Here is a 65,905-nt window from a genome sequence, read left to right on the forward strand (position 1 = left end):
CAAGAGGGGGGGGTGAATTGTAATTGGAACTTTGGTAAAGTTTCTTGCGGAACTTAAGAAACAATCAAGGAACTGAGAATAGAGAAGACAATAACAATAATTGTGAAAACTTCTTGACACTAATCAAGAAGAGAATTCCTTTTATTATAGTAATGCCTCGATTACAATAATCTCTCCAACACAAGTTCCTCTCAAACTTGTGTTCCTCACAGTAATCTACTCTGATTACGGCTCTTTCACTTCTCTCTCTCAGACTTAAACTCTAAGTCTCAACAAGATAACTCTATCCTTACTAATACAAAATACAATTCGTGTTTGGATAACTCTAGATATTAATGATGCTTTGGTGTATATATGGCACTTAGGAACTTAGGATTAACTAGGACACAAACTGTTTTTTAGAAAAATCTTTGACAATGCGTTTTTAGGAAAGCAAGAACTCTTAGAAAGTTTGTGTATTTTTTCAGAAAACTTCTTGGCCTTATATAGAGTTTTGTCCTTAGGGTTTGTTTCCTTCAAAAACTCAACTGCCAACAACTGACACTTTGATTTTCACGTCCCTAGACTTGAGGAACAAGGGGAGACCACTTCCCACACAACTTCCTCAACTGCTGGACGTGTTTAAGACTATGTCAATCACTGTTGTTTTCTGAAAAAATGTTTATTTATTTTGTTAAAATATTTAGGAGAAGTTTTAGGAAGATAAAAACTGTTTTTATTTAAGTAACAGAATGTGATGAAAATCTTATTTTTATTAAACATGAAAAGATATTTTATTTAAAGTATTTTCCTTAAAACTGTGTTGCTTGATATTTTGACAAAAACACACGAGTAATCCAAGTTCCTCTAGTTCCTTATATACTACTTAACATATTAATATATTACATATAATCTAAGCAAGATAAACTACCTAGACATATATGTCTTTCCTTTGGTGAGGCATTCAACTCTGAAGCTTCACTTGTTCCAGCTCAGGAACATTAATGAGTTCCTCTTATGTTTAAATAGGAACTCGTGGCCATGAGTCTGTAATAGTTCTTGTGAATATTCGGAACTCTTGATATGTAACTGTGTTGCTCCTCTTGTGACTTCAAACTGGAACAAATACAACTTCCAGCTCTGGAACTCCAGTGACTGTTCCAAGTGTACATCAGGAACTTCACCATCTGATTCAAGTTCCTATCCTAATAGAAACTTGGGCATTTACCTGTTCAAAGTCATTTAGCAACCATAATCAGGAAGTTTGCAATATGTGTGTGTCATCAACCAAAACTTAGGAACAACAATATTCCCCCTTTTTGGTGATGACAACACTTGCAAACTTTTTACAAAGAGAGTAAGCACAAACAGGAACTTATACAGACTATTGTGAGACAGAACACAAAAATTGAAAAACAAAAGAGAAAGAAAAAAAGAAGAAAAAAAATAAACTTACAGAGAGATTCAGAGAGATTGATGCAGGAACTGGGATTGAGTGTACCTTGGAAGTTTGCACCCTTGACTTCCCCCTGTTGACATCAACAAAAAGCATAGCACGAAATATAGCCATTCCAAACACAGTGCCCCACGATCAACGTTTGGCAAGTTAAGCTAGCCTCAAAGTATTAAACCAACTCACACAATAAATTGAAAGTAAGCAGTAATGATCAAAACTAGAAAGCACAGATAGGTGTAACCAAGCAAGTCAAAATAAGATGGAACAAATACCCAAGTTTGAAAATTATACAAACCAAAAGCAAATTAAAAAGATTGTTCCATGGCAAAAGATAAAAGAAACATGGGATAGGGTGATTAGGCTTGGGATGGGGAACCAGAACCAGCAGTTTCTTCTATCACAGTCTCCTCAAAAGATTCCAGATTGTTGATCTTGGTGAGGATTGTGGCACGAGTTGCATTGGCTTGTTCTGAGTAGTGGTGAAGAGTGGTTTGGAGAGTCTTGACACTGGTAACCAATGCACCTATGTGGGCCTGCATTGAGCTGATCCTGTGATCTGTTCCCTCCTGCAGTTCCACCAGACGAGCAACTGTTGCCTTCAGCTCCAATATCTGATCATCCTTTGTGTTCCAGGCACCCCCATGATCTTGAACATGTTCCTGTTCAGATGGAACACGACGAGCTTTGGACTTTTTGGAGGATCTGGGTGTCCTTTTCCTTGGCCCAACAGTTTCAGGCAGTTCCTCTTGATTCAGTGAAACAGCATCCTCCTCTATGGGCATCTCCTTGACATCCCCTTCCTCATTTATTTCCATGAAGACAGGCCCTCTTTTCTTGTTCTCCTTCATTGCCACCCTCAAGCTCTTTCTTTTTCCTTGGGATCCTACACTCTTCCTGTTCCCTCGAGATAAAGGGACCTCTATTTGTTCGAGTTCCTCCTCCTCCTCCACTTCTTCTTTAACTACAGTTCCTTCCTGATCTTCCTCATCTTGTTTCTCTTCCTTTCCAGCCCTAATGACTTTACCCTGAACCACTTTAAGATTTAATAGATGGAGCATTTCAAGTTGAAGGATTTGGGTGGATTTTAAGGGAATCACAAAGTATGGGCTAAGGTCAACTGAGAAGCTTTTGAAGATTTCTGTAAGAAGGGAGGAGTATGGAATTTTGAATTTGGGGATACAGGTGGATAAGTGTTTGATCATGATTGCAGGAAAGTTTATGGGAATTTTCCTTTCAAGACAATACATGAGACATGCATCAAACAGACTTGCTATGTTCCTTTTCTGAGTTCGAGGAACTACACCTCTCCACACAATATTAAACAGTAATTTTTGAAGAGGTGAAAAGCAGTTGTGTGAGGTGGAGGTGGATACTTTAGAATCTCCTCCAATGGAACCAACTATATCTTTCTCATCTACATTATCTATGGTCACTGTGATTTGACCTTTGAGCCACATATCAAAACCCCTATTGGGTGTACCAAACAGCTGTTCCAGATAAGAGGCATCAAATTCGATGCGAGTTCCATTCACTTTACTTGAACATACATTATCAACACATGCAAAGTTCTTGCAGAATTCTTTCATAGCTTCAGGAATTAAGGGGGATTTGGCATAGGTACTCAACAGACTTACCCATTTTTGTTGTTCAAGGATTTCCATCAACTCTTTAAATTTCGTGGCTTCACACCATGTTGAGTTGATTGCGAACCCCTCGACCAGGTTGTTTTCCTTTGCAGTGAGTTTCTTGGACCCTTTTGCTTCCCCCTGAGTTTGTGCATTCTCCTCTGTTTCCTCGATGTTTTCACCAGAAGCTTCCACTCGTCGTTTTTTGGATTTTCTTGTGGAGGATCTAGGGTTTGAGATTGGGGATTTCATTTCGATGTCAGTGTCGGTTTGTTCCCCCTGAGTGATTGCGAGCATTGGATTGTGGGATCGAAGAGGAATTGGCGATTGAATGGGTGAGGTATCCATGGGAACTGGAGATGAAGGGTTTCTCTTTCGTTTGAGGGATGTGAGATCAGCGTTGTTGCTTGTGAGAACCATGGTGGAGGTTTTTATAGGTGAAAGGAGAGGTGATGTCAGTGGAGAAGGCGTGTGGGAGAGAGAGAAAGGGGGTTGCATGGATTGAATGTGGAAAGGGAAGAGTTTCTCCTATTTATTGCCAATGGAACCGTTCCAAACATTCTTTGAATATGGGTATTCGGTTTTGAATTTTAAAAAATAAATAGATAAAAATAAAAGGAAAATGTAAAAAAAAATTGTGTTTGACTTTGACTTGCTTGATTTCGTATCTCTGACTTAACTAGTTTGAAAGGAACTGCTTACCTTGCTCATTTGGAGTGTGAGTGAATTTGCCACGATGGTAAGCTTCAACTATGTTTGCACACAAGATTTTGTGTTTGTAATAGTCTATATGTACCATGATTTTTGCTTTTGCCTTAGAGGAATTTCAATTTGGCAATTACCTTAGCTTGATCATTCCGAGTTCCATTCTCATTTTCTCATGTTTCTCTCTGTTCAAAGGCTTAGTTAAAATATCAGCAATTTGGTGATCAGTTTGGCAAAAATCTAATTTGATCAAACCTTTCTCAACATTATCTTTAAGGAAATGGTGTCTAATGTGGATGTGTTTGACTCGGGAATGATGAACTGGATCTTTTGAAATACAAATAGCACTAGTGTTATCACAATAGATAGGAACACAATCATAGATAATACCAAAATCTCTTAGCTGTTGTTTTATCCATAGAATTTGTGAGCAACAAGCTGCAGCAGCTACATACTCAGCTTCAGCTGTGGATAGAGCAACAGTGTTCTGTTTCTTGGAACCCCAAGAAACCATGCATGGACCTAGGAACTGTACCATACCTGATGTGCTTTTTCTATTCACTAAGTCACCTGCATAATCAGCATCCGCATATCCTCTTAGCTCGAAAGATCCACTTCTTGGATAGTATAGGCATAGGTCATCAGTTCCTTTGAGATATCTTAGTATTCTTTTCACCGCAGTTAGATGGGACTCCTTTGGATTCGATTGAAATCTTGCACATAGTCCTACACTAAAAGAAATGTCAGGTCTACTGGCCGTTAAATATAAATTAAATTAAAACTGTGTTTGACTTTGACTTGCTTAGTTTCGTATCTCTGACTTAACTAGTTTGAAAGGAACTGCTTACCTTGCTCATTTGGAGTGTGAGTGAATTTGCCACGATGGTAAGCTTCAACTATGTTTGCACACAAGATTTTGTGTTTGTAATAGTCTATATGTACCATGATTTTTGCTTTTGCCTTAGAGGAACTTCAATTTAGCAATTACCTTAGCTTGATCATTCCGAGTTCCATTCTCATTTTCTCATGTTTCTCTCTGTTCAAAGGCTTAGTTAAAATATCAGCAATTTGGTGATCAGTTTGGCAAAAATCTAATTTGATCAAACCTTTCTCAACATTATCTTTAAGGAAATGGTGTCTAATGTGGATGTGTTTGACCCGGGAATGATGAACCGGATCTTTTGAAATACAAATAGCACTAGTGTTATCACAATAGATAGGAACACAATCATAGATAATACCAAAATCTCTTAGCTGTTGTTTTATCCATAGAATTTGTGAGCAACAAGCTGCAGCAGCTACATACTCAGCTTCAGCTGTGGATAGAGCAACAGTGTTCTGTTTCTTGGAACCCCAAGAAACCATGCATGGACCTAGGAACTGTACCATACCTGATGTGCTTTTTCTATTCACTAAGTCACCTGCATAATCAGCATCCGCATATCCTCTTAGCTCGAAAGATCCACTTCTTGGATAGTATAGGCATAGGTCATCAGTTCCTTTGAGATATCTTAGTATTCTTTTCACCGCAGTTAGATGGGACTCCTTTGGATTTGATTGAAATCTTGCACATAGTCCTACACTAAAAGAAATGTCAGGTCTACTGGCTGTTAAATATAACGGATTTTTCATGAAATGCCCCTAAGGTTTATCTTAATGCACCAAATACCCCTAAACTTTCCAGAATGCACCAAATACCCCTGAGGTTTAGTATAAATACACAAAATGCCCACAAGGCTAACGGACGTTAAGTACCCGTTAGCGTATGTTTACCTTTATGCCCTTAATAAACCGTTTTCTCTACTTATCCTAACATTAACCCCTTAATTATATTAATCAACTCTTAATTACATTAATTAATCCTTAATTAAATTAATTAACCCTTAATTACATTAACTAATCCTTAATTAAATTAACTAACCCTTAATTAAATTAATTAATTATTATCTAAAAAAACCAATTACCCCCAAAATTTTTTGGATTCTCCATTGCCACCCTGTTGTTTCCTTTGGTCTGTCTCCTCAATTCCCACCACCACCATGTCAACCCTCTCTCCATTATCAATACCAACCATAACTCCTGCTTCCAAGTTCCACCTCCATGCCTAATCTCTCTCCTTCCCTCACCCTCCACACTGATCGAATTTGAGGAGTTAAGCAACCACATGACCTTCATCCTCGCAGCACCAACGAATTAGAGGAGAGAGAACGCCACCACCACCAAACCCCACCGCCGCCATGCCGCCACCACCAAACCCCACTCCCCCTTCCTCACCGATGACGTTTCCCTCCCCCGCACTTCCCCCATCTTCCTCATTGCTCCCCACTGCCGCCGCCACCACCAAACCCGTGTTTCCCTTCCCTGCACTTCCCCCACCTTCCTCATTGCTCCCCACTACCGCCGCCACCAAACCCCACTCCCCCTTCCTCACCGGCGTCGTTGCCCACCCCCCACTTCCCCCTCCGTTACGATAATTGCGACTAGATTGCTGATTTGGGGATCAATTTTTTTGGGATCTGGATTTTGAGGAGAGAGGAAAATCGATGTGCTTATCTGCCGTGGAACAGGCTGGTGTCGGTGGCGGTGTGGGGTGGTGGTGAGGAAGAGAAGGGGTTAGCAGGGTGGTGTGTGTGGTGGTGGTGATGAAGAGAAGGGCTGCCATGGAAGACAGGGAAGAAGGAAGGGGAGAGAGGAAAAAACAAAAAATAAAAAATAAGAAATTAAAAGGGAAAGAGAAAAAATAAAAATTAAATTAAATTAAAGTTAAAGTTAACGGATAAGTTAACGGAGTTAACGGAAAATAGTCATTTTGGGTATTTTGTGTATTTATACTAAACCTCGGAGGTATTTGGTGCATTCTGGAAAGTTTAAGGGTATTTGGTGCATTAAGATAAACCTCAGGGGCATTTCATGAAAAATCCGTAAATATAATAGTGATCCAATCATACCTCTGTATTTCGTTTGATTCACACTTTTCCCATTTGGATCAGTGTCTAATCTGGTAGCAGTTCCCATGGGAGTGTGATTTACTTTGGCTGATTCTAGCTCATATTTCTTTAGGAGTTCCTTCACATACTTTTGTTGGTGTATCATGATTCCTTCCTCGGTTTGCTTGATTTGTAAACCAAGGAAGAAATTGAGTTCCCCCATCATACTCATTTCAAATTCACTGCTCATCAAGCTTGCAAAATCCTTGCACAAATTTTCATTAGTTGCTCCAAATAATATATCATCAACATAAATTTGAACTACTAACAAGTCAGTTCCTCTAGATTTTAAGAATAAGGTTTTGTCTATTCTACCTCTTTTAAAATCATTTTGAAGGAGGAACTTTGATAATCTCTCGTACCAAGATCTAGGGGCTTGTTTTAGTCCATAGAGAGCCTTATCTAATTTGTAAATATGATTTGGAAATTCGGGATTTTCAAATCCAGGGGGCTGTTCCACATAAACATCTTCCTCTAAGAAACCGTTTAAGAAAGCACATTTAACATCCATTTGATAAAGTTTAAAACCCATGAAAGCAGCAAAAGCAATTAAGATTCTAATGGCTTCTAATCTAGCAACAGGTGCAAATGTTTCTTCAAAGTCAATACCTTCCTGTTGGTTATAACCTTTGACCACTAACCTTGCTTTGTTCCTTATGATTGTTGCATGTTCATCTTTCTTGTTCCGGAACACCCATTTCAGCCCTATCACCTTCTGGTGCTTTGGTTTGGGTTCCAAGTGCCATACCTTGTTTCTTTTGAATTCATTTAATTCTTCTTGCATGGCTATGATCCAGTCAGCGTCCTCCAGAGCCTCAGTGTGATTTCTTGGCTCAAATATGGAGAGGAACGCGTGGAATGCGCAAAAGTTCCTTAGTTGTGACCTTGTCTGAGTTCCTTTTCTGATGTCACTCACAATGAGTTCCATTGGGTGGGACTTTTGATGCTTCCAAGGTTTAGGTTGAAATTGAGCTACTGGTGTTGTGGCATTTTCGTCAGTTCCTTCTATGACCTGAGTTCCCTGTTGGTCATTGTGGGGTTCCTCTGGTGTTGTTTCTGGATCTTCTTGGTTTTCTGCTTGTTCCTCTAGTACGGGAACTTCTTGATTTTGTTGAGCAGTTCCTCTGGCTGTGTGTTTGCTTGGTTGGAACTCCTCATCATTTTCTGCAGCACGAGATAAACCAATCTCGAAAAATTCTTGTTCCTGTACTATATCAGTTTTGTTAGATTCATCAAATATTATATGTACACTTTCCTCAACACACATAGATCTTTTGTTATAAACTCTATAAGCCTTGCTATTTAAGGCATATCCTAGGAACACTGCCTCATCGCTTCTTTCATCAAACTTCCCCAAGTTCCTTTTTCCATTGTTGTGGACAAAACATTTGCTACCAAAGGCTCTAAAGTAAGAGATGTTGGGTTTTATACCTTTTAGTAGCTCATAGGGGGTTTTGTTTAGGATTGCTCGAATCATAACTCTATTTATAATATAACAAGCAGTATTGACTGCTTCAGCCCAGAAGTTCCTAGGCAGGGAACTGGCTATTAACATGGTTCTTGCCATGTCCTCTAAGGTTCTATTTTTCCTCTCAACAACTCCATTTTGTTGTGGAGTTCTGGGAGCTGAGAAATTGTGGTCCATACCTTGTTCCTTGCGGTATTCATCGAATTTGTAATTTTCAAATTCTGTTCCATGATCTGATCTTATATGGATCAGTTGATGACCTGTGGTTTTCTGAATTTTCTTTGAAAATGTAACAAACTCATCAAACGTTTCATCCTTGCTTGTTAGAAATATGACCCAAGTAAAGCGAGAGTAATCATCAACAATAACTAATACATATTTTTTCCCACTTCTGCTTTGAATTCTCATTGGGCCACATAAGTCCATATGGATGAGTTCCAATGGTTTTGTGGTGCTTACCAATTTCTTAGATTTAAAGGAACTTCGGACATGCTTGCCTTTTGCACATGCATCACACACTTTATCAGTTAGGAACTTGATTGAGGGGAGTCCTCGAACCAGTTCCTTTGATCTTAGTTTGTCAAGCAGAGAGAAACTAGCATGTCCAAACCTCCTGTGCCATAGTAGGGAATTTTCTTCAAAGGCAGTGAGGCAGGTTAGATTGTTCCTGGGAACTGTATTGAGATCCACAGAATATGTGTTCCCTTTACGAGTTCCTTCCAAAATAACCTTCCCAGTGTTATTGTTTATGATTTGACAATTTTCAGAAGTAAAACTTACAGAGTTTCCTTTGTCACAGAATTGAGAGATGCTTAGTAGACTGTGCATCAAACCCTCGACTAAAAATACATTTTCAATGGCATAGGAACTTGACCTTCCAACTTTTCCAATTCCAACAATTTCTCCTTTCATGTTGTCTCCAAAGGTCACAGTTCCTCCATTGTAGGCTTCTAGTGAGAGGAATTTAGATTTGTCTCCTGTCATGTGTTTGGAACACCCGCTGTCGAGATACCACGAGCTGTTCCCCTTCACTAGAATTTCTTCTGATGGAACTTGATCAGTTCCTTCTGTTCTAGCCATAAGGCAGAGATTTGCAGTTTCTTCATTTGGTTGTTCCTCATCGTCTTCTGAGTCTGTTGCTTCGCCCCATGCAGCTATCATGGCCTTCTTGAAGTTTGGTCTGTTGAAGGTAGACTTGTTAAAGCGATCTTTGACCTGTTCCTTCCCTTTTCCTCTGGTCTTGTCGTTCTCCCACAGAGGGCATTCACGAATTTGATGATCAGTTTCTCCACATTTGAAGCAACCTTGCTCAGTTTTGGAACTAGTGATTTTCTTAGCAAAGTTCCTTCCTTTCTGGTTTCCTGGTTTGAAGTTCCTATAGAGCTTTCTCATTCTTCTAACCAGCATGGCAGCCTCTTCTTCATCTGGTTCAGATTCATCGAGTTCCTCAGCCTTTAGAGCAAGTCCTCGATTTCTAGAGCTCTCAGGAACAGCAGCTCCAAGATGCAATTCGTGTGTCATCAAGGAACCAGCCAGTTGTTCAATGTTGAACTTGGTAAAGTCCTTGGTCTCAAACAGTGCAGTGACCTTTGTTCTCCAACGATCATCTTGTGGCATGCTTCTTAGTATTTTTCTTACCTGTTCATCTGTGGGAATGATTCTACCAAGAGAAACTAATTCATTGGTTATGTTAGTAAATCTAGTGAACATTTCTTGAATAGTTTCTTTTGGAAGCATTTCAAATCTTTCATATTTAGACATCAAAAGGTCAATTTTGGAACGCTTAACTTCATTAGTTCCTTCGTGGGTTACTTGAAGTAGTTCCCAAATCTGTTTTGCGTTCTTGCACCCCATGACTCTATTGTGTTCATGAGGTCCAAGCCCACAATGCAAGATTTTGACAGCCATGGCATTCATCTCATATTTATCAAAGTCTTCTTTAGAAAATTCAGACATTGGTTTAGGAACTACCTCGTTTTCAGCATTGGTCTTTGTTACCTCGAAGTCTCCAACTTCAATTACACGCCAAACTTGGTAATTTTCAGCTTTGATGAATATCTCCATTCTATTCTTCCAGTATGAGTAGAACTTGCCATTGAACATAGGTGGCCTTTGTGTCGAGTAACCTTCTTCCAGTTTCTCTTGTGAGTTCATACTTTCAGGAACTTGACTCAAACAGGGTTTCCTGTGTTTTAGTGAGTACTGGCTCTGATACCAACTGTTATTCCAGTAGGAACACGCACAAGAGGGGGGGTGAATTGTAATTGGAACTTTGGTAAAGTTTCTTGCGGAACTTAAGAAACAATCAAGGAACTGAGAATAGAGAAGACAATAACAATAATTGTGAAAACTTCTTGACACTAATCAAGAAGAGAATTCCTTTTATTATAGTAATGCCTCGATTACAATAATCTCTCCAACACAAGTTCCTCTCAAACTTGTGTTCCTCACAGTAATCTACTCTGATTACGGCTCTTTCACTTCTCTCTCTCAGACTTAAACTCTAAGTCTCAACAAGATAACTCTATCCTTACTAATACAAAATACAATTCGTGTTTGGATAACTCTAGATATTAATGATGCTTTGGTGTATATATGGCACTTAGGAACTTAGGATTAACTAGGACACAAACTGTTTTTTAGAAAAATCTTTGACAATGCGTTTTTAGGAAAGCAAGAACTCTTAGAAAGTTTGTGTATTTTTTCAGAAAACTTCTTGGCCTTATATAGAGTTTTGTCCTTAGGGTTTGTTTCCTTCAAAAACTCAACTGCCAACAACTGACACTTTGATTTTCACGTCCCTAGACTTGAGGAACAAAGGGAGACCACTTCCCACACAACTTCCTCAACTGTTGGACGTGTTTAAGACTATGTCAATCACTGTTGTTTTCTGAAAAAATGTTTATTTATTTTGTTAAAATATTTAGGAGAAGTTTTAGGAAGATAAAAACTGTTTTTATTTAAGTAACAGAATGTGATGAAAATCTTGTTTTTATTAAACATGAAAAGATATTTTATTTAAAGTATTTTCCTTAAAACTGTGTTGCTTGATATTTTGACAAAAACACACGAGTAATCCAAGTTCCTCTAGTTCCTTATATACTACTTAACATATTAATATATTACATATAATCTAAGCAAGATAAACTACCTAGACATATATGTCTTTCCTTTGGTGAGGCATTCAACTCTGAAGCTTCACTTGTTCCAGCTCAGGAACATTAATGAGTTCCTCTTATGTTTAAATAGGAACTCGTGGCCATGAGTCTGTAATAGTTCTTGTGAATATTCGGAACTCTTGATATGTAACTGTGTTGCTCCTCTTGTGACTTCAAACTGGAACAAATACAACTTCCAGCTCTGGAACTCCAGTGACTGTTCCAAGTGTACATCAGGAACTTCACCATCTGATTCAAGTTCCTATCCTAATAGAAACTTGGGCATTTACCTGTTCAAAGTCATTTAGCAACCATAATCAGGAAGTTTGCAATATGTGTGTGTCATCAACCAAAACTTAGGAACAACAGTTTCATTGACTATCGTTGATTGTTTATCATCCTGGAATGGTGTTCATCGGTGAACCTATGCCCTAGACCTTTTAATTTCTGATTATTCCTTATTTTATTATCGTCGTAGTTTTATTATACAAATCAACCCATATTCCTGTTTCCCAATAGTCTAGAGTTGTCAATTAATAGTAAAAAGAACATTGTTTCCTTGTGGATACGATCCCTGCTTCCCTTGATATATTTTTAGTTGGTGAACGTTAGGTTTATCTTTGATAGGAGTGCGATTTAGCCTGTCATGCGCGCACGCCCTGCGCCCTTCGTGGGCTTTGCGTGTGTGTGCGTTGAGTTCGTACATGCATCGAATCCTTAAGCGTTTAGGATTAGTTCGATTAAAGATTATTTTCCTAAAACTACTAGAGTTAGTTGTTGAATTAAACACTAACTTAATAGATTTAATTAGTATCTAATTCTAATAAGATTAGGTTAATTAAATCCTAGTAGGTTTCTAGTTCCGATGATCCTACCCTATAAATAGGGGATGGCAATCACAATTTATAATACATAAAAAAAGTATTCATATAGTTTTAAGCTAAAAAGTAAAGTTAATATTTTGCCACAAATTATAATCGAATAACATAAAACCTTAGGCTAAATTCTAGTTAATTGAATCTAAGGCGAATCCGAACGTGCTGTGGACTATCTACGGAGGGACTACACTTGGAGTCCTAAACTTGTTCTTGTTCGGTTCGGGAGCAGCCAGGGAGGGCACGCTACAAATGTATGCATCCTAAATTATGCTAATCGTTATGTGGCAATTAATTTGGATTCCTGGCTTTATGGTTTTTCCGCATGAAATATATATGTTTTATATTTGTCATAACCTAACAATAACAATAACAACAATACCTGTATATGAGCTTCTATCAATTGTGATAAAATACGTACTAATTTATGAGGATAACTTTTAAATAATAATAACAATACCAGATTTTTATTAGCTTTGTTTTGTTATTATTCATTAAGATTTTAGGGTTTCTGTACAATAATAATACCTAAAGGTGTTTTATAATGGCTAATATAGGTATTTTATTTGCATCCTTATGCATGTTGTTAAGACAAGGAATTTTCTTTTCAATCAACCAAATTCCCCTTTTGGTTATCTCACCAAATTGGCTTAACTTAATTTAATCCGATGTACAATATTTATTATACATCGTCTTAAAGTTAGAATTTGTATAATTAAGACAATAACCTATGTATTTTAAAGATGGCATGTAGAAGGGGAAAACTAGAAGTTATATTTAAGAAAAATGGTAGTTATACATATTAAAAAAATGGAAGTTATATTTTAGAAAAATGGTAGTTATACATATTAAAAAAATATATATCTTAAATACTGCTTTGAATTGAAATGAACATTTATTTCTAAACCGATATATTCTATGTCCAATAATTAAGTCTAGTTAGTCTGATAATCGGTTCTACAAACAAAAGTTATATAACTAATTATGTACATACAATCACACTGATAAAATCACACTGATACAATCACACTCATAAAATGATAACTAATTATGTACAATACAATCACACCACGTAAGAATTATTACTAGCCAATGTTCTTAATTTCCTCAGTCTTATTGTTGAGATCAAAAATAGTCTGCTCAACATCATCATACTGGACGAGCAGAGGATATATACATTATATATCTGTACACATAGAGAAATGACTTTGGCCTCACGTCACATTGGTTACTGCATAAACATCGAGCTTTGCTTTCCCCTTTGGTCCGAGGATCGAATTCTGTTAAGCGCGCTTAAAATCATATCATACTCCTTTGCTTTTTTGTAGGATCTTAAAATGCGCATTTGATTACATCTTTTAAATGATTAATCAATTTATACCCTGTGGAAACACATCATTAAAATTATTGGAACGATTTTCTACTATAAAGGGATAGTAATAATAATACCAACACATGATCTTGTAACAATTGTAATAGAATACGAGGTTATTAGGCGAACTTTCCTTCAAATCAAATTCGAAAAGGTGAATATTAGTACATGAGATAAAATAACAGAAACACGAGTTTAAAAAAAATAAGAAAATACATTTGGTTACTCGTATTTCATGTTATATAAAATGATATTACAAGAAATATCTAAACACCAAAAATCATATGAGTTTTAATAATAGAATCACAAGCTTACAATGAAATGTGTTCAACTTTATTCGGGAGAAAACCAATCAACTTTAGAAAAAAATACTACTTGTACATGGTTTCAATACTACTTAAGTAATTATTATTCATTTATAAAATTAATAGACATTCTTGCTTTGTTAAATTATTAGAGATAAAACTTATATTATAATATGTTACTTGTTTCTCCACGAAATCATGCTTCCATACTAGTATTGGAATAATGTAAGAACTTGATGAATTTCACATGAAATGTCGAAACAAAACAAATCACATTAGTTTGAATAATAGAATATTAAGCTAAATAAAAATGAAATGGATTACAGTTTCTTGCGGATGAAAATAATTTACTGATTGCAAAAAGTAACTGTTTCTTAGTGAATATATTATCTTACTAAGAACCAGAACTAACTGGTTGATACTATTTAAAATCCTATTTGGTTAATTATAACTAGTTAGCGCGAACTTTCCTTCAAATTCGAAAAGGTAAATATTAGTGCATTAGATAAAATAACAGAAACACAAGTTTAAAAGAATAAGAGACTAGATTTGGTTCTTCGTATTTCATTTTATATAAAATGATATTTTACAAGAAATTTCGACACGTAAGATTGCGACAACTAAAAAACAATTAAATTTCGACATGTAAGATTGCGAAACCATGTACAAGTAATATTTGTTTTAAGTAGTGTTTATAAGTAGTGTTGAAACCATGTACAAGTAGTGTTTATAAGTAGTATTTCCTTCAAACATGAAATACGAGGAAGCAAATCTATTCTCTTCTTTTTTAAAACTTGTGTTTCTGTTATTTTATCTCGTGTACTATTATTCACCTTTCCGAATTTGAAGGAAAGTTCTCCTCATAATCTCGTATTCTATTACAATTATTACAAGATCATATGTTGGTATTGTTATTACTATCCCTTTATAGTAGAAAATCGTTCCAATAATTTTAATGATGTGTTTCCACATGGTATAAATTGATTAATCAATAAAAAAAATGTAATGAAATGTGAACACTTGAATGTAATTGCACATAATAAAATAAATTCGAATATCTTACAAAAAAGCAAAATGGGGGTGGGGGGAATATAGTAAGATTTTAAGCGCGCTTAGCAGGATTCAAACCTCGGACCAAAGGGGAAAGTAAAGCTCTATGTTTATGCAGTAACCATTGTGACGTGAGGCCAAAGCCATTGCTCTATGTACACAGATATTGTATATATCCTCTGCTTGGGCATTTTTAATATTTTTATTTGATTATACAAAATTAATTAAAACCAACGAAAATTTTAGTAATCACAAATAGCACCAAAAATATACTATTATGGAAATAATTCTTTGTAGAACATCGTGTGATTTGTTGTGTTTCCATAATACTACATGGAAATCTATTGAGTTGAAGTTTTCCAAGCTTATATATTTGTAATTTGTTGTTATTCCTTTATAGTAGCAAGGAAATAATATAAGTATTGGCTCATAAAGTAGTTGGGCACATAATATAACTTTTATATGTACTTTAAGTTCCCTCGATATGATGATCAAAATAAAATATGAACTTCATTTATGTTTTATCTAAGTGTGTATATCAAGTGTGTATAAATAAAAAAAGTGTCAATATTTATAAAAAATATAAGTATTGGCTCATTAAGTAGGTAAAACGTTCAACAACTACATATACCTCTTATAGTAAGTTAAAATAAGCAGTAGTAAGGTAAAATAAACTATAGTAAGTTATTTTTTATCAAACATACTTCAACCTTTACAAACACTAGAGAATAAGTAACAACGATAATGCAGGACACATTTGGCCCTTTTAGACAGGTGTTCAGCATAGCCGAATCAGTATGTGCCTACATTCTAAGCCAATACAAATACATCTCCATGATACTAGGTGTTAACCACCACTTTCTATGAGTGTCTATAAATAGAAGCATTCCCATAGAATAGTACACACACAAAACAATCTAGTTTACCTATCAAATCCACACAATTCTATGGATAGCTCCAAAAGATCGAATGAAGACAACCACTTTCGAAGAAGTCCAAATATCCTTAAACCTAGAGCCTACATCGCAACACGAATCCTCCCACCCAAAAATACAACAACTTAATAAATTTAGTCACAAGGTCGGTTCTAAATGTGACGATTTGTCACAAGGTTGGTTCTAACGATCCTCCACCTCATGCCATAATGCTTTCTCAAACCAAAACAAGTAGCATGGCTTGTGAAGGTTGTACCTTGGTATCTGAACCACCAGCACAACCACCGGCATCTTCGGGATCGCACAACCACCAGCATTTTCGGGGCCCGCCAATCAAACCAACGAGTTTAAGGATAACTTTGGGGAATTTTAAAGCCCTAACTTGGACTTTAGAATCCTCCAAGGTATTATTCTAAGATCTTAAAACAAAAGAGTTTATTTACTCCGAAAATAAAAATTTAAACTAACGAGTGACATCCTTATACAACATATTTTAACTTGTATATCTACTATTATTATTGTGTAGATGAATCTATTATTAATATGTAGATGGTTAACGTTTCGTATGTAAATAATTTGTTGACGGCTATGGAAGTTCCGTGATCAAGTAATGAAACTTATTTTTTTTAGGGCTACGGAAATTAATATCCGGTTGTAGTAGTTATCAACTTAATAAAAAAGACAAAGTATTACTATATATATTGACACTGGTTATTATAACATCACTAATAACAGACTTTCAACTCCAAGTTCTGAATATCGAACATCGTTGTTTGTGAAATTAAGTAATTAACCATTGGTTGGGCAATACAACTATACAAGGCGTGAGATTCCTAGATTTCCAAGTCAATCTCAGCCTTTGACTGTAAAATATTGGCTACTGTTTTTGGGTTTTACTACCCAACATTGGACTATATTGGCTACTTGTGATAATTATATAATTCTTATTATATATGAATTCAAGGAAATGAAAAGATGATTGTTCACACTGTTATCTTTCCAGAGAAGGAAAAGATGGGTGCCATATGCATGCATGTTAGATTAGGGTTTATATGTTAAGAATTCAATACTATGACAAAATCAGTGTTGTTAATTAAACATTTAAGAATTTAAACTTGACCAGCCTCTGTTGGTAGCTATTATACTTTGGGATTAAGAACTAATCCTATTGGACCAATGGGTTGCCTTAATTAGTTGCCACCTAGTGTTGGTTTGTGATATGGGCATATGGCGTTCACATACCCCCTTAACCATAGAGCTGTCAACTACATGAACTCAATAAAATTAATTTACTTTATTTAGTTTTTATGATAATACATATGTAAAAAATATTTACATTTACAAAAAAATAATCATTTTATAGAGACAAGGAATTTCGTCTCTATATAGTCCAAATTGGTCTCAAAATGATGCTCAGAAACGGATTTGAGACGGAAATAGGACATATCTATAGAGAGCGTCTCAAACAAAATTTGAGACGGAATTTTTGTAACTCCATACACAATTCCATCTCAATTTTAATTTATAGACGAAATTTTAGTAATCTGTCTCGAGTTTGAGACGTTTATCATGTCCGTAGTGTGAATATTAGAGGGTTAATTCACCCAAAAACAATCTATTAAAATATTAGAGGGTTTCGTAATGTGAATATTCACCCGATAAAATATTAGAGGATTTCGTAACGTGGGTGAAATGGTAGGGTTTATATAGGCAATATAAACAACACGAAGGGTTGCCTTATTATGAAGGGTTGCTTTTATCCATTTACTTGGAATAATGCATGTACGACATGACGTAAGCGTGTCACCTCACCCTTGTACAGTGAGCATATTAGCTAACAATGAAATATGTTCAAGTTTCTTGTGAAAAATAAAACTATGTAATTTTATTATTATCTAGTTGACTTTTGTTTATATATTGTTAGTTTTCTATTATACTGACTAACTGATAATTTTTAGAATAAATAGACACTCTTGCTTTTTCTTAAAAATTGGAGATAAAACTTAAATTATGTTCAACTACTTTTCTCTCCACGAAAGGATTATTTCCATAATAGCATTAGAATAATGTTCTTCTATAAAGGAATAGTAATAACAATACCAACATATGATCTTGTAACGTATATATAACATTTGTGATAAAATACTAATATGAGACGAATTTTCGGACGTATTCGAAAAGCTGAATATTAGTTTAGAACAGATTTGGATCCTCGTATTTCATGTTATATGAATGGATTTAAAAATAAAGGTCGAAACAGAACAAATCACACGACTTTGAATAACAGAAACACAAGCTAAGTAAAGCTTCTTCGTGTAAAAAAAATTTACTACATGTATTAAATAAGTAGTTTGCTTGTATTTAATCTCTATTTGTTGAATTATACGTAGTATGTAGTTATCTATCATATACGTAATTCTGTAATTAGAAACAAATGCTAAACAATCACCTAAACCCTGAATCACCACAACAAATCACACAAGCTAAAGAACAATGAAATGGATTAAAGTTTCTTCGCGAAAGAATACTTCACTGGTTGATTTGGTTTAAAACCCTATTTGTTTAATTATATAAAGTTATTAATCTATTATATAGTAAATAGACAATACTACCTAAAGGTGTTTTATAATGGCCAATATAGGTGTTTGCATCCTTATGCATGTTGTTAAGACAAAGAACTCTCTTTTCAATCCACCACATTCCCCTTTTCGTTATCTCACCAAATAGGATTAACTTAATTTAATCCGACGTACAATATTTATTATACATCAACTTAAAGTAAGAATTTGTATAATTAAGACAATAACCTGTGTATTTTAAAGATGGCAAGTAGAAGGGGTAAACCATTTTGCCCATACAATAACGCATAGGGATATTTTATATAGGTATTGACAATCGAGATAAAATATGTTCTACTTATAAAGAAATAATAATAACAATATGAATATATGAACTTGTAACAATTGTGATAAAATAGGTACCTAATATATCCTGACAACTTTTCAATTCGATAAATTATTATAGAATAGATTTGATTCCTCGTCTTTCATGTTAAATAGATGGAATTCATAAGAAAGGTCAAAACACAAAAAATAACAAGATGTTTAACAATAGAAACACATTATAAATAACAACTAAGAGGATTAAATTTCGTGAAGCAGGAAAACAATTTACTGTAACTTTTATGGATTGTTTTCTCCACAAATTGCTAATGTTGGAATGATAACACTTATACTCCCTAGCTTTCTCGATCGAATTGGAAAGATAATAACATTAGGCACCATAATTTATTATTTACATTTTCTGATAAAAAACCGAAATTCATATAGAATATAACTTCCATTTTTGTAAGATATAACTATCGAGGGAATGAATAGATCATTTTTGGCAGACATATTTACATTTTCTGATAAAGAACCGTAATTAAAATAGAAGTTATATTATTAATAAAAGATGCTAGTTATATCTTAAAAAAAATACTAATTGTCTGTTGGTTCAGTAGTAATTGAGACTGAACTTGGTAGGGAGGACCCGTGTTCGATCCCCGCAATAACAATTGGGAGGGGGCTGTAACCTATCCAATTAAAACTCGCCCCAAATCTTAAAAAAATGGAAGTTATATTTAAGAAAAATGGTAGTTATATATATTAAAAAAATTATTACTACCTTAAATACTGCTTTGAAATGAACACTTATTACTATCCCTTTATAGTAGAAAATAATTCCAATAATATTATGGGAAAACCCTTTAGAGGAGAAACAATAGTTGAAAATAATTTAAGATTTATCTCCAATATATAAGAATAACAAGAGTGTCTATTTACTCTATCAATGGTTTGTAACTTAATATAATTTAAATAGTACAAGTTAAACGCCAACCAAGCAGTTAGTCGTAGCAGTCAGTAAGTTATTTCCATCCGCAAGAAACTATAATCCATTTCATTTTTATTTAGCTTAATATTCTATTATTCAAACTAATCTGATTTGTTTTGTTTCGACATTTCATGTGAAATTCATCAAGTTCTTACATTATTCCAATACTAGTATGGAAACATGATTTCGTGGAGAAACAAGTAACATATTATAATATAAGTTTTATCTCCAAGAATTTAAGAAAGAAAGAATGTCTATTAGTTTTGTAAATGAATAATAATTATATAAGTAGTGTTGAAACCATGTACAAGTAGTATTTGTTTTCCAAAGTTGATTGTTTTTCTTCCGAATAAAGTTGAACACATTTCATCATAAGCTTGTGATTCTATTATTAAAACTCATATGATTTTTGGTGTTTAGATATTTCTTGTAATATTATTCTGTATAACGTGAAATACAAGGAACCAAATCTATTCTCTTCTTTTTTTAAACTTGTGTTTCTTTTATTAAAACTCATATGATTTGAAGGAAAGTTCTCCTAATAATCTCGCATTCTATTACAATTGTTACAAGATCATGTGTTGGTATTGTTATTACTATCCCTTTATAGTAGAAAATCGTTCCAATAATTTTAAGTTGAACACAACAAAACTACATAAGATAAACTTTCATTCAATTGTTATAAACTTCCAATTGTTATCCCATCTAAAAGATACCTTATTTCTTTAAATTAATATTGTTGTTTTCAATTATCAGCTGTTTCAAGAAGGAAAGTAGGAGCAAAATAGCTGATAATAGTGTAACCCTAAATCTACGCATACTTATAACCCGTCTCATTAATTCTTGAAGACTGCATAAACGGTGTCACCATCCCTTATTTGTGCTTCCCTTATAGTTGCATGTGGGTTAAGCTCCTTATCCCCATAAATTAGGGTTAGATTCTTTGGATTTCCCCCCATGGAATCAGTCCAAATCTTCTGTATATAATTAACATGGTCGCTTGATGGTAATCTTGCTCGTACCGTAGTGGGTGTTGTCCTAAAGTTTTTTATCAGAAAATTAACCTTCTTTCCTAGAGGTAAGGGGCAAACCTGAACGTGTAAAATATCATAAGTGACATCCAATAAAATAACAATTGTATACGTAAAAGTTCATAACCGGAAACCAATAACGTAACAAAATTTATACAATGCAAGTATTAAAATCCTCACCTTATAAACAACAAGAACAATCGAATCGCCTCCCAAAAAAATCCCTTTTGGAGTATCACTCTCTCCTATTTCTTTATCATTGTATGAGAAACTTATTTTTTCCCGACTTAGGCCCTTGATTTTTGTGTATTGTTGCATAACATCCTTCAAAGGTTCATCCATAGGTACAGTGTAAGTTACTCCCAAATCGTCGATGCTAGAAGTTTTAACAAGGAAAGTGGTTGTCTTCACTTTCTGTGACATTGGCGAAAAAATGTTGATATAAACAAACTAAAATGATTCTCAAGAAGAAGGTAGAGACAGAATGTTTTTGTGTGCCAAACTGTTTGTAGAAGAGTCGTTATAAATACTCTTCTCGTTGATTAATTCTTCAATAAAGCAGATCGAATAAATACAAAACATGTTTGAATAATAACACAGCTACTTATATTTGACATTAACACGTTATTTTTATTTCCGGGACAATTGTTTCTAACCTGGTGAAATTGGTGAATATAGTCTCCGTTCGGTCATTTGATGCAATAACTCATCACAAAAATAAATTTAAAGATTTTCATTATTAAGAGGTGTACTACAACCATATCACACTTAACCTATAGAGAATAAGCTAGTTCCTATCGCAAATATTGTAAATTCAAAAATATATTAATTGTAGTAAATTTCAATATTTTAATAAAGGAAAATATATTTATTTAATATTTTGGTCAAATTAGCACATTAAGGATACAAAATATGCAATATGTAATACGTAGTAGGACTGAAATTGTTAGATGGTAAAATGAGTAACGTAAAAAATTATTAATTATGGAATACGGGATCTAATCTAGTTGACTATATAACGCTTGTTTGATATTTAATTTGGTGACGTTGAACATAAAGGACGACAGCTAGATTTAATGTTTAAAAATGTTGACTAACCAGAAAATACTCTTATAAGATTCTATATGGGAAACTAGTGCTTCATACACAAATCAGAAGCGTTTGGTTGTCTTGTGAAAAGTTAAGGTCCAATGAATTGTTATGTGTAATACCTTATTGTAATTTGACAAATAGTATTATTAGGAATATGTAATATTCTAAATAATTAATATTTAAGAGTAATTGGTATTTGGAACTTTATCTCATAGAGTGATAAAATATTTATCTTGAAGTTAACGAAAAATTTATTTGTGTGGGAAATTTCACATTACACGAAACCATATTTGTTTCTTTTAAATCTTTATCCTATATTTCAAAGAATTTGCTATCGGGAATGCACACTTACTTATTCGTATTATGCTTACTAAAAATCTGGTATATTTAGTATCTTAGAATATTTAAACATGTTTAATGAAATATAAGCTTATTCAAAACATCAGGGGGAAACAAAAGAGTGAAGGTACTATTCTGAAGAGTTTATGATATAACATTTGAGTCTCTTAAAAAACTTTGTTGGATAAAATAATAACTTGCTGGATAGAGAAAGTAACTATTACTGTTTGTTCTCGAGGGTTGGTTATATTATTACATCACTGTAACATTTTATAAAATGGTTCGGTTTCTAAGAAAGATAAACGGTAATAATATAACCTGGTGGGTTGTTGGGGACATGTATTTAAGGATAGGTGTGTCTTCTAATTATGTTTCTATTTTTTTTTTTTTTTTTTGACATAGGATATAGTTCTAAATTGATGAGAGTGTCACTTCGGTCATTTAATACAACAACTAATTATAAAAATAAATTTAAAGATTGTCATTATTAAGAGGTGTACTAATATAGGTTGATAACAATTACCCATAACTCATAACCTATGACAAACATTTACTTAAGGAGGATGAGGTATAATTATTGTACTTTTTGTTATTAAAAATCACCTATAAAGCGGGCATACACACACGAACCTTGATGTTCGGCCACTATAGGTCTACAGGTGCGTTAAATGACATATCGCAGCGATTCCGCATTATTTTGGAGATATGTGGACATGGTTGGGCAAAAGCGGGGGAGCAAGAAGGGAAGGGCGAAGTGGAGGGGTGGGTTTATAAGTTACTATAAGGTAGCTAGCTAGACGTCTAGATATACCTAAAAAATTGGCCAATTGCAATTTTTCGATCAAACTTCGAAAACTTTAAACATAAATTCACATAACCCTGTGAGAAATAATACAACTATGTTGGGTCTTGTTAGATCGTTCAACTTTCCATCCCTTTTACACGCATAAAATTTGAGAAAAGTCGTATCTTAAAAACCGTGAAAAGTCGTATCTTAAAAACCGTGAAAAGTCAAATGGTGCAATTCTTTAGAGACGTAATAAGCTACCGGTAATCCGGCAAACTTATATCTAATTTGTAATTGAGCTTGAGCACACCAAACATTAGTTGTTACCTAAGTTTTACTTATATTTAGACAAAATTGATTTCAACTTCCTTTCTTATTATTATATTTAAATTTTTGTTCTTTTTTTATTTCCCTGAATGAGTCACAAGGCAATATAAATTACAAATTACAAATTGGGGCGGGAAGATTCACTATAAAAGTATGCATCAATTAGAGATGGATTTTGAGACGGGTATAATAAACGTCTCAAACTTGAGACGAATTACTAAATTTGGTCACTAAATTAAAATTGAGATGGAATTGTATATGGAGTTTCAAAAATTCCGTCTCAAGTTTAATGGATTTGCGAAAATTCCGTCTCAAATTTTTTTGAGACACTCTCTATAGAGACGACATATCTCCGTCTCAAATCCGTCTCTAAGCATCATTTTGAGACGGATTTGGACTATATAGAGACGAAATTTCTCGTCTTTAGAAAATGATTATTTTGTAGTGATTCGAACATCTTAACCACTAAACTAAGACATCATTATCATTGGTACTTCATCAGCTCCCACTGGAACCGAGATTCGTCGTTTCCGAATGTTCATAAATAGAGTATTTAATTCACTTAAATAGTTAATCCGTTCACGTATTATTTGTGTGACCCTACGGGTTCAATCAAGAGTAAGATGTGGATTAATATTATTAATTCCACTCGAACTGAAGTGGCCTCTAGCTAGGCATACAACTCACTTGATCTCACTGAATTATTAACTTGCATAATTATTTAATACTGAACCCCATTTATTAGACTTAGCATTGAATGCATACTTGGACCAAGGGCATTATTTCCTTCAACAACATCAAGCCCTTACCCCTTACAAGGCTATTCATCCACCAACAAGGCCCACGGCCCAACAGAGTAATAAATGACCTATGGGGGCATTTACTACACAAACATTATAAATAAACCGCCAAGGCTCACACCTCAAGGTACGTCCAATTTCTCGCTTTAAAACTACTCTCTAGAGAATTCACTTTAGATCCGAGCATCGTTCTTACTTAGGCATCGGAGGGGCTTTCCTCGGAAACACCCCCGATGCTAGTAACTTTGTCAATTGTGCAGGTAAATTCAGACACAACTCATTCAAGCAAGCTAGATCTTTTACACCAACGAAAAGGGCCTTCATACGAAACCCATTGTTTCAACACCGGAACAATTTGGCGCCGTCTGTGGGGTTGGTCGGATCCAAAGCCTATTATTTCCCGTTTCAATAACAAACTTTATGCGCACAAGATCTTTTGATAATCATATCCAACCATCCAATTATGACTTTTTTTATTACTAGTGAGAAGCACGTGCATTGCACGTGGGATTAAGATACTGAAATTAGTTTATATGCAAAATATTATTTGGATATGTACATACATTTCATTATTATATTCAACAAAAGTAGTTGTAGGGTAGAATTTGGGTTTGTTTACATCCAAAAGTAGTACATGTTCAAAAGAAGTTAGTTCAGTTCGTTCATAGTCAAAAGCTTGGTAGACCTGTACATTGTCAAAAGCGTCAAAAGCAGCTAGTTGAGGCTTGTTCAAGCTGTACGTTGTCAAAAAATTGCTTATATACTTAGCATTGAAGGGGTGTGTCGACCAAAGTCTACAAAATCCTATTAAGTCCCCCTTCAAGCATTCATTGTTTTAGTTTCCTTCTTGCATCCTACAAAATAAGAACTAAATTAGAAGATCCTTTGAAATTGTGGCTTGAACATCAACCCAAGAAAGATAAAACAATTGGCAAAATAATAAGGCATTGTGTAGAATCATATATCAAAGACTACTATATAGTGGTATGGAAATTTATAATCTTGTTAGAGGATTTAGCTAGATGTCATACAAGGAATTTAAAGGCGGTTCCATGATACAAACTTCTCTAATTCATTCTATTCGAATTTCTGTAAAATTCATAGCAAGCGACATCAAAATCATAAACACCATGTTATATAAACAAGGGTGATGATAAAGGTCGCAAGTTGCGACAACATTTAGTTGTCGCAATCTTACGTGTCGGAATTTAATTGGTACACATAGGCGCCACGTGTGCTATGCGTCATCAGATTATTTTTACTATTAATACAATATTTTTACTATGAAAATATGTAAATAAGGTATTCGAGATAAAGAAGGAAACAAATAAGAATATTAAGATTTTCCTACTTTTTTATGAAACATATATAATAAGTTATATAAGTTAAATATTTTAGTTTCCAATTTAAATCATGACACGTATGCATGCCATGTCATCATTGTGACACGGCTTAAAGGTCGCATGTTGCGACCTTTATCATTTCCGTATAAACAAATATCAAAGTCTGTTAAAATAATATAGATCAAAATCTAAGTTCTGCCTAGTAAACATGCCGTTATCCAACATATTTTTACAGATAGACCACAATGTCAATCAAACCCAACAATTTGTGACGCGAGATGAAAAGTCATGCAATCCAAATCAAAAGCCCCATATTATTAGGATGAAGTAAGTTAGGATAAATTAGCAATCAACTAATTGATCGGTAATTTTATTTATAAAGATATATAGGTATAGCAAGTGGTCATTAGTCTCGTGGATAAGTTGTTGAAGCAAGATAGTCCATTAGTCCATCTTGGTTTTGATGGATGGAAACAGAAATGAGTTTAATAGCACATTTATCCTAGCTTACAAGATCCCAAAGAAAACAAAACAAATGATAAACAGTAACTGAACAAAGAAGAGAGGAGGGGGAGAGGAGGGATAAAGGATTGATAGCTCCCATGTTCCCCTGTTGTTACTGCCTTACTGGGTACATGAAAACTCTCTCTAATTTCTATGAGAAGCTAAAGAAACATGCTTCTATTTCAACAAATGTCAAATGTCAAATGTCAAATGTCAAATGTTAAAAAAAAAAGAAAAAAAAGAATTGCTGGCATTGTAAGGGGTAAAGCTAGACTCTAAGATTTTTGGAAAGAGAAGAAGAGTATACATAATTGCTTGTGTTCTGGAGAACATTGTTTTCATTTTCTTGTTTGGGAGGGGTCGTTTTTGGTGCTTCCTTTGCATGGTCTTGTTGCAGCTTGTCCAAAGCCTTTATGATGATGTATTGATTTTCGTTGTTTCTGTTTGGCTTTAGTTGGAAGTAGTACTCTTTAGTGAGTGACCAAATTCCCAGAGCAGTTGTATCAATCTTATTGTCTTGCATTTGCAATAGAGTTGGAGTTAGTGATTGAACATCGTGTGAAAATCAATAAAAATAGTGATAGTTGTCACCTTGTCACTAAATTGCATAAGCTTTTGAACATCCATTGCAAAAACTTCTTCTGCAATTTTTCCAAAGATGGTTGCTGAAATGGCACCAGGTGAGTCTTTGAGTTCTATGGAAAAACGGCATCTGGGGATATGTCCACAAAGTATGTGTTGTTTCAGTAAATAGTCACAAGCAAATAAAAAAAATTTGTTTTATGTTTTACTGAGTGAGTGATTCAAGGTTTTATCAGAATAATATGAACGCCTAATTCTGTGTATACCTTGCTTCTACAACACGTTCTTGTCCCGAGCAGTTTCTATAGTTAAATGTTTGGCCGTGGTCCGCTTGTATTGCCCTCCAACATGTATTGCAACCAGTGTACCAGAATTTTTGGCTGAAGTTTGCTATTTTAGCAGATGCTTTAATCCAAAACGATGATGTATTCTGTACACATTTCAGTTCAAAAATAGTTACTTATGTTCTTGGAATGTTGAAAGTCGTGTTCATTTTAGGACTTTAATTTACCTTTCCAGCGGTTAGAAGTGAATTGATTGGTATGACGTCTTCCATAGTTGGTTCTTTCATTGAGGGTGCAAGAGGAGCGTCAGAATTCTCGCTAATCAGAGCTTGTATTTTATCTTCATTTTGCAGTAACCTGTGTAAGCTCGTGTAAGTTTTTGGGATAGGGAAAAAAAATGTATCTTATGCTGTAGAAAGTTATTTTATTACCATTCTCGTAGAGCTTCACTTTCTGGAGTGTTGATGTTGTTCCTAAGTTTTGGTTGATGACACACACATATTGCAAACTTCCTGATTATGGTTGCTAAATGACTTCAGACAGGTAAATGCCCAAGTTTCTATTAGGATAGGAACTTGAATCAGATGGTGAAGTTCCTGATGTACACTTGGAACAGTCACTGGAGTTCCAGAGCTGGAAGTTGTATCTATTCCAGTTTGAGGTCACAAGAGGAGCAACACAGTTACATATCAAGAGTTCCGAATACTCACAAGAACTATTACAGACTCATGGCCACGAGTTCCTTTGAGAGACACAGAGGAACTCATCACTGTTCCTGAGCTGGAACGTCTGAAGCTTCTGAGTTGCAAGTTCCAGACAAAAGGAAGACATAAAAGTCTAGGTAGTCTACTGTACTTAGAATTTTATGTAAATATTAATTTTGCAAAAGATATATAGGGTACTCAAGGAACTTGTGATTTAATTAGGTCATTTATTTTACTGGAAGAAATTTTTATGAAAACATGTAATTAAATAAAAATAAGTTTTTATTATAAAATAGATTTACGTTTTATGTTATTTTATCAAAACTTATTTTCCTAAAAATTTGCCACAGTTTTTGTAAACAAATAAAATCTGTTGAAGAAAATCTTTTAGGGTTTGATTGAGTCAAACCACTAACTGCCTTGTTGCTGAAACGTGGGAAGTGGTCTTCCCCTTGTTCCTCAAGTCAAGGGACGTGAAGAACAAAGCACTGGCAGTTGGCAGTTGAGGCTTTGAAGGGAACTAACCCTAGGGATAAACCTATAAAAGGGCAAGTATGTTTTCTGGAAAATTACACAAACATTCTAAGAGTTCTTGCTTTCCTAAAAACGTATTGCCAAAGATTTTCTAAAAACAGTTTGTGTCCTAGTTATTTCAAAGTTCCTAAGTGCCCTATATCCACTCAAAAGCATCATTAATATCTAGAGTTACCCAAACACGAATTGTATTTGGTATTAGTAAGGATAGAGTTATCTTGTTGAGACTTAGAGTTTAAGTCTGAGAGAGAGAAGTGAAAGAGCTGTAATCAGAGTAGATTACTGTGAGGAACACAAGTTTGAGAGGAACTTGTGTTGGAGAGATTATTGTAATCGAGGCATTACTATAATAAAAGAATTCTCTTCTTGATTAGTGTCAAGAAGTTTTCACAATTGTTGTTATTGTCTTCTCTATTCTCAGTTCCTTGATTGTTTCTTAAGTTCCAAAAGAAACTTTATCAAAGTTCTAATTACAATTCACCCCCCCCCCCCCTCTTGTGCGTGTTCCTACTGGAATAACATTTGGTATCAGAGCCAGTACTCACTAAAACACAGGAAACCCTGTTTGAGTCAAGTTCCTGAAAGTATGAACTCACAAGAGAAACTGGAAGAAGGTTACTCGACACAAAGGCCACCTATGTTCAATGGCAAGTTCTACTCATACTGGAAGAATAGAATGGAGATATTCATCAAAGCTGAAAATTACCAAGTTTGGCGTGTAATTGAAGTTGGAGACTTCGAGGTAACAAAGACCAATGCTGAAAACGAGGTAGTTCCTAAACCAATGTCTGAATTTTCTAAAGAAGACTTTGATAAATATGAGATGAATGCCATGGCTGTCAAAATCTTGCATTGTGGGCTTGGACCTCATGAACACAACAGAGTCATGGGGTGCAAGAACGCAAAACAGATTTGGGAACTACTTCAAGTAACCCACGAAGGAACTAATGAAGTTAAGCGTTCCAAAATTGACCTTTTGATGTCTAAATATGAAAGATTTGAAATGCTTCCAAAAGAAACTATTCAAGAAATGTTCACTAGATTTACTAACATAACCAATGAATTAGTTTCTCTTGGTAGAATCATTCCCACAGATGAACAGGTAAGAAAAATACTAAGAAGCATGCCACAAGATGATCGTTGGAGAACAAAGGTCACTGCACTGTTTGAGACCAAGGACTTCACCAAGTTCAACATTGAACAACTTGCTGGTTCCTTGATGACACACGAATTGCATCTTGGAGCTGCTGTTCCTGAGAGCTCAAGAAGTCGAGGACTTGCTCTAAAGGCTGAGGAACTCGATGAATCTGAACCAGATGAAGAAGAGGCTGCCATGCTGGTCAGAAGAATGAGAAAGCTCTATAGGAACTTCAAACCAGGAAACCAGAAAGGAAGGAACTTTGCCAAGAAAATCACTAGTTCCAAAACTGAGCAAGGTTGCTTCAAATGTGGAGAAACTGATCATCAAATTCGTGAATGCCCTCTGTGGGAGAACGACAAGACCAGAGGAAAAGGGAAGGAACAGGTCAAAGATCGCTTTAACAAGTCTACCTTCAACAGACCAAACTTCAAGAAGGCCATGATAGCTGCATGGGGCGAAGCAACAGACTCAGAAGACGATGAGGAACAACCAAATGAAGAAACTGCAAATCTCTGCCTTATGGCTAGAACAGAAGGAACTGATCAAGTTCCATCAGAAGAAGTAAGTTCCTCCACTCTTCAATGTCTCTCAAAGTCAAAACTAATTGAACTGTTGCTAGAAACTCTAGATGATTACAAAAAGCTAAGTATATTAAAAGCACAAAGTGATAGAGCCTTGGAACTCAGTAAAGACCACATAAATTATCTGAACAATATTCGATCTGATGTCCAAGGCAGGTTCTTTGAATTACTAGATAAAAATACCTCTATTAATGAGTCATTCGAAAAAATTAGAAATGAAAACATCCTTCTACAAGTTCAACTCAGTCAATATAAGATGTTTAATCTAAGTTTAGATCCTACAAAATCCTTGGAGATCAACATGGGAGTTTTTAACATCGACTTAGAAAATTTAAACAAAGATCTGATCACCACAAAGGAACAAAAAGAGAAACTGGAAAGGGAACTATCCATGGCCAGGGCACAGAGACAACCACCTAAAGTTCCTCCCAAATGGATTGAGAATGCTCAATCTAAGAGAACAGAAGGATTGGGCTTTAACCATAAAACTAGTCATAAGAAAAAGTATGTGGATCTTCCTAGTGTAAAAGTCTGTTTCTCATGTGGAAGTGGAAGTCATATAAGTACTGAGTGTTCCAAGATGAAGGAACAGGATCAAAGAAACATAAATTATGTAAAGCAAAAATGGGTCAAGAAGTCTGAAGTTATAGTTGAAAAGGAACTCGAGGAAACCCGAGTTCCTGTAACTAACCTTTGATCTCTTTACAGATTCTAGTGAAGGGGAACAGCTCGTGGTATCTCGACAGCGGGTGTTCCAAACACATGACAGGAGACAAATCTAAATTCCTCTCACTAGAAGCCTACAATGGAGGAACTGTGACCTTTGGAGACAACATGAAAGGAGAAATTGTTGGAATTGGAAAAGTTGGAAGGTCAAGTTCCTACGCCATTGAAAATGTATTTTTAGTCGAGGGTTTGATGCACAGTCTACTAAGCATCTCTCAATTCTGTGACAAAGGAAACTCTGTAAGTTTTACTTCTGAAAACTGTCAAATCATAAACAATAACACTGGGAAGGTTATTTTGGAAGGAACTCGTAAAGGGAACACATATTCTGTGGATCTCAATACAGTTCCCAGGAACAATCTAACCTGCCTCAGTGCCCTTGAAGAAAATTCCCTACTATGGCACAGGAGGTTTGGACATGCTAGTTTCTCTCTGCTTGACAAACTAAGATCAAAGGAACTGGTTCGAGGACTCCCCTCAATCAAGTTCCTAACTGATAAAGTGTGTGATGCATGTGCAAAAGGCAAGCATGTCCGAAGTTCCTTTAAATCTAAGAAATTGGTAAGCACCACAAAACCATTGGAACTCATTCATATGGACTTATGTGGACCAATGAGAATTCAAAGCAGAAGTGGGAAAAAATATGTATTAGTTATTGTTGATGATTACTCTCGCTTTACTTGGGTCATATTTCTAACAAGCAAGGATGAAACTTTTGATGAGTTTGTTACATTTTCAAAGAAAATCCAGAAAACCACAGGTCACCAACTGATCCATATAAGATCAGATCATGGAACAGAATTTGAAAATTACAAATTCGATGAATACTGCAAGGAACAAGGTATGGACCACAATTTCTCAGCTCCCAGAACTCCACAACAAAATGGAGTTGTTGAGAGGAAAAATAGAACCTTAGAGGACATGGCAAGAACCATGCTAATAGCCAGTACCCTGCCTAGGAACTTCTGGGCTGAAGCAGTCAATACTGCTTGTCACATTATAAATAGAGTTATGATTCGAGCAATCCTAAACAAAACCCCCTATGAGCTACTAAAAGGTATAAAACCCAACATCTCTTACTTTAGAGCCTTTGGCAGCAAATGTTTTGTCCACAACAATGGAAAAAGGAACTTGGGGAAGTTTGATGAAAGAAGCGATGAGGCAGTGTTCCTAGGATATGCCTTAAATAGCAAGGCTTATAGAGTTTATAACAAAAGATCTATGTGTGTTGAGGAAAGTGTACATATAATATTTGATGAATCTAACAAAACTGACATAGTACAGGAACAAGAATTTTTCGAGATTGGTTTATCTCGTGCTGCAGAAAATGATGAGGAATTCCAACCAAGCAAACACACAGCCAGAGGAACTGCTCAACAAAATCAAGAAGTTCCCGTACTAGAGGAACAAGCAGAAAACCAAGAAGATCCAGAAACAACACCAGAGGAACCCCACAATGACCAACAGGGAACTCAGGTCATAGAAGGAACTGACGAAAATGCCACAACACCAGTAGCTCAATTTCAACCTAAACCTTGGAAGCATCAAAAGTCCCACCCAATGGAACTCATTGTGAGTGACATCAGAAAAGGAACTCAGACAAGGTCACAACTAAGGAACTTTTGCGCATTCCACGCGTTCCTCTCCATATTTGAGCCAAGAAATCACTCTGAGGCTGTGGAAGACGCTGACTGGATCATTGCCATGCAAGAAGAATTAAATGAATTCAAAAGAAACAAGGTATGGCACTTGGAACCCAAACCAAAGCACCAGAAGGTGATAGGGCTGAAATGGGTGTTCCGGAACAAGAAAGATGAACATGCAACAATCATAAGGAACAAAGCAAGGTTAGTGGTCAAAGGTTATAACCAACAGGAAGGTATTGACTTTGAAGAAACGTTTGCACCTGTTGCTAGATTAGAAGCCATTAGAATCTTAATTGCTTTTGCTGCTTTCATGGGTTTTAAACTTTATCAAATGGATGTTAAATGTGCTTTCTTAAACGGTTTCTTAGAGGAAGATGTTTATGTGGAACAGCCCCCTGGATTTGAAAATCCCGAATTTCCAAATCATATTTACAAATTAGATAAGGCTCTCTATGGACTAAAACAAGCCCCTAGATCTTGGTACGAGAGATTATCAAAGTTCCTCCTTCAAAATGATTTTAAAAGAGGTAGAATAGACAAAACCTTATTCTTAAAATCTAGAGGAACTGACTTGTTAGTAGTTCAAATTTATGTTGATGATATATTATTTGGAGCAACTAATGAAAATTTGTGCAAGGATTTTGCAAGCTTGATGAGCAGTGAATTTGAAATGAGTATGATGGGGGAACTCAATTTCTTCCTTGGTTTACAAATCAAGCAAACCGAGGAGGGAATCATGATACACCAACAAAAGTATGTGAAGGAACTCCTAAAGAAATATGAGCTAGAATCAGCCAAAGTAAATCACACTCCCATGGGAACTGCTACCAGATTAGACACTGATCCAAATGGGAAAAGTGTGAATCAAACGAAATACAGAGGTATGATTGGATCACTATTATATTTAACGGCCAGTAGACCTGACATTTCTTTTAGTGTAGGACTATGTGCAAGATTTCAATCGAATCCAAAGGAGTCCCATCTAACTGCGGTGAAAAGAATACTAAGATATCTCAAAGGAACTGATGACCTATGCCTATACTATCCAAGAAGTGGATCTTTCGAGCTAAGAGGATATGCGGATGCTGATTATGCAGGTGACTTAGTGAATAGAAAAAGCACATCAGGTATGGTACAGTTCCTAGGTCCATGCATGGTTTCTTGGGGTTCCAAGAAACAGAACACTGTTGCTCTATCCACAGCTGAAGCTGAGTATGTAGCTGCTGCAGCTTGTTGCTCACAAATTCTATGGATAAAACAACAGCTAAGAGATTTTGGTATTATCTATGATTGTGTTCCTATCTATTGTGATAACACTAGTGCTATTTGTATTTCAAAAGATCCAGTTCATCATTCCCGAGTCAAACACATCCACATTAGACACCATTTCCTTAAAGATAATGTTGAGAAAGGTTTGATCAAATTAGATTTTTGCCAAACTGATCACCAAATTGCTGATATTTTAACTAAGCCTTTGAACAGAGAGAAACATGAGAAAATGAGAATGGAACTCGGAATGATCAAGCTAAGGTAATTGCCAAATTGAAATTCCTCTAAGGCAAAAGCAAAAATCATGGTACATATAGACTATTACAAACACAAAATCTTGTGTGCAAACATAGTTGAAGCTTACCATCGTGGCAAATTCACTCACACTCCAAATGAGCAAGGTAAGCAGTTCCTTTCAAACTAGTTAAGTCAGAGATACGAAATCAAGCAAGTCAAAGTCAAACACAATTTTTTTTTACATTTTCCTTTTATTTTTATCTATTTATTTTTTAAAATTCAAAACCGAATACCCATATTCAAAGAATGTTTGGAACGGTTCCATTGGCAATAAATAGGAGAAACTCTTCCCTTTCCACATTCAATCCATGCAACCCCCTTTCTCTCTCTCCCACACGCCTTCTCCACTGACATCACCTCTCCTTTCACCTATAAAAACCTCCACCATGGTTCTCACAAGCAACAACGCTGATCTCACATCCCTCAAACGAAAGAGAAACCCTTCATCTCCAGTTCCCATGGATACCTCACCCATTCAATCGCCAATTCCTCTTCGATCCCACAATCCAATGCTCGCAATCACTCAGGGGGAACAAACCGACACTGACATCGAAATGAAATCCCCAATCTCAAACCCTAGATCCTCCACAAGAAAATCCAAAAAACGACGAGTGGAAGCTTCTGGTGAAAACATCGAGGAAACAGAGGAGAATGCACAAACTCAGGGGGAAGCAAAAGGGTCCAAGAAACTCACTGCAAAGGAAAACAACCTGGTCGAGGGGTTCGCAATCAACTCAACATGGTGTGAAGCCACGAAATTTAAAGAGTTGATGGAAATCCTTGAACAACAAAAATGGGTAAGTCTGTTGAGTACCTATGCCAAATCCCCCTTAATTCCTGAAGCTATGAAAGAATTCTGCAAGAACTTTGCATGTGTTGATAATGTATGTTCAAGTAAAGTGAATGGAACTCGCATCGAATTTGATGCCTCTTATCTGGAACAGCTGTTTGGTACACCCAATAGGGGTTTTGATATGTGGCTCAAAGGTCAAATCACAGTGACCATAGATAATGTAGATGAGAAAGATATAGTTGGTTCCATTGGAGGAGATTCTAAAGTATCCACCTCCACCTCACACAACTGCTTTTCACCTCTTCAAAAATTACTGTTTAATATTGTGTGGAGAGGTGTAGTTCCTCGAACTCAGAAAAGGAACATAGCAAGTCTGTTTGATGCATGTCTCATGTATTGTCTTGAAAGGAAAATTCCCATAAACTTTCCTGCAATCATGATCAAACACTTATCCACCTGTATCCCCAAATTCAAAATTCCATACTCCTCCCTTCTTACAGAAATCTTCAAAAGCTTCTCAGTTGACCTTAGCCCATACTTTGTGATTCCCTTAAAATCCACCCAAATCCTTCAACTTGAAATGCTCCATCTATTAAATCTTAAAGTGGTTCAGGGTAAAGTCATTAGGGCTGGAAAGGAAGAGAAACAAGATGAGGAAGATCAGGAAGGAACTGTAGTTAAAGAAGAAGTGGAGGAGGAGGAGGAACTCGAACAAATAGAGGTCCCTTTATCTCGAGGGAACAGGAAGAGTGTAGGAAAAAGAAAGAGCTTGAGGGTGGCAATGAAGGAGAACAAGAAAAGAGGGCCTGTCTTCATGGAAATAAATGAGGAAGGGGATGTCAAGGAGATGCCCATAGAGGAGGATGCTGTTCCACTGAATCAAGAGGAACTGCCTGAAACTGTTGGGCCAAGAAAAAGGACACCCAGATCCTCCAAAAAGTCCAAAGCTCGTCGTGTTCCATCTGAGCAGGAACATGTTCAAGATCATGGGGGTGCCTGGAACACAAAGGATGATCAGATATTGGAGCTGAAGGCAACAGTTGCTCGTCTGGTGGAACTACAGGAGGGAACAGATCACAGAATCAGCTCAATGCAGGCCCACATAGGTGCATTGGTTACAAGTGTCAAGACTCTCCAAAACAATCTTCACCACTACTCAGAACAAGCCAATACAACTCGTGCCACAATCCTCACCAAGATCAACAATCTGGAATCTTTTGAGGAGACTGTGATAGAAGAAACTGCTGGTTCTGGTTCCCCATCCCAAGCCTAAATCACCCTATCCCATGTTTCTTTTATCTTTTGCCATGGAACAATCTTTTTAATTTGCTTTTGGTCTGTATAATTTTCAAACTTGGGTATTTGTTCCATCTTATTTTGACTTGCTTGGTTACACATATCTGTGCTTTCTAGTTTTGATCATTACTGCTTGCTTTCAATTTATTGTATGAGTTGGCTTAATACTTTGAGGCTAGCTTAACTTGCCAAACGTTGATCGTGGGGCACTGTGTTTGGAATGGCTATATTTCGTGCTATGCTTTTTGTTGATGTCAACAGGGGGAAGTCAAGGGTGCAAACTTCCAAGGCACACTCAATCCCAGTTCCTGCATCAATCTCTCTGAATCTCTCTGTAAGTTTATTTTTCTTTCTTTCTTTCTTCTCTTTAATCTTTCTTTTTTGTTTTTCAATTTTTATGTTCTGTTTCACAATAGTCTGTATAAGTTCCTGTTTGTACTTACTCTCTTTGTAAAAAGTTTGCAAGTGTTGTCATCACCAAAAAGGGGGAATATTGTTGTTCCTAAGTTTTGGTTGATGACACACACATATTGCAAACTTCCTGATTATGGTTGCTAAATGACTTCAGACAGGTAAATGCCCAAGTTTCTATTAGGATAGGAACTTGAATCAGATGGTGAAGTTCCTGATGTACACTTGGAACAGTCACTGGAGTTCCAGAGCTGGAAGTTGTATCTATTCCAGTTTGAGGTCACAAGAGGAGCAACACAGTTACATATCAAGAGTTCCGAATACTCACAAGAACTATTACAGACTCATGGCCACGAGTTCCTTTGAGAGACACAGAGGAACTCATCACTGTTTCTGAGCTGGAACGTCTGAAGCTTCTGAGTTGCAAGTTCCAGACAAAAGGAAGACATAAAAGTCTAGGTAGTCTACTGTACTTAGAATTTTATGTAAATATTAATTTTGCAAAAGATATATAGGGTACTCAAGGAACTTGTGATTTAATTAGGTCATTTATTTTACTAGAAGAAATTTTTATGAAAACATGTAATTAAATAAAAATAAGTTTTTATTATAAAATAGATTTACGTTTTATGTTATTTTATCAAAACTTATTTTCCTAAAAATTTGCCACAGTTTTTGTAAACAAATAAAATCTGTTGAAGAAAATCTTTTAGGGTTTGATTGAGTCAAACCACTAACTGCCTTGTTGCTGAAACGTGGGAAGTGGTCTTCCCCTTGTTCCTCAAGTCAAGGGACGTGAAGAACAAAGCATTGGCAGTTGGCAGTTGAGGCTTTGAAGGGAACTAACCCTAGGGATAAACCTATAAAAGGGCAAGTATGTTTTCTGGAAAATTACACAAACATTCTAAGAGTTCTTGCTTTCCTAAAAACGTATTGCCAAAGATTTTCTAAAAACAGTTTGTGTCCTAGTTATTTCAAAGTTCCTAAGTGCCTATATCCACTCAAAAGCATCATTAATATCTAGAGTTACCCAAACACGAATTGTATTTGGTATTAGTAAGGATAGAGTTATCTTGTTGAGACTTAGAGTTTAAGTCTGAGAGAGAGAAGTGAAAGAGCTGTAATCAGAGTAGATTACTGTGAGGAACACAAGTTTGAGAGGAACTTGTGTTGGAGAGATTATTGTAATCGAGGCATTACTATAATAAAAGAATTCTCTTCTTGATTAGTGTCAAGAAGTTTTCACAATTGTTGTTATTGTCTTCTCTATTCTCAGTTCCTTGATTGTTTCTTAAGTTCCAAAAGAAACTTTATCAAAGTTCTAATTACAATTCACCCCCCCCCCTCTTGTGCGTGTTCCTACTGGAATAACAGTTGATGTTTATAAGAAAAGTGCTTGAAGATCTTGTCGCCAAAGATGTGCCTTCAAAATAATATGAAGAAGTATGTGGTATGTTAGTTACAGTTGGTATTTCGAAAAGCATGACAAAGAGTTATTACCTTGTTATAAAACATGAATCTAAGGTATCTTGATTTTCCATGTTAGAGCCCATTGAGGATGGTATTCACCATATATACATAAAGTTACACAAGATGTTGTGTGTTAGGATACTATAATATTCAAGAACACAAATTCCAATACAAATATTATAACAAATGTACAAATGTAAGGTGGATAATTTGATTTTACCATAATAAGACATGAATCTATTGGGTAGGTTGTCATTATATTCTCTATTCTATATGTGTGGAGGGTATTTTAGTAATCCAATAGGGACACCAAAAGTGTATTTACTAAAATAACCTCACCTCTTCACTTATATAATAGAGATATACTTGTACTAGCATTAGTTGTACATTGTAAGGTACATCCGGCTTTGTGATGAACATATCCTCTCCATGTAATTGTGGAATATAAAATTTAAAAGGAAAAATTGATATTATCGGTCCCAACTATGGCCGATTTACTTTAAAAGGTCCCAACTTTTGATTATGTCAGGGTGGTCCCAACTATAGAGAGTGTTTTCCAAAAATGGTCCCTTAGTTAAAATTAAGTGCTAAATAACTTAATTAACACTCATATCTCTCGTGCAATAATCATATTTTTTAATTAAATGAAGTAAATGGAACAGTATGATATGCTTAAATCAACTTAATTAATAGTTTAATAAACCAAAGGACCATTCTTGGAAAACACACCTTAAAGTTGAGACCACTCTAGAATAATCAAAAGTTGGGACCTTTAAAAGTTAAACGGCCATAGTTGGAACTGTCAATATCAATTTTTCCAATTTAAAATACAAACTTTTATATAAAACGGTTTTACATAAAAGACCGCTAGTAGGTGAATTAATGTTAATATAATGGGGAAAATAAATAACACACCTGCCAACTTGAATAATAATAAGACATAAATGTCATGAAAAAGAGAAGTACTACACATGCCAAATTATATATTAAGCGGAGCAATTCAGATATATGCAATATCAAACTAAGTAGTTTTTGCAAGCGTTAATATTTCTTTGTATACCATATTTCTTGTGCAGCCATTGTTAGAGTTGTCTTCATTTGGAATAGCAAGAACTTTGATGTTCTCGGAGGTTTTGACCCGTGATAGTGCGACATATAATTGTCCATGCGAAAAAACTGGTTGGGGAAGATAAATACCAGCATAATCTATTGTTTGTCCTTGTGCCTTATTTATAGTCATTGCAAAGCATAACCTAATAGGGAATTGTCTTCTTGTAAAAGGAATAGAATATTTGTCATTTTCACTGGGTTTTAGAGGAATTCTGGGAGAAAAAATCTTTTCCCACGTTGAGGTCCAATTGCTATTTCAGCATCAATTTCATTTTTCGAGAATTGGCGACAAATCAATCGTGTACCGTTACATAAGCCATCTGAAGGGTCGATATTTCTTAGCAGCATGATTGGGCAGTTTTGTTTCAAGGTTAGTATGTGAGGGGGAAGTCCATTCGGTGTTAAACTATTTAAAAAATCTTCATGATTTCCTTGTTCATTTGAATCTATTGTTTCGATCATCAAAACTATGATATGTAAATGACTCTCCTTGGAATCTATTAATGAGCAAATCATTTATGTGGTCAACTTCGTTATTTTTCGGGGTTAGTATAGCTCGATTTATTAATAGCTCGGGAGTAAAGGCAAGATTTTCTAAATTTGGAAATACATGTTCGATCAATTGATTTAAAGAGGTTGTTTCATCTTCGAAGGGCACAACCATAGAAGAAGGAAGTTTGATCATATCATCATACACAGGTTTTTCTTCACCGTTACCAAACTTTAATAAATACTCACTGAAATAGGGGTCTAATATAGCTCTCATATTTTCTGTTAGGCTTATTTTTTGTAGAGTGTGCCATACTTTAGATCTGACTATGCTTGCTTCTATTAGTTCTTCTTTTGATGCTTTAGGGATTACAGGAAGTACTTGATGGAAGTCGCCACTAAATATTACAACTTTCCCTCCAAAAGGATGAGTGGAATCATTTATGTATTGTAATACTTGATCTAGAGTTTCTATTGTTTTTTTGTTGCCATTGTAGCCTCATCCCATATGATGACTTTTGCAGCACGTAATAATTTTCCAAGTCCTTTTTGTTTGCTTATGTTGCAAGAACTGTTTTCATCTATATTGATAGGTGTTTTAAATCTAGAGTGTGGTGTTCTAGCAAACGGAAGATTAGACGCCGCCACCCCAGAAGTTGCGGTAGGCAGTGCTATTAAACCTCTTGATCTCACAGCAGCAAGAATTGCTACGTACAAATATGTTTTCCCAGTTCCACCGGGCCCATCTATGAAAAAAGCACCAGGTATGTTTAAAAATATATGTTTTGTTATGATATCAAACGCTTGTTTTTGTTCTTTTTTAAGTTTTGTTATCGTTAAGAGATCTTCTTCTTCTGGTATATATGTAGTTCATCCTCTTTTTCATTGCACGTTTCTTCTTCGTTACAAATGTTGATATCATGATCTACAAATTTATAGTCTGATAATTCGTTAACCATAGACTCTAATATACTACCTCCGTTCCTAAAAGTTCTTTACGCTTTCCGTTTTAGTCCGTTCCTGAAAGTTCTTTACACTCCTACTTTATTCCATTTTTACTCTTATTTGGCCCACCATAACTTACCCACTCACAATACTTTAATATTAGTTTTCACCCACTCACATTGTTGGACAATTTATAGCCACTCATTTTTCATTTGTTACTCCACCATCACATGTTCACCAAAATTCCTTAATTACCGTGCAAATAGTAACCGTAAAGATCATTTAGGAACGGAGGTAGTATAACTTATATTTTGGAGCACTTTGTGCCTTATTTGATGTTTTGTGAAAGCTTTTGTATGTTCATAATCTTCGCTCATGGCGTTTTTATATATACTTTTCCCATAGCTCTTTTGGATTCTTTGGACTGCAATGAACAAGTATAGGTTAAAATAGTCTCCTTAGACTACAAGGCATTCTATACATTGTGGCTTCTTGTAAACAAAGATCTAAGCTATTATCTGAATGGAGCAAGCCATGCATTAATGCTGCCTCGTGAAATGTATTAGCTTTTTTATTATTCAAAGTCTTGAGATCATCAAAGGATGTAGATGTTCCAATATGGTTTAGTAGTATACGTAGATAATATCTTTCTCCTTCAATGGGGTTGGCAGTAACTACGCGACCAATAACCTTTTTAGTCTTTTTTGTACCTCTTTTGTTCCAAGTTTTGGATTGTGAGTTCCAAACAAACTCTTTCGGAAATTGTTTGTAAAGTAAGTTTTTAGGATTTTTTTTCATTTTGTTCATGTAAAAATATTGAGTCAACATCGTTTCTTTGGATGAATCATTTTCTACTATTACGTTTAAATTGTCAGTATTTCGAAATGTCACAAGTTGTTTTCCTTCCAAGTGCAATTGTAAACTTTGTACGGATGGATATATTTCATGCAAAGCGAATTTATATATTCTCCACATTGCTTCCGGGGGGGAAACCCATCTACCAGATTGATATTGCTCGATTTCGTCTATTTCATTTTTAGTTTCATTAGAATATACATGAAAAGCGACACGATCATGGCCTTTGTATATGTACTTGTATAAATACTTAACTGCCTCAACGGTTGAACAAATTTCAACATTAATGTGGCAATCAAACTTTGCAAGCAAATATGGATTATATGGTACAACCCACCTATTATCTAAGATTTGACCTCTTACTTTAACTTGTTTTCCATTATCTCTTCTTCTATATACTGGATATGGTTTTTTACCATGTACAGTAGCAAAGCAAAAGGATTTTGGGTAATTGTTTTTGCACTTTCCATCTTTATTCATACAAGCATTAGTTGGATTCAATTTCCCACAAGGGCCATGTATCATGTGCTTCACTACGGCAGTGTATAAGTGGGGATTTTCATTTTGATCAGGAAGTTCGGGACAAACAAATTTGTCATAAAATTCAGCAGAAGTCATTTTGTGGCCTTGTTTTAATAATAAGACAATGAGCATGTGGAAGACCTCTTTTTTGGAATTCAATTACATATGTATAGCCTGCTATGGGGCCAAAAAATTGTTTTTCAAACAACAATTGCTTCAGTTTTTCTAATTTTGCTTTAAAAATGCGTGCAACCAAGTCTGGTTTATTTTGTACTTCATCATTAAAACGTAGTTCTTGTTTGATTTCTTGCCAATTTGGATTGCATGTCATTGTTAGGAATATATCTGGTTTCCCAAATCGTTGGAATAAAGTCATCGAATCTATGTAACGTTTTCTCATGTCCCTTGGACCTCCAATGAAGGTCGAAGGTAAAACTATTCGTTTCCCTATGTTAGATGCTTTGTTTTCTCCCATTGCAACACTGTCAACAATTCCTTGATAAATTTCAGCTCGGATTTCATTCTGGTTATTTCGGAAAAAATCTAATCTTGATGATTCAAGTTTAATATACATGTCAACAACATATTGTTGGAGTAGACGCCCAGCATGCAGCAAAATAGATATTAAATGGTTTCTTATTTGTAGTTTATAACAATAATACTCTCTACAAGACACCATATTTCGTTTTCCACGTCCTTTCTTGGATACTGAAATGTTTAATTAATAGTTAAGAATTAATTATAAGGAAGAACAAGGATATATATATAGAAAGAAAGAAAGACGTGTATTGTTTAAAGTGACATACATGTCTCTTATTTTTGCAGAAATTCTGATGGTGTGGTATATTGGTCTATACTAATAGAATCATCGACGTTGGATTCTGTTTGCATTTTATCTTTTTCAATCTTTCTAATTCCTTGTCGCCATCCCATTTCTCCGTAAGGAAATAGTAATGGATATTGTAAAGGGTCATAGCAACCATAATAATATTGGACCTTACAACTATGGCCTGCATGACTGTAAACAACAATATTTCTCTCTCTTTCCTCTCCTGGTTCATTACTTTCGATCCATATTCCAGCCACTTGCGATGTTGTGGGTAGATTATAAACACGTTGATCTAAATCATCATGAGTTTTTATAATAATTTGGTGATTTTCTAAATCTAGAACATTTTGTAGTCTTCTGAAAAAATTTCCATAAGGATTTACTTTCAAGATTTCTATAAGCAAGCTTGTTATTTCTGGGGTTAAGTGTTTTGAGTTGTTTATTCGATTCTTGACTTCATGTTCAGGATCATAAAAATAAAGTTGTAAATATTTAGGATTTTCATCTCCTGGAAATAGTTCGTTTATATAGTGATAAACTTGGCCCTAAACTTTAAAAGTATAAATGCCCTTATTTCTTTTGCATAAATCTTTATCATATCGAACACCAAACGACGTAAAAGCAAATGAGTTGTTGAAGGTGCGAATATATTTCAAAAACAACATTGATTCACTCGTTTTTTATGTATACAATTTAAAGAGTTCATATGGAGGGTCATTCGTAGCAAATGCAATCTTACCATCAGAACAACAAAACCCTTTTGGTTCACGATGGAATTTCCTTGCACCACAATGATTACATTGTTTTGGTGGAGGCATAACATATGCCTCAGTTGGAATGGAATATTCATCTTTGTATGTATCGCCTTTTTTCTCTTAGAATTTTTTATGCCTTTGCAGGTTTTTTTCCTTTTGTTTTGGTCAGGTATATTAGTGGTTTCATGTGGAGAGGTGTTTGAAGTTGAACCTGCGAAATATAGAATTTTAAATTTTCTTCTCTTTGAAATTATATAAGATAAAGGGATTATATTAATTAAACTAACCTGTCTCAAAGATGCTGAAACATGTCACCTGGGTCTTCCCTTTTGTTTTTTCAATGTCAACTATTTCTTCACGTTTTAATGTTTTAGATTGACCTATATTGCAGACGCTTCTTTTAACACCGATTATTTGACCATCATTTATGTTCACATCATTTATAGTAATTTGTTTTTTCAAATATTTCTTGTTATGGTAAGCTTCTCGTCGTCTTTGTCTGATTTCCATTTTTCTTTCCTCGGGCAAATCGGCATACCATTTTCTTTTATATTCATTTAATTTTAATCTTTTCTCTGAAGGAGTCGTCATACTCTAAATTCTATTCTGGGTAGATAGAGATGGTCTGAAGGTATAGTTAGATGTTTATATGTCTACTACATAATAAGAACAATTAGTAAATAGAAGTCATAAACTTAAATATTACGTATAAATTAACTATAACGGCAGAGTTTGATGTATTATTGTTCCCCTACTCGAAACTCACAATATTTAATTAATATAAAGTAGAACTGAAGATGAGTCTTGAAGATTGACTCTTTATTCAAAAGCGTATTAGTTCCTGATATATCTAAAAGTGAGGATTTTCATCAAAGGGAAGATCAGAGTTTAGCAAAATATGATACAACCAACAATCATAGTCCGATAAAAATGATGAGAAATTCTGAAACACACTACAGAACAATAAACATTTATTTATTAAATAAGCTAAAAATTAAATTAAAACTGTAAGGAATGTGAAACCACTTTGTACCTGTTCTTCGCGAGAATGGTAAGACTAATGATTAGATCTTCAATACAGAAATGAGAACACCGCCTAACCAATATACTCAACAACAAATCTCCAAGCGTCGACCTTTAAAGCTTGTCGTTTTCACCTATTGCGTGTATTATGTGCCCTACATACATGCACTTGTAACGGAAAATCTGTTAGCAAACGTCAGTTTTATAGGGAGGAATAAAACAATAATTTATATGAAGTGTTAGCTAAATAACAAATACATCTAAGTCTTGTGGCTAACCAATTTTGGCATACTGTTTTATTTGATTATTCCAAATATACCTAAATACAATATATTCTAGACTTAAACTACGTGACTAAGTGTTAGCTAGATATAAAATACATCAAAGTCTTAACAAAAAAACAAAGTAAATATAAACTCAAATTAATCAAAAATAATGATCACCCAAAACAGTAACAATTTAAACAAAACACTACGATTTCTTTCAACAAATATTAGACTTACTAAAACCCATTCAATACAACAAACAGAAGGCAGAATTGCACCAATTGATAGAATTGAACATTCACAAAATAATCGATCAACCGCAAACAATAAATTAAATTAAAATACTTCGTACAAAATATAACAGAAACAAAATTATAAAAGAAAATTGACATACAGAAATTGTTTGGTGGGTATCCCTTTGATTGTCCCAAATTGCAGAGCAAAAAGTGTGAATTTTGGGTAAATGATAAAGGTCGCAAGTTGCAACAACATTTAGTTGTCACAATCTTACGTGTCGCAGTTTAATTGGTACATATAGGCGCCACGTAGGCTATGTGTCATCAGGATATTTTTACTATCAATTCAATATTTTTACTATGAAAATATGTAAATAGATTAATCGATATAAAAAAGGAAACAAATTAGAATATTAAAATTTTCTTACCTTTTTTGAAACATGTATAATAGATTATATAAGTTAAATATTTTAGTTTCCAATTTAAATCATGACACATAAGCATGCCATGTCATCATTGTGACACGGCTTAAAGGTCGCGTGTTGCGACCTTTATCATTTTCGAATGTTTTCAGTTTCGTATAAATTTCACAAACAAAAACTCAAATTTCAGGCCAATCCACGAATCCGAAACCAATGAATGGACAAAATATGAAAAACAATAAACTTTATGCATATAACGGATTCAAATTTCATGAACAAAGTATAATAACCGTTCTTGAATTTGTTATAATTGCAAAAAAGAAACAATCTCATAATCCTAACATGCACATACTAGAGCTGTTAAAACAGGTTATCGGGTCGGGTTTGGGTCGGGTCATCTCGGGTTTCGGGTCATGATCAGGTTGGGTCGTGTCGGGTCAATATTTCATTCGGGTTGAGTTCGGGTTCGGTCGGGTCGATTTCAGGTCGGGTCATATCGGGTTTTTCCTATCCCGCGTTCAGGTCGGGTTCGAGTCGGGTCACATTTCGGTCAGGTTTGATTTCGGGTTCGGGTCTTATCGGGTCGGGTTTAAGTCGGTTTGTAGCAGATAATTTCGGGTTCGGGTCTTATAGAGTCGGGTTTAAGTCGGTTTGCAACACAGTTATTTCGGGTTCGGGTCTTAGTTTGGATCGGATAATAATCAGATCAAATAGAATTCAGATCGGGTCACTCTCAGGGACGGGTCAAACTCGGGTCTGATAATTAACCTATACTTTTTAAGGATTTTATGTTCTAAAAAATTTTGTTTAACTTATTTTAGAGTTAAAATTTTCAATATTTAGCAATAAATAATTAAAATAGATATATCAATGAAGTTAATATTTGGTCGTGTTATTGATAACTCGGGTAAATCGAGTAGCGGGTTCTCACAGGTCGGGTCAATATCAGGTTTCATCGAGTTACAATCGGTTTCGGGTTGACATCGGGTCGGGTATCAAATCGGGTTCGGGTCATTGTTCGGTCGGGTCAGTTCGATTATCGGTCATTTTCGGGTCGGGTGTCGGTTTTGGGTTCGGGTGTTACAACATCGGGTTAATAAAATCGGTTATCGATTTTTTCGGGTCGGGTACAGGTCGGATTTCGGGTTACCTGTTTTACCGTAATTTCGGGTCATGGTCGGTTACGGATTCGATCGGTTCAGGTCGGGTTTTCGGGTCGGGTCAGTTTTTGACAGCTCTAGCACATACATATCAACACCTAAAGTTAGACTCCTTTCAGTTTCGTACAAATCTCACAAACAAAAACTCAAATTTCAGGCCAATTTCACGAATCCGAAACCAATGGATGAACAAAATATGGAAAACATAAAACTTAATATATATACATATAACTGATTCAAATTTCATTAACAAAGTAAAAGTATAATTACCGTTCTTGGATTTGTCTCGATGGTTGTGGTTTAAATCGCGTTAGAATTGAGATGCAGGAAATGGAGAAGATGCAGAGGTTATAGAGGAGAGAGAAATAAAAGCCTGGTTGACATAATAAACGGAGTACAACTGTACGGTCATGAATTGTTATGTGTAATACCTTATTGTAATTCGACAAATAGTATTATTAGGAATATGTAATATTCTAAATAATTAATATTTAAGAATAATTGGTATTTGGAACTTTTTCTCATAGAGTGATAAAATATTTATCTTGAAGTCAACGAAAAATTTATTTGTGTGGGAAATTTCACATTACACGAAACCAATATTTGTTCTCCTTTAATTCTTTATCCTATATTTCAAAGAATTTGCAATCGGGAATGCACACTTACTTATTCGTATTATGCTTATTAAAAATCTGGTATATTTAGTATTTTAGAATATTTAAACATGTTTAACGGAATATAAGCTTATTCAAAACATTAGGGGGAAACAAAAGAGTGAAGGTACTATTCTGAAGAGTTTATGATATGACATTTGAGTCTCTTAAAAAATTTTGTTGGATGAAATATTAACTTGCTGGATAGAGAAAGTAACTATTACTATTTGTTCTCAAGGGTTGGTTATATTATTACATCACTGTAACATTTTATAAAATGTTTCGGTTTCTAAGGAGGATAAACGGTAATAATATAACCTGGTGGGTTGTTGGGGACATGTATTTAAGGATAGGTGTGCCTTCTAATTATGTTTCTATTTTTTTTTTGACATAGGATATGGTTCTAAATTGATGAGAGTGTCACTTCGGTCATTTAATACAAAAACTAATTATAAAAATAAATTTAAAGATTGTCATTATTAAGACGTGTACTAAAATAGGTTGATAACAATTACACATAACTCATAACCTATGACAAACATTTACTTAAGGTGGATGAGGTATAATTATTGTACTTTTATATAAATAACAAACAAGCATTATAGAGTCAATAGATACAAATCAATGGTCTTAAGTATACATCACCTACTTTATAATTTCAACAATTATTTGTAATTCTGTAACTAGTTAGTTTTGGAAGTTAAGTTGAGTGTGAGATTTATTTTAGTATAGCTAAGCTACACGCGGTAAGAATCTTGGTAAGTGTAGGTTCCTACAATAAGATATTTCACTAGAGAGTGTTTTATAATTTCGAAGAAAATGAACATATTCTGATATAGCTGTATAAGTCAAACGAGTAAAAATATATTTTGAAAAGTAAAGGGAAACATAAGGAAAAAGATAATAATAATTATGATTAAATTGTTACAAGGTGTTCATGGATTGCTTAAGATAATTAATATCAGATAAAACGGTTTAAGGTGTTCATGGATTGTTTCTCTAATTTGTTTTATTAAATTGTTACAAATCCTACATAATTATAGATTGGTCACATATTGATTAGTAAAATAAAATACATAAGATAATTGTTATCATTTAAATACGAAAGAGTTAATCATTTAAATACGAAGTATAAAGTAGCGGGAACATAGGACAGTGATGTAGTTGCAGATTTATTTGAAAAACACATGGCTGCAGATTTTAAGCATTGCCAACAAGAAGAAATATATAATAAGAGTCAAATGGTTTCGATTACACTATGACGTAAAGTAACGGAGTACTTGCAATAATTATCCCTACACTTCTCTATTTCCTTAGATCAAGTACGAATTACATTGTATAGAATAATACCCTCTCAAAAGACATGATATTTGCGATGTGAGAAGACAATTATGACGGGTTTACGACGCGCAATCCTATCACAATTATTCGTTTACGACGGGAAGTAATGTCGTTACCAATATTTTCTCTTTTAGTGTACAATTGTCGATGACTTTATCCAATTCAATGTTCGCAATATCCAATAATTAACAGGGAGAAAATGACATTTAATAAAATATATTCTGTAAGTTAAGTTGAGTGTTAGATTTATTTTGGTAATGTGATATTTCCCACGCAAATAAGCAATCAGTTGAGTACATACTGACACTACAAGAAATTGCACTATTAACGACGGGAAATTTTGTCGCTAAAGGTCAATAATTGTTGATTAACGACGGGATTTTCCTTCGCAAAGCCGTCATAAAAGGGGGCCGTCGTTAATGGAAAATCCCGTCGTTAACCCGTCGTAAAAGACATTTGCGACGGTTGTTCCCATCTTTGTTGGGTTATTATCCCCGTCGCAAAAGCCCTTTTGCGACGGGATCTTTACCCGTCGTTATTAGGTTGTCATAAAATATACAAATTTTTGTAGTGTGCATGATTATGATAACTCTTTGATATTGTGGTATTCTTTTGGTATAGCTAAGCTACACATGGTAAGAATCTCGGTAACTCTTGGTTATACAAGTACAGTAATATTCCATAGAAATGAACACGTATATTGTAAAACTAATAAGTAAATGTTATGTTATTAATATGATGAATTGAAAGAAATTTGACTACATTTAGTTTTATAAATAACTACAATAGAGTCCGTGGATTATTAGTGTAATTTGTTTTATTAAATTGTTACAAATCTTACATAATTGTAGTTCAATTGGTCACGTATTGATTAGTAAAATAAAATACATAAAATAATTGTAATAATATGGTGAGATATAATAAATACACTTCTCTATTTCCTTAAGTCAACACAACAACTCATTACAAAAAGAAATTTAAAGATTGTCATTATTAAGAGGTCTATCAAAATTACACATAACTCATAAGCTATCACAAACATTTACTTAAGAAGGATGAACTTTAATTATTGTAATTTTATGTAAATACTTCATCAAACATGCATTATAAAGTCAATCGATACAAATCAATAGCCTTAAGTGTACAACAAAACCTACTTTCAATAATAATACTTGTATATCTGTAACTAGATAGGTCCCGTCAAAAAAATAAACTAGATTACAAGGATACATGTGACCATCTACTCGATTTGCAATGGTCTTAAGTATACAACATCTACTTTATAATTTCAATAATTTATTTGTAATTCTGTAACTAGATAGTTTGGGAAGTTAAGTTGAGTGTGAGATTTATTTTAGTATAGCAAAGCTACACACGGTAAGAATCTTGGTAAGTGTAGGTTCATGCAATAAGATATTTCACCAAAGAGTGTTTTATAATCTCGACATAAAGCAGTACAAGTCCAACGAATAAGAATATCTTTTGAAAAGTAAAGGAAAGCATAAGGAAAAACATAATACTTAATTATGATGAAATTGTTACAAGACGTTCATGGATTGCTTAAGATAATTAATATCAGATAAAACGGTTTAAGGCGTTCATGGATTATTTCTCTAATTTTTTTTGTTAAATTGTTACAAATCTTACATAATTATAGATTGGTCACATATTGATTAGTAAAATAAATTACATAAAATAATTGTTATCATATGGGGAGAGATAATAAGTACGTATGGTTCAACACAGTGATCAAAAAATATAATATGCTTAATAAAATCGAATTTTTTTTTTTGTGCGAATGAGCCACAAGGCGTTTATCATTTAATTTGGTGACGTTGGATCATTTTTGTGACAAATAACATTAAATTTACAATAGTTAATGTTCACCTTCCCTAAATAGAAGTTTGTGATATGAACTAGCTTATGATATTTCCTTTATTATATCGACTTTATTTCGTATTGTTTTGATATTTTCATTAACTTACAATAATTAATGCTCTTTCTCAAGTAAATGGTAATGATAGGAAATAGCTTATGATTTATGGGTAATTGTGATAGAACTATTATAGGACGTGTCTTAGTAATGACAATCTTTATATTATTTTTTTTGTTGAAGTAATCTTTAAATTTATTTTGGTAGTGAGTTGTTACATCAAATGAGCAAAGTGACACTCTATCCACCAATTTAGAAACATAATTCATTGCCACCCAACCACAAATACATGTTCCCCACAACCCAGCTGGTTTTATTATAGCCGCTAAACCACCTTTAAAACATCGTCAGTTATTTATAATCATTTTTAGCACAAGTCGTTCATCAATTTAATTTATTTTTGTCTGCTAAACTGGTTGTTCTATTTTTAGTACTAAACTATCGTATGCATGTTTCTTCCACTCTATAACATCGGAATGAAACTATAAAAGTTAGTTGTAATTTTATATTATTCAAAATAATATGTATCGTATTTATTTCACCAAAATATTATTATATCGCAATGATGTCATTCATTAGCTTAAAGGAATAATTATAATATATCTTGGAAAATCATTGAAATTCTCGAGAGTGAATACTAGTACGATTACCGGAACACGAATAATATTCATAAAAAATATAAAACAGGCCGCATATTAGATAACAAGATTGTACCCAATTACCCTTAAAATATATATATACCCTTAAAGTAGTTTTTGAAAAAATATATATATATATATAAACCCTTAATATAAATATCCTATCCCGAAAGTTCACCTTACTCATATACGGGCAAGATAACCCCATCAAACCCTGAACAAACCACAAGTTTTCCTCTACGATATATCCGATAACACGTCTAACAGATCTGAGCTCGGTATATGAACAAATGGCCTGACGCCAAATGAGTAACATTTTAGTTCACCCGAAATCTGTGACATACTTCGAACCTCCAGCACCGTCATCTATACCGGAAGTTCAGGGCACACATTACTTTGAATGTGAAATGGATTATTATGATATGATGCCGATACCCGTAGAAGAGATTCAAATGCAGATTCTTGTAAGCCGATCGGTATCCGCAAAGGCTTATGCTCACTCCGGCAAGTGCTTTGGTACCGGTACACCTTCCTCTCCTGGAGGACTTACCTTGGTTAACGTTTCAGAAAGGGGCCTTTAAATTTTTCGAATGGTGTATGGATATGGTGGATCCCTATTCGGAGAAATCCAAGCAGTTATTGATCCAAGACCATCTATCAACTTTGATGCAATCCCCGTATATAGCTTACCTCAAGTGAAAGCAAACATTTTCATGGGCTCTTTTACTGATGGAGTACACCACATCCACATGATGGTAAACTCAACTGTTCACAAGATCGACATCGATGTTACCTCGTGTAAAACAAAAAGAGAGAAGAGAAGTTATTTCCTTGTTCAAGTCAGTTCGGAAATAGTGACAAATCAAACATGCCTGCTGGACAAATCTTCCCTTATATGCTGGAATGTTCGAGGCATGACGAGAGAATCTTTTATCGACAATTTTACACGTTTATATGAAAAACACCATCCTCTAGTATTTGTGATAACATAATCTCGCATAGTTAACGAAGCACAATTGCCTGGCCGTTACAAATGTCAAGTATTTGGTACTTTGGGTGGTCCTGGTGGGGCAGTGATCATATGGTCTTGGAATAAGATTCACCCTAGATTTTCGTACAAATATAACTATTGTTTGGGCTCCCAATTGATTCTCAATTGGGCCACTAAGTCCAAAGCCCAATGGCTCTAAACAAACAGCATCAAACCCACCAATGGCTAGTCAGCCATCCATCAAGGCCCAAGGCCCAAAAGCAATAAATGACCTATGGGCATTTATTATGCAAACACTATAAATAGGCCGCCAAGGCTCACACCTCAAGGTACGTCCAATTTACCGCCTTAAGACTACTCTTCTAGAGAACTTCTCTCTAGAATCCGAGCATCATTCTTACTTAGGCATCGGAGGGGCTTTCCTCGGAAACACCCCCGAGGCTAGTAACTTTGCTCTTGTGCAGGTGAATTCGGACTCCACTCATTCAAACAAGCAAGATCTTCAACACATACAAAAGGGCCTTCATTCGAAGCCCATTGTTTCCATCTTTACAACACCGGAACAATTTGGCGCCGTCTGTGGGGAAGAACACTTCAAAGCCTTTGAAAGACATCAATCACCTCTTTCCGCGAAAATGGTGAATGATGCTGTTAACAACAATAACGACGATATGATGGTGCGGTCAGATTCAGAATCTGACCAAGAGGGGCACCCTCAATCGATGGCGAGGTCACAGCCAAGCAGAGCTACGACCGCCACGAATGCAGGACCTCCGATTCCAACTAGGGAAGAGCTCACTGCGGCCATGACCATCATGCAAAACTTCCTCTTCAATGAGAAGCAGCAAGGACTGGCAAATGACCGCAGAGAAGAGAGGAGGACCAGGCGAAGGCTGAACGAGCCACCCAGTGCGGAAGTATCCAGACCCGAACGAGAACTCCTTCCCTTGACAGGTACACACTTGACGTCGAGGTGGATGGAAAGCACGTGGGACACCCAAAAAAGGGCACAACAGCAACCAGATTGGTTTGCGAGACCATCGCCTACTCCAACAGCTCTCCAAAGCGAATCAACTACTCGTAACACTCGGATCCGAAGCTCGGTGCTCAGCAGGTTGAGGCCCTCGGTCCACTCAAGGTTAAGACCTTCGATCCATACGAGACTCGGGGTAGGTGAGTCGAGCAGGTCTGGCGAACGACCCGAGGTCAGTAGCCGAGAAAGAAGAAGAGACAGGAGGCATGATCGAACCCCTAGCTGAAGGAAATAATGCCCTTGGTCCAAGTATGCATTCTATGTTAAGTCTAATAAATGCGGTTCAGTATTAATTAACAAGTTAATAATTCAGTGAGATCAAGTGAGCTGAATGCCTAGCTAGAGGCCGCTTCAGTTCAAGTGGAATTAATGATATTAATCCACAGCTTACTCTTGACTGAACCCGTAGGGTCACACAAATAGTACGTAAACGGATCAAGTATTTAATGGCATTAAATACTCCATCTATGAATATTCGGAACCGACGGATCTTGGTTTCAGTGGGAGCTAAGATCGTCACAGGCAAGAAATGAATACTCCGGAAACGATGATATTGCCGGAAACGGAAATATGGATCGTATCGGAAATATGAATATTATCCAAGTCGTAGATGTTGCCGGAAACGGAAACATGGTACGTATCGGAAAATATTATTGGAAATGGAAATATTACCAGAATCGGAAATATTGCCGGAAACGGAAATATTGTCAGAATCGGAAATATTGCCGGAATCGGAAAATAATTCCGGAAACGGAAATATTAAATATTTGTTCGAAACGGAAATTAATTCCGGAATCGGAAATATTAAATATTGTTCGTATCGGAAATAGATTCCGGAAATGGAAATTTAATCGGAAGCGTATCGTACGAATTAGCATCGGACGAGGCTTGCCGGACGAAGGCCCAGCACGAAGCCGGGGCCATCGCCCAGCAAGCATGCGCGCCACAAAGCCCAGCCAAGGCAGCGGCCAGGCCTACCGCAAGGCAGGCCCAGCGCGCGCCAAGAGGCCACGGCTGCGTGGGCCGTGCTGCGCGGGCTGCTGCTCGCACGCATGGGCAGCCCTTGTGGCTGCCGTGTGTGTGTGAGTTTGTGCTCATGCATGATTCCTGAATCTGCAAGAGTCAGTGTATGATTAAATGTCTATTCCTAATTGGATAAATTAATTAAATAGAATTCATGTAGGATTCTAATTCTAATTAATTCGCATCCTACTAGGATTACGATTCCTTTTCCATAACTCTATAAATAAAGGCCTAGGGGTCATAATTTATACACAAGTTTCAAAGTATTCAAAAGTGAGTTTTTTGAGAGAAAATTAAAACACATCTTGCTCATAAAAGTGCCGAATTTTCTAGTACCTTAAGGGCGGTTCTAGTTGGTCAATCTTAAGGCGGATCCGGACGTGCTGTGGACTATCTACGGAGGGACGACACTTGGAGTCCTAAAAGACTTGTTCTTGTTCGGTTCGGGCGCAGCTAGGGAAGGCACGCAACAAAGAGTATGCATCTAATTATGCTATATGATTATGTGTAAATAATATGTTTCCTGGGTTAATGGTTGTTTCCGCATGATCTATGTAAATGTCATATGTATCATAACCTAACAGTGGTATCACGAGCCCCTTATTATTTTCATAATCTAAATTGCATGAACATGGTTAAATATTACAAATTTGCAAGAATTAAAAGGGGTGATTAATTTTCGTAATTGTTAATTAATTGCAAATTGCGTTTATTTAATTATATGTACGCAGTTTTTCGGCAGTTTCTTCATTACTCATCCGAATTGAGTGATTTTTGTGTCAATTCCGCATGTAAAAGGCATTCTAAAATTTTGACAAAAATAGTAATTTTCTGCCGAACCCAGAATTCTCAAATTCGAAGCCTAACTATGACTTTTCGAAGGTTTTAGTTTTTCGAATGCAAAATTTCGTAAATTTAAGATGTTAAATTAAATATTTGCGATTCCTGTTGATAAATCTTGAATTTTTGATTGACCTACTGCATATGTTTAACAAGTTTGAATGCCTAGTCTTGTTAATTATGCAATCTAATTTGTAATTATGATTAATTTGTTGAAAATTAGAATAATTTAGAATTAATTTGATTTTCATAATTAATTGTAATTTAATTAGAAACCTATGATTAAAAACCACCATAAAAATTGTAAATTTACGATAAATTTTAAATTTTTATGACCTAGACTTGAATCCATAACAATCGGAAATCAATTGGATAATAAATTTTCGATTTTTCGCCCTAAAATTATGAAATTAATAATATTTATTAATTTGTCATTAATTTTAAATATAAATTTTAAATTTTCTTGCGATTCGTTCAAATAACTTGCACGCACGAAGCAATGGACGCTTCGTGTTACCCTTAAGGGGTGTTGTATAATGCGGGCATGCGACGACGAGCAAGGGAGCTCGTCGCCCGTGCGGCACGAATGCAATGAGCAAGGGCGTAGTGCACGAGCGCAAGGCAGCAGCCCTGCCTTGTGTCGTGTGCCACGAGCAATGAACGTATGGGCATGGGCGAGGGGCGAGCCAAGGCAGTCGCGTGTGGGCAGCAAGCGAGCTGCGCCACAACGCGCGCTGCCTCGCACAAGTGCGCGCAGCCTCGCGCGCAGCGAGCGCAAGCTCGCGTGCCACGAGCGCTGCGCACAGCATCACTCGCGCGCACAGCGCGCGACGTCGCCCGCCCAGCGAGCGATGTCGCGCACCAGCGAGCGATGGCTCGCGCGCGCGCAGCGAGCGATCTCGCGCGCCAGCGAGCGATCTCGCGCGCCAGCGAGCGAGCCAGCGCGCCCAGCGAGCGATCTCGCGCGCGCACTGCGAGCGATAGCTCGCGTGCGATGGGGCGCTGTGCGGAGGCTTGCGATGAGACAGCAGCAGCTATGCGACGAGCGCATGGGCTGCGCGCACATGGCCAGCAATGGCTGTGTGCGTGCGGCCCATGGGCGTGCAACGCGTAGGGTGTTTGCGTTACGATTAGATCGTTTTGAATGTTTAATTTGAAAATTTCAGTTCACGTAATTTTAATTAATTTTAAAATTAATAATTTGAATTAATTTCTTGGATTTTAATTTTGAATATTATAATTATAATAAATGAAATTTATTCTAATTATTTTACTAAAATTAAAATCATGAATTAATTTAAATGCGACTGAAATTAAATTAAATTTTTGGATTCAATTATAAATTTATATGAGCTTTAAATTTTAATTAAATTTGTATGTTTCCGGTTAGACTAGAAATACAATTTTATGTTTAAAATTAGTAAAGCATATGAATTTATTGGTTTGAGTGGGAGCGCTTTTTTGGTCATAAACTCTTGATTAGGTCTACAAATCCTTAAGGTTAAAACAACTCGATTAGAATTAATAAGGACTGAATAATTGGTAGATTATTGGTGCCCTTGATTAATTGCTGCAAATGTTTACGTGATGCATAATGTGTTTTACTAACCAGCTATGTGGGCCATTCATGATAATGAATGGGTGAATGGTATATATTGTATATGTACTGTTTTGCAGGTTATGAAGTGACTAGTATGGCCCAAATAGGATAGAAAATATGGTCTGCGTACCATTAATTTGAATGTAATTGGTCTAAAAGCACCAAAGTTATTTTTTAATTCAAAATGGTCTGCGTACCATCAAATAGTTGTAATTAGTTATAGCTTATCCTATTTGAAGAAAATGGTGCCTCCCACGGAGATTTTCAAGACGGACTTTGAAGTCAAAGCTTCAAGATGAAGTCGGGCCATACTAGATCACAAATATCTTATGCATGTTTTAAGTTATTTATTGCTTTAAATATGTCTTAAAATGCATGAGATCAAAAGCTTGATTATGTTGCATGATTAAGGATTTTAGTTCACTTAAAATCTAACCAACATAGTAAGAGCCTTAAGTTCCAAACTTAAAAATTGAGTTAAAAGGTGCCATGCCAAAATATACACTTGCTTGGATATCCTTTACATCAATCTAGTAATAGTTTTCGCTCAGCGAGGTGTTACTTATTGGTCCTAAAGGGGCAAGGTACACAAATAATTGTGAGTACATGTTAGTTTTGGTGAAACTCAACGATATAAGTAAGGAGTCCTTTTATGTCGTGGCAAATTCGATAGGTTTACCTAATAAGTTCTTAGACGTACCTATCAACCAAGAATAGTTTCTAGACTATTAGCAAAAGGCTTTTGCTTACCTAAGATGTTCTAGGATTAAGTCGACAAACTGTGCTTAGTTCTTCAATGATTTTAGGATCTTGGAATCATTTTATTCACACCTGCCGGAACACATAACTTGAATAAAATGCTTAATAAACATTGAATGATGCATGTATGCTAGAATTTAAGTTTATTAAGAGAAACTGTGAATGGTTATTTATTTGTTTATTCTTTTCAATTGTAGTTTTTAATATGGCAAACAACAATCAAAACATCATCATGGGTTCTGAGCTTATGGTCAAGCTGAACCTGACAAATTTTCTTGAATGGGAAGCTAAGCTAGTTGAAATAGTCAAACTCAATGGACTTGAGTATGTACTATCACATCCCATGCCAAGCTACTATGCCAGAGACATGACCCCTGAGAGATTTTACGCCTGGGATGCGGATCTCAAAAAGGTTATGAGTCTCATGCTGAACAATATCCCTGATGATTGGGCTAGAAGGTTTGTAGCTTATGAACCTTTTACGCTCATCAAGAATCTGAGGGATATCTGTCGTGGAAGTACGGAGGACAGGGACCTGAACGTCCATGAGTTGATTGAATCAATGTCTGGGCTAAAGGTTAGTTCTCCCAACAGGTGTTATAGGATGGAGGTCCAAGAAACACATGTTCAGCTCCTTCGCACTAAACAGAGGGTAGGCGTCCCACTGAGGTTCCATGTGGATCTTATGTGTTCATATTTTGATCGCCTAAGTCTACTAGGAACACCAATAAGCGAAAGGATGGCAGTCTCTGTCTTGCTCAATTCACTACACAGTGGGTTTGGTCGCTTCAAGCAACAATACCTAAGTGAACCAAGAGAAGAAACAGTTGCAGAATTTATTCACCTTGTCAGAAAGGCTGAAATAGTACTGGACTGTGAAGCCAAAGATTTACTCAAGGCTAGAAAGAGACCATTCAAGAAAGGTGGAAAGTCCAAGGGCAATGCTAAATCAAAGCAGGACAAGTCCACATCAAGCTGTCTTTATTGTAATGGAATAGGCCATTACAAAAGAGAATGTCCAAAGCTAAAGGAAGATCAGAAGAACGGAACAGTCGTTCCATCTTCAGGTATTTTCGTTATAGACTGTATACTTGCTAATTCAACTTCTTGGGTATTAGATACAGGTTGTGGCTCACACTTATGTTCCAATCCACAGGGACTAAGAAGAAGTAGAAAGTTAAGCAAGGGTGAAGTCGACCTACGAGTGGGAAATGGAGCACGGATTGCTGCATTAGCTGTAGGAACTTACTATTTGTCGTTGCCCTCCGGGCTAGTTTTGGAACTGGAAGAATGTTTCCATGTTCCAAGTCTTACTAAAAACATCATTTCAGTTTCTTGCTTAGATGCTAAGGGATTTTCCTTTATAATAAAAGACAATAGTTGTTCGTTTTATTTTAAAGAGATGTTTTATGGATCTGCTAGATTAGTCAATGGACTTTATTTATTAGATCACGACAAACAAGTATATAACATAAATACCAAAAAGGCCAAAAAGGATGATTCAGATCTCACCTATCTGTGGCATTGTCGATTAGGCCATATAAACTTGAAACGCTTAGAAAGACTTCAAAGAGAAGGAATTCTAGAACCATTTGACTTAGAGGATTATGGTAAATGCGAATCATGTTTACTTGGCAAAATGACAAAGCAACCTTTCTCTAAAGTTGGAGAAAGAGCAAATGAACTATTGGGTTTAATCCATACAGATGTATGTGGACCAATGAGTACAAATGCTAGAGGTGGTTTCAGCTACTTTATCACTTTCACTGATGACTTCAGTAGGTATGGTTATGTCTACCTAATGAAGCATAAGTCTGAATCCTTTGACAAATTCAAGGAATTTCAGAGTGAAGTAGAGAATCAATTAGGCAAGAAGATCAAGGCACTGCGGTCTGATAGAGGCGGTGAATATCTGAGCTATGAATTTGATGACCATCTGAAAGAATGTGGAATTCTATCAGAATTGACTCCTCCTGGAACACCACAATGGAACGGTGTGTCAGAACGGAGGAACAGAACCTTGCTAGACATGGTCAGGTCAATGATGGGTCAGGCCGAACTTCCATTAGAATTTTGGGGACATGCACTAAATACAGCTGCACTCACTATAAATAGAGCTCCGTCTAAAGCTGTCGAAAAGACCCCATACGAATTATGGTTTGGAAAGCCTCCAAATGTGTCTTTTCTTAAGATTTGGGGATGTGAAGTATACGTCAAACGATTAATTTCAGACAAACTTCATCCAAAATCTGACAAATGTATCCTTGTGGGCTATCCAAAGGAAACAAAGGGGTATTACTTCTACAATACATCTGAGAACAAAGTGTTTGTTGCTCGAGATGGTGTCTTTTTGGAGAAAGATCACATTTCCAAAATGACAAGTGGGAGAAAAGTAGACCTCGAAGAAATTCGAGTCGAACAACAAACTCTAGAGAATGCTCAAGATGACATTCAGGATGAAACTCAGAGATCTTTAGAAGAATCTGGTGAGAATCATGGTCAATCTAGAAATGTTACCCCGCGTAGATCGCAAAGATATAGATCTCAACCGGAAAGGTACTTAGGTATTTTGACGAACGAGAGCTATGACGTTCTATTACTTGAAAGTGATGAACCTGCGACTTACAAGCAAGCTATGACGAGCCCTAGCTCCAAGCAATGGCAAGAAGCCATGCAATCTGAATTAGACTCCATGTCTGAAAACCAAGTATGGGATTTGGTCGATTTGCCAGATGGCTACCAAGCCATTGGAAGCAAATGGGTTTTCAAACTGAAAAAGGACAAGGATGGGAAACTTGAAGTTTTCAAAGCTAGATTGGTTGCAAAAGGTTACAGGCAAGTCCACGGTGTGGATTACGATGAAACCTTTTCACCAGTTGCAATGCTAAAGTCTATTCGAATAATGTTAGCAATCGCTGCATATTACGATTACGAAATATGGCAGATGGATGTCAAAACTGCTTTCTTAAACGGCGTTTTAACAGAAACTGTGTTTATGACACAGCCTGAAGGTTTTGAGGATCCAAAGAATGCTAAAAAGGTATGCAAGCTAAAGAAGTCAATCTACGGATTGAAGCAGGCATCCAGGAGCTGGAATATACGTTTTGATGAAGCAGTCAGTGACTTTGGTTTCATCAAGAACGCGGACGAATCTTGTGTATACAAGAAGGTCAGTGGGAGCAAAATTGCTTTCCTAGTATTATATGTCGACGACATATTGCTTATCGGAAATGACATTCCTATGTTGAACTCTGTCAAGATTTGGCTTGGGAAATGTTTTTCGATGAAGGATCTAGGAGAAGCACAGTACATATTGGGCATCAAGATTTACAGAGATAGATCTAAAAAGATGATTGGACTTAGTCAAAGCACTTATATCAATAAGGTGCTTGATAGGTTCAAGATGGCGGACTCCAAGCGAGGCTACCTACCCATGTCTCATGGAATGACTCTAAGCAAGACTCAGTGCCCAAAAACACTTGATGAGCGTAGACGAATGAGTGGGATTCCATATGCATCATTGATTGGTTCAATAATGTATGCTATGATATGTACACGCCCGGATGTTGCGTACGCACTCAGTGCTACGAGCAGATACCAGTCAGACCCAGGAGAGGCGCATTGGACTGCTGCCAAGAACATTCTGAAGTACCTGAAAAGGCACAAAGATGACTTCCTGGTCTATGGTGGAGATGATGAATTAATTGTTAAAGGCTATACGGACGCAAGTTTCCAAACCGACAAAGATGATTTCAGATCACAGTCTGGGTTTGTCTTCTGCCTCAACGGAGGAGCAGTAAGCTGGAAAAGTGCTAAGCAAAGCACCATTGCGGATTCTACAACTGAAGCGGAGTACATTGCTGCACATGAAGCAGCAAAGGAAGCTATATGGCTAAGGAAGTTCATAGGAGAACTTGGTGTAGTCCCCTCCATTAAAGGACCAATAGCCCTGTATTGTGATAATAACGGAGCTATTGCACAGGCAAAAGAGCCTAGACACCACCAGAGAGTCAAGCATGTACTTCGTAGATTTCACCTTCTACGAGAGTTCGTTGAAAGAAAAGAAGTCGAGATAAGCAAAATTGGAACTGATGACAACATATCAGATCCATTAACTAAACCTCTGCCGCAAGCGAAGCACAACTCGCACACTGCAGCTATGGGAATCAAGCATATTGGAGAATGGCTTTGATGTCTCTGTTTAATGTTTTAAAGTTTTAGAGTTTAAATCTTTGTAAAACATTATTGGTTAATCATTCACAATAAATGAAAGAAATTCATTTTTCCATTTAATTTGTGGTTTATTAAATGATGAGTCCCTTCAATTTGACAATATATTCAAGATAGACTGTCAGGACCAGTCCTGTGACTAAGAAATGTCTATCAAGTGAACTTGAATGTCAAAGGTTGAAAATGGTCCCTAATCGGAGTTTTCTATAAAATTGGACGCATAGAAAACGTTAGACGATTAGAATGCAAGATGACTAGTAGTTCTGTTTCTTGAACTATGTGGACATGGCAATGTCATAATCATTTGCATAGATACTTACTTTGGGAAGACTAGTATCGGACAAGACCTATGAAACTTTACTGTAAGAGATGAAAAGTCTGTCATAAGTAAATTTCATTAAATTATTAGACACTAAATCCTCAATACCTGAGTGATTTGAGATTACTTGTTTGAGAACTGGTTGCTTTGACGTTGACCAACCGTCGCACCGTAAAAGGAGGCTATAAAGGCAACGCTCAGGTAATCACCTATCAAACGAAGTCTAATCTCAAGATCGCAAGATTGGGATTGTCCTCCCATAAATCGGGATGAGATGCTTAAAAGTTGTACAAGGCCACTCGGAGAGCTAGAAACTGTGAAATGCATGGCCGTGCTCGGATGAATCATAGGCTATGATTATCTGTTTATTTGATCAGTTGAACTCTGAAACCGAGAAACACCTCTGGACATAATAAGGATGACAACTCTTACCTTATGTTCAAGAGCAAGCATCGAGCGACAAAGGAATTAGGAAATGCACACTTGTCCCTAAGGACAAGTGGGAGACTGAAGGAAATAATGCCCTTGGTCCAAGTATGCATTCTATGTTAAGTCTAATAAATGCGGTTCAGTATTAATTAACAAGTTAATAATTCAGTGAGATCAAGTGAGCTGAATGCCTAGCTAGAGGCCGCTTCAGTTCAAGTGGAATTAATGATATTAATCCACAGCTTACTCTTGACTGAACCCGTAGGGTCACACAAATAGTACGTAAACGGATCAAGTATTTAATGGCATTAAATACTCCATCTATGAATATTCGGAACCGACGGATCTTGGTTTCAGTGGGAGCTAAGATCGTCACAGGCAAGAAATGAATACTCCGGAAACGATGATATTGCCGGAAACGGAAATATGGATCGTATCGGAAATATGAATATTATCCAAGTCGTAGATGTTGCCGGAAACGGAAACATGGTACGTATCGGAAAATATTATTGGAAATGGAAATATTACCAGAATCGGAAATATTGCCGGAAACGGAAATATTGTCAGAATCGGAAATATTGCCGGAATCGGAAAATAATTCCGGAAACGGAAATATTAAATATTTGTTCGAAACGGAAATTAATTCCGGAATCGGAAATATTAAATATTGTTCGTATCGGAAATAGATTCCGGAAATGGAAATTTAATCGGAAGCGTATCGTACGAATTAGCATCGGACGAGGCTTGCCGGACGAAGGCCCAGCACGAAGCCGGGGCCATCGCCCAGCAAGCATGCGCGCCACAAAGCCCAGCCAAGGCAGCGGCCAGGCCTACCGCAAGGCAGGCCCAGCGCGCGCCAAGAGGCCACGGCTGCGTGGGCCGTGCTGCGCGGGCTGCTGCTCGCACGCATGGGCAGCCCTTGTGGCTGCCGTGTGTGTGTGAGTTTGTGCTCATGCATGATTCCTGAATCTGCAAGAGTCAGTGTATGATTAAATGTCTATTCCTAATTGGATAAATTAATTAAATAGAATTCATGTAGGATTCTAATTCTAATTAATTCGCATCCTACTAGGATTACGATTCCTTTTCCATAACTCTATAAATAAAGGCCTAGGGGTCATAATTTATACACAAGTTTCAAAGTATTCAAAAGTGAGTTTTTTGAGAGAAAATTAAAACACATCTTGCTCATAAAAGTGCCGAATTTTCTAGTACCTTAAGGGCGGTTCTAGTTGGTCAATCTTAAGGCGGATCCGGACGTGCTGTGGACTATCTACGGAGGGACGACACTTGGAGTCCTAAAAGACTTGTTCTTGTTCGGTTCGGGCGCAGCTAGGGAAGGCACGCAACAAAGAGTATGCATCTAATTATGCTATATGATTATGTGTAAATAATATGTTTCCTGGGTTAATGGTTGTTTCCGCATGATCTATGTAAATGTCATAGGTATCATAACCTAACACTAGCCCCCATCGTACGCCCGAGCGTTCTAATCACAGAACCTCGGCGAACGAAGGCATCAGGGCTAGACTCGGGAAAAGAATCATGACTCCTACGTCATCCCCTTTCTCGGACGAGCTGATCATGGAAGAAATACCGAAGGTAAGACTGCCAGCGCACCTAACCTACAGCGGAATCACAGATCCGAGGGATCATGTCATCTCCTACGAGCAGCAAATGTTCTTGAGTCCCTACTCCGAAGCATGTTGGTGTAAATACTTCCCAACCACGCTAACCGGAGTGGCGGGAGAGTGGTTTAGATCGCTGCCGAAGGGATCGATCAAGAGCTGGAAAAAGCTGAAAAAGAGATTCTGCACACAGTTCGTGAGCAACAATCGCCCCGAGCGAACCACAGCAGAACTGACCTCAATCCAACAAGAAAGAGACGAAAGTCTGAGAGAATTCATGGCCAGATTCATGAAGGAATCAACAAACATACCAAACTTGCAGCCAGACGTGGCCATCTTCGCCTTGAAGCACGCGCTCCAGGAAGGGAAGTTCCGTGACGAACTCTCAATGAAGAACCCCTCCAAAATAGCTGACGTGCTCCAAATGGCTGATGCGTTCATCAGAACCGAAGAGTTCAACAAGGCCGCTGCAAGATTGAAGGGATCGTCAGATCCGAGAGACACAAAGAATACCCAGAGCAAGCCCGAGGGCGGCTCAAGGAAGGGGAAAGAGAAAGTAGGAGCTAGAGAGATGAGCCCGAAGAAAGACGGGAGAAGGGGTGAACTTCAACCCAAATACACCAACTACACTCCACTAGCTCTGCCCCGAAAAGAGATATTTAGCCTCAACAGAAATGATGAAAAGTGGAAACTACCGGGGAAGCTCAAGTCCAACCCAGCTCGGAGAAACAAGAACAAGTGGTGCGAGTTCCATGATGACTTCGGTCACCATACCGAAGAGTGCAACTCGCTGAAAGACAACATTGAGGACCTCGTTCGCCGAGGCTACCTGAAACAGTACTTGTTAGACCGAAGGGAGGAAAAAGAAAAGGCCGCCAGTGGCAAACAGCATGAGCAACCCCAGAAGAGGGTCTACGAAACAACAGGACATAAGAAAAACGACATCCTGGTGGTGTTCGGGGGGCAGAAGTCTGGCCAGGCCAGCAAGAAACACCTAAGAGCCCTCTCCCACCGGGTCAACTTCAGCGCGGTTGGAGACAACCAACCACACCCCCCGAACATGACCTTCACTGCTGATGATTGCTTCGGAGTCCAGTACAAACATGACGATCCTCTGGTCATTTCCATGGACCTCAACAACCATAACGTACATCGAGTGTTAGTCGACGGAGGAAGTGCCGTCAATATCATCTTCAGAAACTGCTTCGAGCAGCTGATCCTCGAAGAGCCAGAGGAAGCACTGACGAAAGTCAGTTATCCTCTGATCGGATTTAACGGATCCGCAGCTATCCCCCGAGGAAAGATCACCCTACCAGTCACAGTGGGCGAAGGCCAGGCAGCAAAAACCCTTCGGGACGAATTCTTGGTGATGGACTGCGACTCCGTATACAACGTAATCATGGGGAGAACCATGATTCACAAGATGCAAGCAGTCCCCTCCACATACCACCAGCTGATGATATACGTCTCGGATGCAGGATTCGCCGAACGAATCAGAGGTGATCAAGAAGTGGCGAGAAGAACCTGCCACACTGCTGTCCGAAAGCCCAAACTAGGGGACGGCCCCGAGGAAGAAAAAGGAGCTACGGGAGAGGAAAGCGAGGCAAAAAGGAGAAGAGCAAGCACGAGCAGCTTGTCTCCCGCAGAAGTTGATGCCCGCCCCGAAACCCTATCTCCCGAACCAGATCAAGAAATGGAGGATATCTTCCTCGAAGAGGATTCAGACAGGAGCGTCCGAATAGGCAAGGGCCTAAGCTCGGGGCTCCGAATCGATTTGATCCGATTACTCAGGGATCATAAAGACATCTTTGCATGGTCAGCAGCAGATATGCCAGGGATAAATCCGAAGCTGATTTGTCACAAGCTGGACGTCAACGCTGAAGCTCGGCCAGTCAAGCAAAAAAAGAGGAACTACTCCTCGGAGAAAAACAAAGCCATCGGCGAGGAGGTGAAAAAGTTGCAGGAGGCCGGATTCATTGAGCCATGCATGTATCCGAAATGGCTGGCCAACGTGGTGATGGTCAAAAAAGCGAATGGCTCCTGGCGAATGTGCGTGGATTTCACAGACCTGAACCGAGCCTGCCCCAAAGACTGCTATCCCCTGCCAAGGATAGATCAATTGGTTGACTCC

The 65,905-nt window shown here is 36.4% G+C and overlaps 2 protein-coding genes across 2 annotated transcripts; both read right to left on the reverse strand.

The window, feature by feature from the left end:
- Window positions 1-25,829: 25,829 nt before the first annotated feature.
- On the reverse strand, window positions 25,830-27,573 carry LOC130464196 (uncharacterized). The gene is made up of 5 exons (XM_056833658.1): window positions 27,309-27,573; window positions 27,105-27,234; window positions 26,860-27,023; window positions 26,603-26,723; window positions 25,830-26,527 (listed from the first exon to the last, which is right to left on the reverse strand). Exons 2-5 carry the CDS (start codon window positions 27,162-27,164, stop codon window positions 26,462-26,464), a joined length of 411 nt encoding a protein of 136 aa, XP_056689636.1. The 5' UTR covers window positions 27,165-27,234; window positions 27,309-27,573; the 3' UTR covers window positions 25,830-26,461.
- An 11,148-nt stretch (window positions 27,574-38,721) lies between these two features.
- On the reverse strand, window positions 38,722-46,758 carry LOC130464195 (uncharacterized). The gene is made up of 2 exons (XM_056833657.1): window positions 46,628-46,758; window positions 38,722-44,441 (listed from the first exon to the last, which is right to left on the reverse strand). The coding sequence occupies exon 2, from the start codon at window positions 41,796-41,798 to the stop codon at window positions 40,734-40,736; it is 1,065 nt and encodes a 354-aa protein (XP_056689635.1). The 5' UTR covers window positions 41,799-44,441; window positions 46,628-46,758; the 3' UTR covers window positions 38,722-40,733.
- Window positions 46,759-65,905: the final 19,147 nt, after the last annotated feature.

This window comes from Spinacia oleracea, chromosome 6 (genome assembly GCF_020520425.1).
Source record: "Spinacia oleracea cultivar Varoflay chromosome 6, BTI_SOV_V1, whole genome shotgun sequence".
Classification (NCBI taxonomy): Eukaryota; Viridiplantae; Streptophyta; class Magnoliopsida; order Caryophyllales; family Amaranthaceae; genus Spinacia; species Spinacia oleracea.

Excerpts from the sequence above, each read along its gene's own strand:
- LOC130464195 (XM_056833657.1), bottom strand. The coding sequence starts at position 41,798 with ATGCTCATTGTCTTATTATTAAAACAAGGCCACAAAATGACTTCTGCT.
- LOC130464196 (XM_056833658.1), bottom strand. The coding sequence starts at position 27,164 with ATGAAAGAACCAACTATGGAAGACGTCATACCAATCAATTCACTTCTA. Across the intron at positions 27,024-27,104 it reads CACTTCTAACCGCTGGAAAG|AATACATCATCGTTTTGGAT; the intron begins GTAAATTAAAGT and ends AAATGTGTACAG. Across the intron at positions 26,724-26,859 it reads GAACGTGTTGTAGAAGCAAG|ATGCCGTTTTTCCATAGAAC; the intron begins GTATACACAGAA and ends ACATATCCCCAG.